Source organism: Pavona decussata, unplaced genomic scaffold (assembly GCF_977016875.1).
Source record: "Pavona decussata unplaced genomic scaffold, jaPavDecu1.1 SCAFFOLD_67, whole genome shotgun sequence".
Classification (NCBI taxonomy): domain Eukaryota; kingdom Metazoa; phylum Cnidaria; class Anthozoa; order Scleractinia; family Agariciidae; genus Pavona; species Pavona decussata.
The window spans coordinates 644,013-704,960 of record NW_028145486.1 but is presented as its reverse complement, the minus strand read 5'-3'; the positions used below and the strand labels follow the sequence as shown (position 1 = coordinate 704,960).

At 38.7% G+C, this 60,948-nt stretch overlaps 5 protein-coding genes across 10 annotated transcripts in view; 3 read left to right on the top strand and 2 right to left on the bottom strand.

Annotated features, from left to right (window-relative positions):
• Positions 1-1,998: 1,998 nt before the first annotated feature.
• LOC146477941 (uncharacterized) lies at positions 1,999-5,531 on the top strand. The gene is made up of 3 exons (XM_085112676.1): positions 1,999-2,408; positions 3,325-3,442; positions 4,307-5,531. Exons 1-3 carry the CDS (start codon positions 2,028-2,030, stop codon positions 4,732-4,734), a joined length of 927 nt encoding a protein of 308 aa, XP_084968802.1. The 5' UTR covers positions 1,999-2,027; the 3' UTR covers positions 4,735-5,531.
• Positions 5,532-11,322: 5,791 nt separating this feature from the next.
• On the bottom strand, positions 11,323-16,611 carry LOC146477940 (uncharacterized). Its single transcript, XM_085112620.1, has 2 exons — positions 15,979-16,611; positions 11,323-14,777 (listed from the first exon to the last, which is right to left on the bottom strand). Exons 1-2 carry the CDS (start codon positions 16,147-16,149, stop codon positions 11,376-11,378), a joined length of 3,573 nt encoding a protein of 1,190 aa, XP_084968746.1. The 5' UTR covers positions 16,150-16,611; the 3' UTR covers positions 11,323-11,375.
• A 2,314-nt stretch (positions 16,612-18,925) lies between these two features.
• Positions 18,926-24,253, top strand: LOC146477939 (uncharacterized). The gene is made up of 3 exons (XM_085112684.1): positions 18,926-19,284; positions 21,817-21,934; positions 22,838-24,253. Exons 1-3 carry the CDS (start codon positions 19,144-19,146, stop codon positions 23,269-23,271), a joined length of 693 nt encoding a protein of 230 aa, XP_084968810.1. The 5' UTR covers positions 18,926-19,143; the 3' UTR covers positions 23,272-24,253.
• Positions 24,254-26,302: 2,049 nt separating this feature from the next.
• LOC146477938 (uncharacterized) lies at positions 26,303-50,260 on the bottom strand. Of its 5 annotated transcripts, none has more exons than XM_085112614.1 (19): positions 50,047-50,260; positions 48,815-48,910; positions 44,136-44,231; positions 43,815-43,910; positions 43,494-43,589; positions 39,959-40,054; positions 39,512-39,607; positions 39,067-39,162; positions 38,564-38,659; positions 38,166-38,261; positions 37,685-37,780; positions 37,223-37,318; positions 36,538-36,699; positions 36,171-36,248; positions 35,182-35,249; positions 34,357-34,407; positions 29,076-32,650; positions 28,322-28,359; positions 26,303-27,512 (listed from the first exon to the last, which is right to left on the bottom strand). In XM_085112614.1, the coding sequence occupies exons 2-18, from the start codon at positions 48,903-48,905 to the stop codon at positions 28,341-28,343; spliced, it is 5,004 nt and encodes a 1,667-aa protein (XP_084968740.1). In that variant the 5' UTR covers positions 48,906-48,910; positions 50,047-50,260; the 3' UTR covers positions 26,303-27,512; positions 28,322-28,340. The 5 variants fall into 5 exon arrangements, with proteins under 5 accessions (XP_084968740.1, XP_084968741.1, XP_084968742.1 ...); XM_085112615.1 differs by having other exon boundaries at positions 26,303-27,507; XM_085112616.1 differs by lacking the exons at positions 37,685-37,780; positions 38,166-38,261.
• Positions 50,261-58,878: 8,618 nt separating this feature from the next.
• The window catches only part of LOC146477937 (uncharacterized), an 8,063-nt gene continuing 5,993 nt past the window's right edge, over positions 58,879-60,948 (top strand). The window contains exon 1 of one of the 2 annotated variants that reach the window (XM_085112678.1): positions 58,879-58,968. Coding sequence is in view for 1 of the 2 variants with exons in the window: in XM_085112677.1 (XP_084968803.1) it covers positions 59,087-59,164 (78 nt within the window). In the remaining variant the exon portion in view is untranslated. Of the gene's footprint in view, positions 58,969-59,022; positions 59,165-60,948 lie in introns of those variants that run through there. The other variant, XM_085112677.1, reaches the window with a different exon arrangement.

Here is a 60,948-nt window from a genome sequence, read left to right as displayed (position 1 = left end):
CTATTGGCAACGTCAACGGAAACGTTAATAAGCTGAAAAACATGTACATGTCCACGTGACTTGATTTACTTTATGATTGTTCCAACCCTTCAACTTATACGACGTGACCCAGTTATCTAGCAAAATCATTACAAGAAACGGCGTCTAAGTTAAGAAAGAGAACAAACCAGTTAACGTCATCGGCTTTTGATCTCTTGAAACTCTGAAATTTGGTCATTTCACGTATTGACAGACCCATTGCTTTTCTCATTCCTTTTTTGACCCCCTCGTTGTCGTTGAAGTCATGTTTTTCAAGGTCATTATCATAATAAGATTGTTTCCTTCCCCGAAATAACTTCTTTGCGCAACATCTGCATGTCACAAGGATTTTGTCTTGACTTCGCCTGGAAAGTACTCAGGCAGCTCCTAGAGGTGAGATTTTTAAGAAGTCATAACGTAATGATTGCCAAAACGGCGGCCATCTTGGAACCGTAATCTTAAATTTCTGAATTTGCCCACTGAAAACACAAAAGTTGCTGTAAAATGTGGCTGCCATGGTAACACTAAATCAATGAGCAGGGACATACTACATCGAATTGTTTTCAGATAAATGTTTGAAAAAAGTCACGAAGTTTCATGGTATTTTCTCAAATATTGGAAAGTTTATTAAGGTTTAAAATCGGTGCAGGCTGAATCCACCCTTTCTCTGCAGGGTCTACTGGTAGGGTTAATATTAATAGAGGTAATATAGGGTAAACTGAACATAGAAGAAAGAATTGAGCTAGTTTCTTCCATTACTTATGCGATAAGGAGCCATTTGAGCTGTTATCTGAGCTGTTTTTCCCAGATGAAAACATTATTCTTATATTTTAATTTACCTTTAATCTTGCCTTAAGGCCAGCCAACTAGTTATGGAAAATAAGGAAATAGAAAACACAGAAAAAAAAAGTAAGAAGTACAGAATGTCCATCATTTCAGTCTAGAGCATGTTAGCAGACACTAATTAAGAATGAAATCTATAGCAAACTTTGCCACAGGAAATTAAATGCAATGCGGAGCCACTTTATGACGTTTGGTTCGCGACCAATCTGAGAAATGATAGATGTATTTACTCGCAGTAACAACATTCAGGCATTGCTTTGTAAACCCGTCGTCTACAGCGTCAGAAATTATGTACATAGTATATCTGCAGAAAATTAAGACGTGTCAAATGCAATCTTTATTAACGAATATCGAAAGGAATTTTTTCAGCAAGCTTATGAGAAAAAAAAAAGATATGAGAACAAGAGCTTTGCGTTGCAACGTAGTGGCTTGCTGAATCGCTCGGTACATCTTTTTTTTTATTATAGTTATTGTCAATTAAAGTCTGTCTTGATGTGTGGGAGAGAGATATTCAAGTCGGTCCTTAAACAGCTGCTTTACGTTAATCTGTCGATGCAAGTGATTCCCGCACTTGAACATTCGAAAGAAAGTCGGAATATCCAAAAGTGTTATAGTTTTGCTATCTTGCTCAATTAAATAAATTTCGAGCCCGAGGATTACGTTTTTTCTTCCTGTGTTATTTAATCACTTTACTATTTTGTTAGAAATCAGCACTGAAATTTCTATCTGTCATCAAAAGCAACACTGAGTACTCAGTTGATAGCACTTAACTTCCTCTCGCCGGGATACCGGTAATTCCATTTTTGCGCAAGTAATTAAAAGTAGGATCCGCTGAATATTGAGAGATTATAACAGTTCCGCAAGTTATCGGTAACACAAATTAATCTTCTTTAAGATTAAGACGACCTTACAGCTTGAAAAGCGCTTTAACCTTTTCTCTCACAGTTAAATCCGAAAGATCACCAAAACAGTGAAACTGTGGTTCGCAGATGTCTGGGAAGAAAGGGACCAGCGCGGAGATCAAACACCGTATTTAATTAAAGGTTTCATTCTCCAGTCATGAAAATGACAATTTGTTTGCTGACAACGTCTTGTGCTCATAATAAATGAAACGTTTGCGCTTGAACCAAAAACAATGCAAGCTGCTCATTTTGGGATCGCTTTCCATGGTCAAAACTAAAATGAAATTTCTGAGGCTACTTTTAGGCCTTTTCTGTTGTTCAGTACTCGAAATAAGGAGTCTCTCTTCTAAAGGAGAAGCAATTGATTTAGCAAGCGTCTTAGATGGACATTCAGCTGGACATGCAAGTTTTATCGAAAATCAACATCACCATTTGAGAGTACAGCCGGTCTTGCACAGAGACACTTTATATGACTCTATGCAATGTGCCCTAAACTGCCTGGTCACGGTGGGATGCCGATCATTCAACTTCAAATTGCAAGCAGAATTTGATGGAAAACACTTGTGTGAGTTACTGGCTTCAGATAAGTTTAACGATTCCAAACGATATGTACCCAGTACAGAGTTTCATCATTACAGCATTGCGGTGAGATTTCCTTTCTTTTGTATGCATTTGTTTGTTCTTTCGTTCTTAAGTTTCTTTCCTTCTTTTTTCTTTAAATTTTGTTTTATAATTACTATGTAGTTTCCTTTACTTGTTATCGGACTTTTGCTTTTGATCAATGGACAGATATCACTTAAAATTTGATTTTTCCTCTTCTAATTTATTAGAGACCCCAACATCAATATTGATTTATCAGATGCTGATTGATCCAACACGTCATTACAGAGGCAAACAACCAGCCTCAGTTTACATTTCTATGAAACCGAAGAGTTTTCTATACCAACAAGACATCTCCGTTGTGACACGAAAAGCAAATTTATAAGCTTTTCATCGGAGGGCCAAAAATGTTGATATTGATTGACGTTGATGTGACCATGACAAGCAATAACAAACAGTGTTTTGAGAAAATAGAAAATCCCTTTTTTGAAAATGAAGAAAAAAATACCTTTCGTGTCTTAACGTTTGTTTTAATAGCTCATATCAGCGTTCCGTTATAGGTTTGGTTACTTTTCGCTTAACTTTGGTGCTTTCCTGTAGTTTTGTTGAAATTCAGAAATCCAAGAGAGCGGACCAAGATGGCTGCCATTTGACAATCATGACGTTATTACCACGTGATATAACGCCATTACTTCTCGTTGCGAACATCAAGGAGGCATATAGCTTTTGACGTACTATCTATCCTCAAATCCTCATTGTCATAGCTTTTATATTTGCGAAGTTATGGAGGGGTGGGGGGGGGGGGGGGGGATTCCGCTACCTCCTCCTCCGGTCCGAACAGAAAAAGAAAAATAGAAAACGGTCTAGCTAGGTTTAAGGTGACGACCTTAAAAGATGATCAATACTAAATGAAAGCCGAACTTTCCATTCAGTGATGTGTTCAATTTTTGTTTATTTTTAGAGTCCTTGCGAGTACGCACCATGTCGGCATGGTTCCACGTGCCTACCACTGTACGAGAAACCGGGTTTTGTGTGCCTATGTCTTCCTCAATACACCGGAGAGCTGTGCCACATAAAAGGTAAATCACTTGTCATTAGAGGAGGGTGTCGTGCTTGAGAAAATCTGCTAGCATTGTTTTTTAAAAGTCTAACCGCTTTATCAGAAAACAGGTTACCAAATTGTATACAAACATACGCCTAACGTTTTTTTTTTTTGGTATATATAAGCTTCGCGCAAAGAAGCATTTTTTGAATCCCATTCCAACCTTCGAAAGTAAAATCTCTACCCTCTGTTGAGCATAATTTGTACGTCGATTTTCGTTCGCGCGGACCAATACAATTCACGTCAGAGATAGCAATCAAATCTGCACTCTGTGCACCCACAAGTGTACTCTTCTTCCAAAAGATTAGTATCAAACGTCTGCCACAAACGTTTTGGGGCAAATAAAATTCATCTTCCAAATCGGCACTCTTAATTCCCGCGGAATCAACGGACGCTATCAGTTGACTAACTCGTTCTTGTTTTCCACGTTGCCATTTTCCCACCAATAGCGTATCTCCACCGCTTCATTATATAAAGCACATACAACCCACAATTACTTAAATCACTCTGACGAATGACTAACGCTTGAAACGTCATCTTTCGAATATCTTTACGGTGAAAATATTACCTTTTCAACTCTGTTGATATAACAAAATATTCTTTTCCACCCTCCCAGAGACACAGTACCAGAGTTTCTTTGAAAAATAACTCCCTTGCCAGTCTTGTTGTTTGAGTGGTCTTGTCTTGTTGTTTGAGTGCTCTGCTGTGACTTTTTTCAGTTTTAAGAGGGTTGATTTTCGTTCGATGCAACTTAAATTCATTGTATATAATATTAATTTGATCCATGAGGATATGTCGATCTTTCCGCAAAACTTACAATACTCTATTCCATTTATTTCAGTCCCTTCATGGCTGAAAGTCAACATTAAAGAAGTGTGCTTTGGAGCCCGCGACAATTCATACGGTTCATTTACCATGAGGTTTAGTGGCAACATCGTGTCCTTTAAATTCGTTCATTTGTCAGGCAACGTAACGTGTAATGGTGCTTCGTTTAGTTATTGGGGATGCGGTGTGGGAAAAGATCTTCGAACTTTTGTTACTAATGGAAGCAACGTGGCTGTATTTCCACAAGACTCTTCTAAACAGAAATATCAACTTCCTGGTGTTTGGTCCAATTCAACCGAGCTGACTTTTAAAAACCTCACCGTACCCCTGGCAGTTGCAACTGGTCAAGAGTTCAGAGTATGGTACCAAGAGGATCTAAAAGAAGTTTCTGAGTCTGACAATGGAGGGGAGACTTGCCTGGACGTATTTGCACTGTACGTTTAAGGGAACTGGTCAAAACAAATTTGTTGGAAGAGGATCCGTCTTGCCTGGGGTAGGGTGGGTTATCGAAGACACCACCTATCTCATGAATATTATCGACAAAATTTTATTGGCTTTAAAATTTGAGTTTAGACGTATGCACAGAAATATTTGTTTACGTATAAATTAAAGAGTCAGCATTAATAGATAAACAAGAAAAGTGAGTTTTGAATCTCATTATCGTTTTTTTTTTTACTGCTGGATAGAGTGGTGGCTGTGTAATAAAGACACCATCTTTTGAAGTTAAGGGTGTTGCAGGTAGACACCACCTTCTATTTTGTAGTTTTTTGGTGTCCTGTTTTGGTATAATTGTTTTTGGTATAATAGTTTTGACCAGTTCCCTAAGAAGCTGATTCACAGATGTATAGATATTACGAGTGCTCAGTTTGCCTAAAACTATGTATGTTATTTGAGTCGGTAGTATTTAAGCTGGCCGGGTGAAACAAAAGTCGGAAAAGGCATCTGCCCTCAAAGGCTTGTAGTTAGCCATCGTTTATTTGACGTGAACAATTATTCATTTAGCGTACGTTGGATATGAGACGTAAGATAGCCAATGAGGGAAGTAGCGTCAATTTGGTTATAACCCATATCCAACAAGTTGAGTGGAATATTTTTTAAGCAACTAAGAAATGTTTGTAGATCTTGCCGATGCTACTTTTTAAGGCATGAAATGAAAAGCTGAAAACTGTAATTGAAGCCAATGATTTTCAATTCAGTAAAAGTGCTAATATAATAATTTAATAATAATTTATTCACTTATATTGCGCATTTTCCATGACAAGATGATATTGGTATCTTCTGTCCACTAATTTAAATAAGAAATATTGTTTTCATGATCTTACCGTCATTGCCACCGTCTCAATTACTGTCTAACCAAAAGGGCCTCAATTTACCCGATGTACTCTAGCCTTGTTAAAACAAGAAGTTGTTACTTATTGCAGTTCAGTGTCATCCACTGGATTGCTATAGGTTTCGTTGGCGGTATCGGCTTTCAATGCATTCGATTCACCCAAGCAAAAATTTGGGGTCAAAAATATTACTGGTTTCTGTAGTTTTTAAAAGCACGACCCAAAGCAGCTGATTGATCCGTTGCATGGGCGAGCTCTACAAAACCAAATATGGCATAGACATGACATTACTGGAACTATATTGATTTGCAGCGCTATCAAACATTGGAAATGCTTTCTCTTCTGCATCTTAAAACTGAAAGGCAAGATGAATTTTTTTGTTGTCAATGCTAGTTCAGTTTAACTTTTGTAAGCCTTGGTTTTTTTTATTTGCGTTGAGTGAATTACTTCCTTAAGTAGCTGCTTTAATATGCCTGATCAACATTTCAATTACCCTTTTTTCAGGAAATACAATATTTTTCTCTACACCACCTACCCTAGTGGACTTCCAGTGCGATTGGCCGGTTTGTCGAAAATTTCATCAAGTTGATCATTTACAGTTCATAAAAAGGGGAACTTGTTTATTCATCACGTTTGTCTTAGCCATTAGCAGATGTAAATGAAACCGTTAGCTCTAAACCCAACACTCTCAGTCGTTAACGTATTTGAAGGACAAAATGAAATTTTCGAAGCTATTGTTTGGAACATATTGCTGTTTAATACTCCTGCTAGGTAGCCTTTCTGGCGAGAAAGATCTGGATGAGTTGGAAAGTAGCAAAGATGACGACGAGAAAGATCTGGATGAGATTAAAAGTAGCTTTGCGCAAAACACGACTTTTCTCAAAAATCTCCATCACTACCTGAGGATACAACACATTTTACACAGCGACTTTGTATTTGACTCCATGCAATGCGCACTGAATTGTCTCATAACAGCGGCTCTGTCCATCATTTAACTTCAGACTTCAAGCAGAATTTGCTGGATCACATTTGTGTGAGTTATTGGCTTCAGACAAGTTTCAACACCACAATGATTTTGAGCCCAGCGAAGAATATCAACATTACAGTATCTCTGTAAGTTTCTATCATTTTCACTTTTTTCAGGGGACATTAATGTTGTATTGGCTAACTCTTTCTAACTCTGGCATGTTTTTAACACCTGTTACAAGGGTGCCGGCTTCGTGAGCATTTCCTATTAAATAAGAATCCGCTACCGAACAACCTATTTTTTTCCTTGCTGATTCGAGCTCACTACTATTGTTTTTGTTAATTGTTTGGAGCCTCGAAAAAATTTTTTTTCTATTTCCTTTTCCATTTTTCTATCTAGTGGTAGTGTTTGTTAAGGACAATTGGCTGAAAGCTACCGTGCACGCGAAAATTTGATGTTCTTAAGAGCAACATTAGGGATGGCTTGTATGTTAGCTAATTTCCAAGGGAAATTATCATACCGATAGTTCGAGACAGAAACTCTCCACTGCTTTTATTGAGCGCTTCACAAACAAATGTCTTCTCGATATTTCAAAGTATAATCTGAAAAGCTATATGGCGCGAGAGCTTTCTGTGTCGCTGCTTCATCCTTGTGGAACTCTATTCCTCTGGATTTAAAATCAGTCAACTCCACTGTAATCTTCGAAAAGATTAAGACCTATTTGTTTAGAAGTAGATACGGTTTATTTGTACATCGAATTTGTTTGTGATATGACGGATTTCTTTTTATTTGCATGTCATATTTATCATGTAAAGCGCTTTTATCATTCCCATGGAAAGGTGGCATAAAAAATGCACGTTCCTCCTCCTCCTAATAATAATAATAATAATAATAATAATAATAATAATAATAATAATAATAATAATAATAATAATAATAATAATAATAATAATTATAACACACTCCTACTACTTTGGGAGATTCGAAACAGCAGTGGAATACTTCGTCGAATGATGCTCATGACTTTAAAACTGCTTCTTGTGCTCTCATAGCTCTGCCTGTACATGTTTTTTAATAACTCTATCCAGGAACAGGAAAATCTTAATAATGTTTATTGCTCAAGTCCAAATTATCAAAATTAGCACTCTTATTGCTAGAATGTTATGTATCTCAAGTTATAGTCTTAAAGAAAGGCTTCAATTGAATGGTGCTACTGATAAGAAACCTTGGGTTGGATATGCAAAGATTTAATTCATTCTTTCTTCCGTACATTTTTATAACTCTCCGTCCTTCTGTCTGGTCGTCCTTTAATTATATATCATAGATCCTAGAGATTCACCTATCTGTCCTTCTACCTTGCATACATTAACCACTCTAACAGGTGATTCATTTTTATTTCAAGACTTTTTGTGAATACACACTATGTCAGCACGGCTCGACGTGCATTCCACTGCACGAGATCCATGGTTTTGTGTGCCATTGTGTTCCCGGTTACATTGGAGACTTCTGCCACATAAAGGGACAGTGCTACAACTATCAAAAAATTCAAGAGCACTTGTGTATGCGAGGTGATTTTGGCATTAAATAGGACAGATCTGGTGTTGCGATGTTGAAAGGCCTTAATTAAATCCATAGACCGAATTGTCTTCGAACTGCATTGTTGTCATTATTATAATTAGTGCTGTTTTAAATAATTTTACTAAAATTGTCATTTTTAATTTCGTTTCTTTTAGTTCCTTCGTGTTTGAAGGTCAACACAAAAGAAGTGTGTTTTGGAGCCCTGGATAATTCATATAAAACTTTTCCATGCCACATAACGGTGACATCTCCTCTTTTAAACTCGTGCATTTGAGAGGCAAAGTATCGTAAGGAAAAGATCAAGACCGTTTCAGCAATTGGGGGTGCGATGTGGGAAAACATCTTTTGACCTTCGTAACTGATACTAGCAATGAAATTATTTTCCCACTTGTTTCTAAGATAAAGCCATACAAGATTTCTGGGATATGGTCTAATTCAACCGAGCTTATATTTAACAACCTTGCTGTACCTGTGAGAGTTTCAGCTGGTCAGCAGTTTAGAGTGTGGTACGGTGAAGATTTAAAAGATGTGTCAGAGCATGACAATGGAGGAGAGACGTGCATGGATAGCTACGCGTTATACGTTTAAAGCATGATTTTGGTTTGCTTTAGTGTTAGTAATGCAGTTAGTTCTCATCAATGAAGTACTTTGAAAAGTAGGATGCTAGCCAAGTGGTTTAAAGTTCATCTCCAGCTTGTTAGTGTCAAATGGCCCTAAAAACCGGTGAACAAAATGTCAGGAGCTGGACAGTGCTGAGACAACTAGAAAAAAATCGCATTGATACAGTCAGTCGTTAAAAGATAATATGCATTAAATTACAATTTACAATCAGTTGCTTGAGATACACTTAATAAAAAAAAAAAAGTAAGAACATCTAGAGCAACTAAGCAGAACATCCGAGACAAATCCTTTGGAAAGATGGGTCAGTAATCTAGAAGCAGTTCTCAATTTTCCATTGCGTTCCAATTTTGGCTTGAAGTTTAAGAAGGTTAGGTTTCTTGGAGAGCATTTTACATTTGTGCACATTAAGTTCTTTATGAGCAAGCAAAGAGGGTGTTTTCTGCGTTTACGGATATAGGACAGGCTGGTTATTTCACTGGTAGAGTCAAGCATAATCTGTACGCTAGAGGGATTTCCCTTTAACTTGTACATATAATTTTAAAACCTTATCATAAGTTGTGTTAGACACCCTACGTTCCAGAAAAGTATGGACTATGTACAGAGTCTGCCTAAAAATGAAAGGTGCAACGATCATCGGCTTATAAAACATGCTAAACATGAGCGGGGAAAAGAGAGATCTACTTACCTTGAATACCCGTCATTGCCCACTCCCGCCTCTGACGTCCATTTCAGTCCGTAATTAGGTGATCGGCAAGTCATCGGTAGGTAAAAGTAATGGAGTTCTCTTCGATATATTCATGTCTTTGGAACACTATGTCATTGTTGTGTGTCATGCGGTTTTCTATCATCTTCGAAATATTAGACGCATAAGGAAATACATAAGGTGTCATACCATGCTGAAACACTTGTACATGCTTTTATTATCTCTAGACCGGACTTTTGTAACTCGCCACTGTATGCACTACCTTAAAACAGACTTTAAGGAAACTTCATCGTGTTCAAAATGTAGCGGCCAGAACCGCTAAGCTTATACCTAATGGTGAACATATATCACCAACATTACACGTCAGTTGCATTGGCTTGGAATGAAGAAGACAGGTGGTAATTCTGCAGGGGGAGTAAACTGTTCAGTAAATAACATTAAATATTGTAACCGTTTATTTCCAATTTTTACCTAGCTTTTTGCCGCCCCTGAAGGTTAGCTTGTCTAACCGAAATATTGGGCAATAAAATTGTTTTAGCTGTCCGATCAGCCTTGCATTTAATTTTACGTTTTATTCAACATTGCTGATCCTGATCTACACAAAGATCCGCCTACACTTTGCTGCTGTTTGTACAAGTGGTCCCTGCACTATTCAAGAGTTACCATGTTTTCCTCGTTCAAATTTTGCAGAGAGATATCGTTATTTTCTTCTTGGTTTTGGCTGTAAATATCAAGGGTGTGACGCCCTTTAGATAATTATTTGTAAAGTGACCTTCCGGTAATTCTAGCCCTTTAGGTTCTAGGGGGGAGGGGGGGATGCATTGTTTAAATAAATACTTAATGCAAATTTCCTGTAATTACAGATTGTTGGTCTGAACGTTGAACGATGAACTTGCTGTTGCAAGGTTTGATGGAGGCTGAAGTGCCGAAACAATTATTCCCCAAAACGGTTGTGAAACAACGAAATGTCGCCCGTGTTCCGAAGAATTTCCGAACGTTATCAATAGCCCGCAACCTTAGGATTTCTCTATCCAAGACCCAACAAAACATGTTTAACTAAATGAAAATTGGTAACAGAAAGCTGAACCATTGGCTTTAACATAGGATTCAAGTAAACTTTAACTTATGCTTTCATTTGCGTTCAATCTGTAGTCGACAAAAATCCCGAAAAGCAGCTTTGATGAAGGAAACAATTTTAATTTTGTTTTAATTAAACAACTTTTAAACGTGTTTAAGCCTTGGTATGAATGGGGCACAAGACGGTCGTTTAAGAAAATTTGATGTGAGGTCTTCGCGTGTATCTCTTTACTCTTTTTTTTTTTTTCAAGGAGAAGTAACTCTCTTGGCATGCAATTTCAACATATGCAAAGATGTAAACATCATTGCAGTAAGGAAGTGGACCGTTGGTACGATAGAAACCCTGTATACTGAAGAAGATCCGAGCAGAAAATGAAATCTGTCTCCAGGTAGCTGTACCCCCACACCCCCCCCCCCCCCCCAAATAAAAAAAAAAGGAAAGGCCTAAAGGTGCGATATTTTTGGGTTATCCATTGAGGTTTTGGCGAGCTAATGGCCTTGAGTGTTTTCATTGTATAGTTATTTTCCGTAATCCGTAATTCAATCGTTTGGGGTCTGCGACTGTTCGCATTCATGAAATGTCGTTATTTTAGGGACCGGTCATTATTTATCGCCTGGGGGGGGTCAGAGTATTTTTGTTGTCACATCGGAGCATTTACCTGATCCCCCCGTAGAGTATCTAGTTTTTTAAAGATCCCCCCTTATTGGTAGTGGAAAGTTTCATGATCCCCCCCCCCCCCCCTTTCTTCCAGCCACCGCCAAATAACTTTTTGAATATGCAAGTGATATCTTTAATAGTGGTACTTACGTCTCATGGACCTTGAACAACAACGGTAGATATTTGCTTGTCAGATACGAACTGAATTGTCGCGGAAGTGCCAATCTCAGGCTGTTCATCCAAATCCACGAAAACATAGTCATCGTCGCTCTCTGCCTCTTCACTTTCGGATTCTTCATCCTCGGATTCCAAGTCTTCTTCATCACTCGACAGTTCTTCTGTTATCACAGTCTCTTTATTCTGTCGGTAATAGTGACATCGAATGGCCTTAACTTTGTCAAGTTTCCGACCCACAGTCGTCAAACCATGCTTGTTGAGATACAGGTCTAGTTCTCTTACCCGCAACTTTTCAACTTTGCCACCCTCGATGAGGTTATCCCATTGAAAGTCCTTGTACGTTCGTTCGGCCTCTTGCCTTCTTCGCTCCTCAGTTGCTCTTGTTCTCATGTCCTTTCGGATCTCAATATCCTTCAAATGATTAACATATGCAATGACGTGCTTCTCTTCCACATTATATTTTGAGCAGAAGCTCTTCATGGTATCCTGATCGTTTCTGATACTGTCAGAATGTTCCTCGTACAGATATTTAATACATTTTCTTGGAAGGTAATCATCTGGTGTCCTGCCCGTCGATTCCGTCTGATAGATATCCATGAAATGTCCAGGATTGTTTGAGTCTGGTACAGGTTGCGGAATTCTTTCCGTTTCTGGACCGACCCATCTATTGTTAGAACACCAGGAACAGAGATTGGAACTTTCTTCTCTTGACTCTTTACAGGCATCACGACAGAATTCCATAAAAAGTTCTCCACGAATATAGTGGTCTTCCATAAACGATTCGATCTTTCGGAAGTATGCTGCACCGGGCGCTTGCTCTTTGTTTCGTTCTGATGCACCCCGATAGTTGTCGAGGTAAACAGAATTGAAAAAGAATAATTCATCAGGGGACTCGCTAACTTTGCTCTTGATGAAATCTTTAAGGACAGGGGCATCATCAATTCTCTCGGCTACCTGACTACAGACATACCAGGCATTTTTCTCCATCCGTTTCTTTTCGTACTCTTCGTATGACTGGAGAGACAGTTGTTTGATTTCCTCTTCTGAAAGATCCTCAAACCTCCTATATTTTTCCCACTCTAGAGTTGCGCCATCCACAAGAGCATCAGAAATTGCCGAGTTTGTCCTTTCGGCTTCACCTTGCCCGCTGTCGCCCCTCGAACGATGACATCGCACTCTATAATCGGAATTGTGAACCCTTGCTAACTCGGCGTCTCGAAATCTAACTTCGTAGTTGGAAACTCCTACGCCCGGACCAGCATCTGTAAGGTCAGCCCATCGTGGCTTTACAGGTGGAAGGCAGAGATCTCCGAGAACTTCTAGACCATGTTTACATGAACTGGTTACCCTTAAAATCCTGTCCTTTCTCGCATCTTTTTCCATTGAATCGACTTCCTCTTTAAACAGATCATCAATGGCATCTAAAATGCGTTTCGTGACTGGTATTATCTGACTAGCAAACAGAGCCCTATTGTGCTCTGACATTTCTGTGTCTTCGCAAAACTGCAACAAATTGTCAATCCTTAATTTCAAGTGCTCTGCTCTCTCTTTTTCGTAAGTGAAGAATTTACAGTTACTTCCTGTTTCTCCGGATATTTTGTCTAGGTCATCTGACTCTGTCATATCATAATAAAGAAAGAGGTCATCGTGTAGTCGCGCGCAGCATTTACGAAATCCCAGTGAGTACTGTGGACTGCCAGGTGTCGGTTCGTCAACCTCAAAAGCTGATGGATCCTCATGTCGCAAACGAACTGTTTCGCTGGCCCATACAGTGCCTGACGATCCCACTATTGCTTTGGGCCTGACAAATACATAGTGGCGATCGTCCTCAGTTATCAGCTTCTCTTCAGTTTCATTCATTACACTTGACTTCGTAAAAACACGGTGAGAACCCGGGGTCACATATACCATTTTCTCAGGCCAGTCGTACTTTGGCAACTTCCTTGCTTTAGTGTGATCTGATAATGTTAAGATCCTAAGATTTCTGGCTTTGTCAAAACCTTCAGATGTACCTGGTCTAAGGTAAGCCTTGTCATCGGTGCTTCTCATGAAACAAAACTTTCTCGCGCTGGAATTTCTGGCACCCCAGAATCGTCTTTTTATGTTTTTTACGTGTGCTCGTTGGTAGTGAGTGTTTTCGTTTGTGTTTTCTTCGCCTTTTGGTGGCTTTTTCCAACAGAATAGGCCTTTGCCATAATGGCGCTTCGCTTGGAGACTTCTTTTGTTTCTCGGTCTCGCCCTGTTGTATACTGTTGTAGCGGATTGAATTAATTTCTTTCCACGTTGAGCTAGTCGGTAGTTGGCAATTGAAAGAAGGTTTTTCTTCTTCACCCTCTGGCCGGTATAGAGAACCGTATCATGCCGTCTACCATGATAGGATGATTTATCCTCAATTGCCTTTGCAATGAAGTCTTCATCTTCCTCATCTAGCTTTGGCTTCGGACCTTGGTTTGACAACTTTCGCCTCTTCAGTCGATTAGATTCGATAAGGCTTGAAGCTTGGCGCTTGAGCATTTGGCGTTTTCTCTGATAATTGCTTTCGGTGGGCTGGCTGTGAAGAAGCCCCTCCGTGTCTTCAACTTTTTCCTTGAGTTTTTGTACTTCGCTTTGGATTTCTTCTAACGTTTTGGATGACCAAATATTTGTTTTCTTTTGAATAAGGTTTTCCTTCTCTTTTATCTCCTTTTCCAGCTTTTCCTTCTTGGAATTTAAGCGTAACCTAACGAGGTCGGCTGCTGCCTCATTAGCATTTTTTACCTCTTCAACAACGAATTTAACTCTCTCCGTCATTGACGGAAGATTGTCAGGATCGAAGCCTAGGGCTGTCATTTCTTCTCTAGAGAATATGGATCGCAATATAACTCTAAGACAAATTTTATCCCATTCTGAGTCCATAGTAGTAACGATACCTTGCAGGGTTTCCTTATCGAGAACAAGAGCACTATGTCCACTTTTAGTACTACAAGCACTAAAAATATCCAAAAGGAATGACTCTAAATCGACTTCGTCAGGACGGAGCGCGACATACTCAAAACCCTCAGTTATACGAATGATATTGATCCTGAGACCATGTTTTTCATGAAGTAAAGCTTCGCGAAAGGCAACTCTCTGATATTTTGACGGTGCCCCAGAGTGATGAGGTTGAAACGCAAGAAAGTACTCTAATGCTTCTTGAAAGGGGATTGAAGACCTAATTCTTGTCTTAGCATTGGCATCTTGCACCGGAAGAAATAGTTGATCGAAGACATAGAGCAGACCTTGAAACTTGTGCTTCTTTTCCTCTGAAATTGCTCTCGATAATTCTTCCTCTATAACACCCCTATTTTGCTCTAGGGTGCAGCTTTGTTGCGATGTTACAATCTCCATTCTCTTTTTTCCCTGAAGTAGTTAAAAGGTGACTTCGTCTTAGATCGAGAAACTCACAGTTTTACTAGATCTATGGCCTTGAGGAATGTATCGTAACGATTCACCCAGATACAATTTTCTTTCATATTTCTTTGGAAAATATCAGGAAAGTATAGGTGTGCAACAACTGCAGACTAGACTGCGCGTGACTCGATCGACACCTAATAGCGAGCGGCGAAACCTTGAGCCACGATAAGCGTCGGTGCGGTCTCGCTAAATTCTCCCCTCTTTTGTACCCCAATTTGCACATTTTCTTTTTAATTTTCCTGCAATTTATCCTGAAACGAACGGTATTGACCGGTGTATTCAGTTTGCGACGCAGGCTACTGGATAGTGATTTATCCGGTGGATAGCGTTATCCACTCTTTGAAGAACTGGGCCCAGGTTATAGGGTGCTGGCGGTAAGTTCTCCATAATTAATTTGGATTCTTTTCGCATTGTATTGTTTTATCAGGGTAGAGATCCACCGGTTCGTTGTCGCTTAAAAGAACGCTCAAATTAAAGTAGCGAGATTCGTTTGAGTTTGGATTTTGGCAACCGTTTTCTCTACAAGTTCCGTTTCTTTATAACGCCCGGTTAATTTTCTTCATCAGTTTGAAATTAAAAAACACACCTTTCGCATTATTTATTTTATTAGAAAGTATTTTTCCTTCACTTTGCGATAATTTAAATCGCGTCAATTCCTAGTAAGTCCGCTGGTTTATAGTCTGCATTTGACGCACGCACGAGGGAGCCCCGACATGTTTTTTTCCGCTCGCTTCGCTTGCGTCACGTTCTACATTTCCGTTTTAATTTAATTGTATTAATTGTAAGCATAGTTAAATATTTAACACTGTTATTTACCTCTGATCTGCAAATTATAGGGTTGTCTTTCAGATGCCGGGAATAACCCTATCTAAATTATAGTGAACACAAATACCAGGATTTGCAGTCTTTAAATACAAAGAATTAATGTCCGCGTCGTTTCGATGTTTCAATGTCAATGATTACTTGTACTATTGCATGCATATTTTATTGTTTTATTTCTCACCAGTTTGAGCGTAAAATAATGGACCATTATCACGAAGAAATTGCCGCCTTTTCCTTCATTATGATTTTAGTAACATCGAAACGTCAGGCAACATTTAGTAGCTTTTATATTTTTACGAAGACTGCAAAGCCATCATTTATTTACCTGGTCATTGTCGATATCTGATACAAGCCGCTCAGTTCTCGCCCTTCGCTCGCTTCGCTTTTCATTATGGCATCGTTTATGGGTACTTCCATCACTTAAATCCAAATGCTTTCCAAGCTGATCACCATTATCGTCCAGATTGCTAAGCTTTTCTGTCACTATATCTTCCATTCTTACTCAATTACAAGGCTGAAGTCCAACTGTCGGGAAATCTTCTCAGCCCGCTTATTAAATAATGCTTTGTTGTTGTGACGTACTATTAACTAACATCGTTGTGACATATTAACTTTAACTTTATTTTTTACATATTAACATATAAAACCTACCTTTAGCCGAAACGTGGGCACAGAACTCGTTTAATTGCGCTGATTTACTTTCATTATTTTTTCAATGGATAAAGAAATTGACTATCTTTTAACAAAAGCTGACTTGAGCAATTACACAGACAATTTTAAACAAATTGGTGTTGCAAAGGTCGAGCATTTCCTGGACGTTGATGACGAAACTCTTGAGCGAGACATTGGACTAACGAAGATACAAACTCGCCGTCTGAGGCGTTTCTTCGCTCAGATACAAGGTGAATCAAAGCAAAGAGGAACAAGCAGTGAAGGTATTGAGTTATCGTTTCTTAGATGATTATTTTGAGGGCCTCTATAAAATAATTGGCTTGTGCTTCAAACCAGCCATGAACAAAAAACGTAAGGCAACATGGTGTATAATTTGTAACGCAATCCTTAACAAACATTTATAATGTGATCGGTAGGTGTTACGTCCGCCAGTGCTCCCAAGAAGCGCAAGCAGGCGATTTTGTCATTTGGACGCTCCGGGCAGCTACGAGTCCTGAGGAACGACTCAGCATCAGAAAAGAAGCCGTGGGAAAAATATCTCCTTCCCAACCCACACACAGAAAGGCTGAAATTCTACAATAGTGTTGTACCGCAGATTTATGAATCTTCATTCGTGAGTAAACAAGCCGGTTTCAAACAGTATCTCCTCGAGCAACAGCAAATGCGTTGGCAGTTAAACACAAAGATAAAAGCCCTTTCCGATAAAGAAAACAACTTGCTTAGAAACGAGAATTGGGGAGTGTGCCAAAACATCACGAAGTTCATGTCAGGCGTGGATGGATGTAAGGGCAGTGGTGATGTCGCAAAGTGTGAGTCCTCCTTGACCGCTGTCAATGAGGCCTTTAATTCAGCATCCGATTTGCTCTCATTTATCGACAACAGACGAAAGAACCTTTATACAGAAGAGCATAACTTAAGGCCGTTTGCAAGTGATGAGCTCAAATATTTCCAGGAAGCTCAAGAGCGAGTGAAGGCCTTACACCAAGAGCTGCAGAAAGCCTCCAATGCGCTCACGACCACCCTCATGAGCTTGAAGAGAAAGTTCCCATCTCCCATGGGGAACAACGGCCTATCCCGAAGAAAAAAAGAAAACAAGAGAAAAGTGAAAAAAATCAAGGAGAAAAGGTTACGTCAGCGAGCAGCAATTCTCCTAGGAAAACTTACCTCAAAAGAGGTAGCTAAAGAGGTTTTCGATTCACTCGAAAAGAATACTTACAAATGTGTCTCAAGTATTAATGCAGGATTCACTGCGAGATTTGTCAAGCGTCTCCACCTGGATCCTCTGCTATGGCTTTTGGAAAGAGGCGTGTTTGAAACAGAGCTGGCATGCAATTTGAAAGTGGTAGTGGCCAGAATGAACGAAGAGAATAGCAGCAATGGTGCTGAAAGAGGGTCAAGTTCGGGCGAGGATTCCGATGAATCTGACGTGGAGACTGTGCAAGAGCCAGTGGAGAGGGCTGCCGAAGATTCTGACACGGAAGCGGAACAAGATACAGCCTCACCAAAATAAACACTTTTTTATTTGTTGTTTTCATTCGGCCGCGTATTAAAATAATGAACGTTTATGATTTTAGATTACGATTCTCTATAAAACAAACTGAAACGTCATGAAACAATTTTGAGCAATTGTAAGTATTCCATTCTCAAAATCTTGATTACCTTTCTAATTTCAATAGATCGTGCCTGATTAACAACGTGTATGTTAGACTACGATAGTGATACTTTTTTTTACAAAATGGAGGGTCTGTAAAAGGGTTTGGGTTTTGTGTCTGGGCTAGAATAAAGTTTATATAATTCAAAATACAACTGAACGTGGTCTTGAATATATGGTTGGGGGTTTAGAGTCCTAGCGGCAAATCCTACCAAAGTATTTACAAATGCACTCACCCGGGGTCCCGACGCGACCTAAAATTCCTTTTTTTTTGGTCTGATCCCCCCCATTATGCTTGTCAATTACGGCTGATCCCCCCTAAAGGTCTTCAAAAAACCATGTGATCCCCCCCTAAATACTCCGACCCCCCCCAGGCGATAAATAATGACCGGTCCCTTAGTTACGTAACAGAGAAGACTTCCAAAATGAAATGAGCTAGGTTGTTTTTTATTACTATTTTACTAACGGGTGTTTCTCAATTGCGGTACTTCCCAAATTAATTTTGCAGTTATTAGGGTCCCGTTTCAAATTAAACAAATTGTAAAGTACTTGTCATTAGTTCACAAAGGTATTGAGGCAATCGCCATCAAGTCGACGAAAATGATATTAAGTTCAAATTAATTATAGTCTGATGCTTTTTAATCTGGGTTTGAAAAAATATATTTTTGGTGTAAAATTTAACCTTCTGTTGGTGTTTATGGGTTTTTTCGATAAATTATTCGATATTTTCAATACATCGACTGAAAAAAAAAACATTGGGTTCCCACATTTGGATATCTGATTATTTCCCGACAATCAATGGCACGTTTCATTAAACATCGATCACCGAAATGACAGTTTACTTTTTTTCACCTGTATCAAGTTTACATTTGAAAAGTTTAATGAAATCCTAACCTTACGGCTAAACACAGCATACAATAACTCATACGGTAACTCAAAGGGCTAGAAATGAAATTTTCGAGGCTTCTTTTCGTATCGTTTTGTTGTTTGTTGTTTGTAACAGACTGTTTTTCTCGTAAAAAGTTTAGTTTTGGAAGCATCTTGGATGGAAATTCGGCTGGATATGCGAATTTTATTGAAAATCGACATTATTACTTGAGAACACAGCAGATCTTATGGAGTGACTTCGTATATGATTCCGTACGGTGCGCATTGAATTGTCTCGTCATGGTGGGATGTCGATCCTTTAACTTCAGAATTCGTGAAGAATTTGATGGGAAACACTTATGTGAGTTGCTGGCTTCAGACAAGTTTAAGCAATCCACCCATTTTGTACCCAGTTCCAAATATTATCATTACAGCATTACGGTAAGTTTTCCAATACTTTATTGTTACCTTAGCACGACATTTCGTCAGAAGAGCTTTGAAGCACTATTAAGTCATCTCCTCCATTCCTAGCTTGATCATCACTTGGTTATGGTAGCTGCGTCTTGATCAATTATAGACCTGACCATTTCTTTGTGCATTTAAAAGAGCCATGTTCTAACAAGGCCTGCCCGAGCTGGGCATTTAAATTCGTTTAATCACGAATGACGAATTTTACAACACTATATATTGATTTGCAGAAGCCTGTTATTCTAATTTTGAAGCCGGTAAAATTCTGTATAAAGCACGTAGACGTCTTTTCCGTTTCAATAATTTATCTATTCAAATTTGCCGTGTCTGACCATATTCCACCACCTTCATCAGATTGGGAATAAATATTTGACTTCCTGTCCTATGAGCGAATTTGCGAAGATGGCGAACGACCTACGCGTTTTGGTAACTGCATCGGAGGTTTCGTTGGTATGCGGCAAGCCTGGCATCATATTGATTATTACATTAACATACTAAACACTATCAAAGATCAGTGAAATACAGTCAATTTAATAAAATTTAATACTTCATGAAAAAAGGGGGAGGGCCGTAGCTATCTTCAATAACGGTGCACACTGTTTGCTCTGCGTCGCTTTTTCACTAATAGACCTTAACATCTAGTTTCTGACGACGTTTGCTTGGGGGTCAATATTAATCCAGGCTAAAATTAGAGTAAATGCATGCAAGTTTCAACGACTTTCAACCACTGCAACTTCGGCCGAATCACATTTATTGGATTTTGACAAGGAATATATTTTTAAAAGATCCTTGGCCTTCAGTTTTAATAAAAAGGAACATATTCTGATTATAATGTCTTCAAATCAATCTTTAAAACTCTTCTTTTCGATATATGCAAATTGCGGGAAATTACAAGCGGTACGAGCACATTTCTAGTGATAATTCTTTACTAAACACCCAACAATGGTCTACGATGGACTAATTTTTTTAATTAAATGAACGATGTAGGTGGGATCACTGATATGAAAATATATTTTTAATTTTGAACGTTCTTTGTTTTTGAGGGCGTCAGTGGATTTCCAAAACCAATTGTAACTGAAAATGGGCTTACAAATTTCTGAATCCAAACGTGAATAAATTGGTTTAAAAAATGTCCGAAACCCGGAAAAGCATTTCAAAACTGCATTTGCAAAACCAAACATGACTGAAATGCTTTATTCTTTTCAAGGGAAAAATGTACGTTTGACAATTTGTAATCGCACCTGCATGAAAATCCTGTAACATCATTGGTCAGTCAATAGAAACATATCAGCAAGTCCCCCATTCGCAGGTCACAAAATTGCAAATTTGTTTGCTTACATTTCCCGCAGCTTTTAGCAGACAAATTGAACTGTCCACTCAAGAGACCCAACACAACCTAATTGAAGATGTATTCGAAAGAAAAAATGAATAAAATTCCCCATGCGCGGATTGTTACAAGCATTTTGTTGTTTAAAGCTGATAATAGATGGCATTTTAACGAGGAAGGTCCAGGTGATTTCAAAAGTGTCTTAGATGGACATTTAACAGGGGACGTGAGTTTTATTGAAAATCGCCATCGCTATCAGACGAAACATCACATCCTAAACAGCGGCTTAGTGTATGACTCCATGCAATGCGCACTGAATTGTCTCATTAGAGTAAGATGTCGATCTTTCAACCTTACACTGCAAACAGTATATCTTGGAAAACATCTGTGTGGGTTACTGACTTCAGACAAGATTCACCATCCCAATCATTTCGAACCTAGTGTAAAATGTAATTATTACAGTATCTTGGTGAGAATTTTAATTTCTGTTTACCTTGTTATTGGTTATCAATGGGATTAATTGTTCCTTTAGCAAACTTTTTTCTTGAATGATTATTGACACCTGTTAAAAGAGTTTCACTGACCAACTTAAGGAAACAAGCTGCTGCATATGCCTTCTTAATTAGATTCATTGTAGGATTCTTACAATAGTCTACAACAGTTTTAATCAGAACAAGCATGTACCGATAACTGAAGTTCCTTATAATCGGATATTGAATCATTGTGAAGACCAGCGCTCCTATTACAATAGCTTTTCTTTTCTCCAGCGGAATGAAATACATATTGTTCTTTAGAAACGCGGGAAACACTCACTTCATCAAATAAGGCTCATATTTTTAAAGCTTTTTCTTGTGCTGTCCTACTTCTGCTTGTGCTCTCCATTTAGTATCATGAAAAATCTTATCCATTTCTCCCAAATAATCAAAATTAAGCACTTGTTGAGACCATGCTATGCTTCGATACATCTCTAGTTATAGTCCAAAAGAAAGGTTTCAATGGAGGGGTGCTACTGATCAGAAAGCGTAGGTGGGATACACTGAAATTGAGTTCATTCTTCCTTCCGTAAATCTGTCTAACCCTCCGTGTTTTAATTATAATAGCTCGTAGAAATCCACCCATCTATCCTTCTGCCTTCCATACATTCGTCAATCTAACAGGTGATTCATTTTTATCGAAAGACCCCTTGTGAATACACACCATGTCAGCACGGTTCTACATGCGGTCCACTCTATGAGACCCATGGTTTTGTGTGCCATTGTGTTCCCGGTTACACTGGAGACTTCTGCCACATAAAAGGTAAGTCTTTCTCTGTCCAAGGAGAGTGTTACAAGTATCACTATACACGCTATAAAAGAAAGAGCATTTCTGCATACGAAGTGACTTTGACATCAAAAAGGGTTGAAAATCGCGATGTTAATGCACCTGGTTACAACTTCAATGCGACACAAGTAACCTTCCGATGACACAGGGCTAACCTCTAATCTCTGACTAATTTAATTTGAGAGGCAAAAATTCCATGTACGCAAAAACTCTATTCGCTCTGACTAATTCTTGATCTCCTGGCCCCGGACAAGGGTGGGACCCCGAGTACACGTGACCTGCTACTGTAGAGTTCACACAGATCATCATTGACGACAAGCCTCCTATGAAATAATCCGACACAACAGGTGCAAGCCTTGCCGGGTTTTCGGCGGAGTAAGATTGCAAACCCTTTTTCAAAACTCCAAGTAAAGTTACACTTATATAGGTATAGCTACTGAGCCTAGCACTACAACTCCCGCCGTCGGCAATACCTTGGAAGAGATGTTGCCTTCAGCCATTCACAAGCCTACAATATAATGAAACCTCACCTTTTAAAAAAGCGCCCCATCCATACGATAGTAATGCGACCACATCGCTCTTGAACAAGAGCTCGTTCGCTCATTTCATCGTCAATGCGACACCACATTTGTAAGACCACACTTCTACGGCCCATTCCAGACACAAATTACCAATGATCAATGACTTCAGAATGAGTAGTCACAGCTGTGGTGCTCCAGTATAACCTGTGGCAAATCTGATCTTGTGTATATTATATACTTTGGAAGGGCCTTAATTAAATCCATAGATTTGAGTTAACATGACATTGTTGATTGATATAGTTGTTGTGTTGTTTATAATAACTTTACTAAAACTGAAGGTAAATTTCTTTTGTTTTAGTTCCTTCGTGGTTGAAGGTCACCACCAAAGAAGTGTGTTTTGGAGCCCGTGATGATTCATATGGGACGTTTTCTATGCCACATAACGGTGACATCTCCTCTTTTAAACTCGTGCATTTGAGAGGCAGAGTATCGTGTGGAGCTGGTGATGACCGTTTCAGCAACTGGGGGTGCAAAGTTACAAAAAGACTGGCAACGTTTCTCACTAATGCTAGCAATAAAATTGTTTTTCCACAAGTTTCTGAGGTAAAGACGTACAAGCTTCCTGGGATATGGTCTAATTCAACTGAGCTAACATTTAACAACCTTACTTTACCCATGAGAGTTTCAACTGGCCAGCAGTTTAGAGTGTGGTACAGTGAAGATTTGAAAAATGTGTCAGAGCGTGACAATGGAGGAAAGACTTGCATGGACATTTATGCATTGTACGTCTAAAACATGGCTAATGCTGGCTTAAGTGTACGAAGTATAGTTTGTTCTCATCGATGAAGTACTAACTTCTGAAAAGTAGAACACTTGTCAATTGATTGAAAGTTAATCCCCAGCCCCTAACATCCCGTAAACGAAATGTTTAAATCTGAACAGTACCGAGACAACTAGAAATAGAATGGCAGTCATCGACGCCTGATTTTTTTTCCATTTTTTTATTTAGATATATTTTGATATACTTTATAATATTTAGTCATACGTAGAAGATTCATTCGGTCGATTCGAGGTACGGCTGCGAAAAAGAAAAACATGCAAGAGCAAATACGACAACTAAGTTAAACATCCGAGAAAACAATTTTGGAAAGATGGGGAATGTAATCGGGTCACGTTTAGGAGCAGTTTTGATTTTCTATTGGGCTTTGATTTTGGCTTCAAGTTCAAGAAGTTTAGGCTTCTCGTAGATTATTTTACATTTGTATTCATAGTGTATTGTGATTATTATGGGTGTAGGACAGGCTGGTTATTTCACTGGTCGAGTTAAACATAATCTGTACAGTAGAGAAATTCATATTTAACTAGTAACTTTAACATCAAAATAAGCTAATAATTCGCAAAATGCCTCCGGCAGAACTTAAGAACTGAAGAGGTGAAACAAAACTACTAGCAGACAAACCATAAGTTTTCATGCATGTCCGCGGGAATGAAAACAAACATTAAGATAAAATGAGAGAAGAGTTTTATTTACCTTATTTTAAAGGACATATCTTGACTAAAACCCAGAACTAATCCAAATGTTTCAACTCGGTGTCGGTCACAGTAAAATGCATTCTCCACTGAACTGTTTTATCTCCCGGCATCAGTAATAGGCTTTGTTTATAGCCTAGAAACCGGCTGCAGTTTTACGATTGTGAGAAGGTATAAATTTTTAGCGTATTTTTCCCTGGGTAGATAGTCCATCCATGTAGCCGGTTGCTGTTTTGCTTCTTTCTTTGCATGCCCACGAAACTTAATTCCAAGCAGCAGTTTAACATGAGCACGAAAACAAGGTTAAAAAAGTACTTATGTGTCTGAGTACATATTCGTAAAGTGTTTAGCTTTTGTTCATTTATTCAACTGTAGCAACGCCCGCAGCGGCACCGTTTTTGCGCCTTTTTGACTTTACTGTGAGAGTCATGTGATCAATATGCCACTTATTCCAACTTTCTCCGTCTTCTTTCAATTGTTACCTTTTCGTTGTTAGAGTCTAATTCCTTAAACGTGGACACCGAGGTTATATTCCCTGGCAGAATTTAAGAATTTGGACGCCATTTTGAACGGGTAGAAAAAATTTCGATTTCTCTACGGGCGATCCTGTCCATTTACGTGCGTATGGCGCAATTTTTTCTAAAAATAGATTTTTTGGTACAACACATGGGGACAAGCCCACAAGTCAAAATGGCATCTCGTTACGGTCTCCATCCCTGAGTATGGCTCCTGGTCCCCTTACATAATGAACCTAACAAATACGCGCGGGCTCTGGAGATGAATTTGGCTCGTCCTGGGCACTGGGCTATAAAGTGGTCTGGTAGTACTCAGGCCCACCACAGCCCATATCATGAAAACAAAATGGATGGAAGTTCGAAACGTTACAAGAGGATTGACTTCTTGGGCGGAGGACAGGTAAATGTGATAATATCTGAGGTTCATTGATCGGTCCAACAGTTGTATAGTATAATTTTTGGGCAGTTTGCGACGGTGTATAAGGCCGAGGATCAGGAAACTTATTCGATTATAGCAGCGAAGAAGGTAAGCTTAAGGTCTTACACTTGAGCTGCCCCCGGTTATGACGATTTGTATTGAATATAAATATAATTGTGTATATGACTGTTTAAGTAAATATTCATAGAAATAGTTAATATATTGCTTGGTAAATCTGACAATGAAATCTATGAGAATCATACAATATGTGATCTTTCACGGGAAAACGTACACTAACGGCTTTCCGTAAACGGGTAAAACGAACGGCTGCCGGGTCACCAAGCTGTTTGAAACGCTTAATGGGTTCCACTGAACGTTCGAACGGGTAATTGAGTATTCAAACCGTTCGAACGGCCTAGGAAAAATTCCGAACGGGGAACCAAACCATTCGAACAGCTCGCAAAAAATTTCGAACGGGTGACCAAAACCTTTGCACGACTCATAAAAAAATTCGAAACGTTCAAACGGCTCATGAAAATCTCACATGGGTGACCTAAACGTTCGAACGGCTCGTCTAGTCGTGTTTTGAACTTTTCATACATTTGTCTGAACTGCTACTAAATATAGTTCGCGGAAAAAAATGCAGAGAAATGTATATGGAAAGTTCAAAACACGATTGGACGCTTTCTGGCACAGCTACGTCCCTCCAATTTTTTTTCATAAAATCCTTTTCCTACCTCCAAAAGTTTCTAATTCATGAATTTTTCAGAAGCGATGTATTATGAAAATTATTTGACATCGGATTTTCATACAAACACTGTTATTTCAAGCCTGTTTGCGTACTCGTCAAAATGGCGTCCAAAACCGTGATAAGGCCTATTGACTATTAATGTATAATTCTGATCAAGTGTAGCAAGGATCCCGAGCGCTTCCGCTCAACACAGGTTTCACTGCAGTCTAAATTCGCTAAAATTTTGTCCCGCAATCCACCAGTCATCACCCGAATTCACAAAATGACACTCTTGCAAAGTTTCGTGCTATTGGCCGGTTATTGTAGTGTTAGGTTTTGCTTTAACTTGCTCATTTTTTTTTTCTCTTCCCTGAGGAATAAATAACCACCGACAAACACGTTTGTTAACTGAACCTGTTTATTTTGAATATTTCATGGTGTTACAATACTTTACAGTTTTCAGTGTAATATATAAAATGCAAAGGCTGTTTTTGTTTGTTCGTTTGTTTGTTTGTTTGTATTTTTCAAACTTAAAAAGGACGAGCGGCGTCTTTTGCAAGGCTAAGAAAGTCTCGAGCTAGCATAAAATTATGAATATTTCTTCCATTGGTATTTCGTTTCCACAACATATTAAGAGGCCTAAAGTCATTTACTTAAGCCAGATTAACGAGGAATCAAAACTTTTCTCTAGTAACAAATTTTCAGCTCAGGCCTCGATTAATGCAACTATTAAACAACAGCACAAAAGCAACCACACCTTTGCAAAAGACAATACACTACACTTACATAACTTTAAGCGATCGAGTTAAACTTACAGTTGTTGCTCAACTACTGTATATGTAAATTAACTGTTGGAGCAGCAGGATATTGCCGATTTGGGGCGCAATCTGATTGCTAGTCTATTGCTTTACAGTAACGTCATTTCCTATTTGGATTGCCCACATGTTTCTTTTGGATAATCGGTATTTTATCATTTGCTTGACTATGTTATAAAATTATTAAATAGAAGAAAGGCCCTCGAAGTTATTTATGCAACTTAAAAAGTTGCGCAAAGAAAGGCCAAAACAAATTCAGGCTTGAAATGGATTCGAACCCATGACCTCTGCGATACAGGTGTAGTGAACTACCAACTGAGCTATCAAGCCAACTGGAAGTTGGTCATATTGTGAGTTCCCAATATACCCGTGGAGGAATGATGACTAAATGAATATGAAGACCCTAGCAAAAAGCGGCTTTTAAAAGTTGTGTAAATTAACCACGAGGGTCTTGGTTCTATTAAGTCTTTCACTCGTAGTTGAAATTTCAGTATGTTTCGTATATTCATATTTATATATTATAAATCATTTACACCCTTAACTTATCTTAGTGACTTTGACATAAAAGAAGTCTTATTGGCTTTAAATATTCCAAGAAGAGCACAAACCAAAAGGTACGTTTGATTACTAGAACTAACCAAACAAATCAAATAGTAATCACACTACGCCAAAACGTATTCACACATGTACATTAAGGTATTACGGAGTAGAAAAAGCTGATATCTCTGGCCAACTTCTTTGTTATCGTCGTTTTTACTACTTTAACGATCAGTCTTATCGTCTATAGTTTATTATCTCGAACAATGACATGGTCAAAATATATTACACAACAGGCTCTATAACTAGCTTGTTCGCCGGGTAACAAAATTTGCGTTTGGAAACAGAACAGCTGCGGATCTTTGTAAACTTTCATCATCATTATATACATCATCCAACGCTAGGAATGTCGCTACCATCATAGCGGATGTTTAAGTTTCCTGGAATATCCTTTGCATTATCGGATTGTTTTTCCTGGCCGTTCTCGGCTGAAACGTAACAGACATTGTACGATTATATGTTGACATGTGTAATCACAGTATACAACAGACCAGGGACGAGTTGCATAAAACTTAACGGCGGGCGTAACTGGTATCGTCAGACGATAAAATGTGACTGGGCTAAAGGTCTGGTGTTAGCAGTTACACCCGACGTTAAATTTTATGCAACTCACCCCAGGAGACGTGGTTTGGTATAGGGTAAAGGTTTCAAAGTCCCAGTGGCACACCCCCATTCAAAAATCTAGGCAGTAGACCCTAGCCCCTCCCCCCCCCCCCCCCCAACCCGGGGGATATAGCCTTAGTGAAAATCTAAATACAGTTGAATTATACTCCCAAAATAATATACCGAGGAGTTCATTTTCGTGGGGGTGTTCTGTTCAGGGCCATGTTTGCATACCGACTGAGCCGACCCCTAACACTTCATTGCAAATCTGAGTTGCACAATGGACAACAAACATACTTTTGTTAACAGAAACAAAACGTTCTACTGTGAGAGAAAATCTCACAGACATATTGGAATTGTACATCGCGCATTACTGAATTTTCCCCCATGCTTTTACCAGACCATGTATCAAGTGATCGCTTATCACAGGGAAAGTGTTCACGGTTGGTCTGTGACGTTCCCGACTGTCGGCTGGGCGGGATTTACAAAGTTGTAAAAGTGGCCGCTTATACGAGGTAGTCCTACGGGTTTGACTGAATCATTTTTTGATGATGACTCGGACTGCAGTAATTAACACTATTTATTGCCTTGTATGAAAGATAACGGAAGAAAAGTTCACATTACTGCAACTTACCATCGTCGAAAGCTCTTTCTCAGTGATCTGAAACATTACTGAAAGAAGAAAGAAAATGACACATATATGACCATCTGTTAACAATAAAAAAAAAGACCTCTTAATGAAGGCAACCTTTAGACAGCAACAAGGACACAACACCGGCTTCGGGGTGTTGCCAGAATCTTACGAATGCTCACAGCACTGAATAATACCGGAGTGGAAACCAAGGAGAGCTGTTTTTCACTTCTCACAACACACACACGTACCACAAGTGGTCCTGTTATACGGATCCGTTTCTCCATACGCATTGCGAAGATTGATTTGCAATCCTCAGCCAACAGCTCCCACAACGAGTTTGTGGAGATGGGGTTTAAAACATTACTTGTGACCACCACTTGCAAGGATAGTGTACCGCTCATGACCTGAGGCTACCACTACCGTGGTGGAATTGAAGACGTAATTTGGCAACCGTAAAGTGAGATTTGAGTGCTGGCGTATCGAGTGTTGGCCCTTCGCTTGAAATGTCAGCACTCAAATCTCTTTACCGCTACAAAATTACCTTTAAGTTATTTACTCTGTTCATAAAACCAAACATTTATTAATGAAGGGCAGCCACCATTCATGCGAATGAAAGCCGCTCAGCAGTATTTCCTGAGACACACTTCACGTTTCGAATTTGGGGACCTAGGATAATAGAATTAAGAGGTTTTGAAATACTTTAAATCAATAAATATTAAAACGTGACTCTTACAATTAAGCCAAAACAACTTACCTCAAGTGGCCAAAACTCAATGTGACGTCATCACCGATCAGCACAAACGGAGCCCAGTATTTAATGTCGCTAAAGTTGTCAGATTCCCGCATTCGTTTCATGGTCTGGTGGAGAGCCTTACTAGCACGTTGTCCCTCCGCCAAATGCTCGTAGAAGTATCTCATAAACTGCAGAGTAGCTTCGTCATTAATGGCCCACAGTGATGCAAGGACACAACGAGCACCGGCACCCAAAAAAGCACGGGCAAGACCCACCACACCCTCAGCCTTAATCTTCCCTCGGCCGCTATGGCAGCAGCTTAAGACAACCAATCTTGCTCGAAGTTTGGCTTTTAACACATCATCCATAGTCAAAAGGTAGTCTTCCTGTTTGAGTTTTTCCTTGGCCACCGTTGGATTAGGAGACAAGAAAATTTCACCAGTTTCCGCACGGCCATGAGCTGCAATGTGTACCAAGGCCACTGAGTTTAGCCTGCTCAACACTTCAGGTTTTGTTGCCTCTTTTCCAGTCAGAGCTTTGATGTTCAGAATAGCGCCGATCATTTCCACCTCCTCTTTGGCAGCCGGAAGCTGCAGGATTCTACGTCCTCTGAAAAGGATACCTTCCACCCATGGATCACCAACAAGCAGTGCACCAGACGTAATGTGGCACTCGTCAGGACACTCTGCCATTAGCTTCAAACTTGTCAGTGTAGGAACCAGTCGAATTGTGTGTGTTTCAGACAAGTACCTGGAATGTTGGTCGAGAAGCGTAGCATAGGGAACCAAAAATAGTGGACCATCAGGAACAACGATAACTTCATCGCTTTGTAGCAGATGTGAAATCGGTCCCAGGACCACATCAGACAACGCCTTTAAAGCATCGCCTTCGCCTTCTGCAGATGCCTTTGATTTTTCATCCCGATTTTGATAAGGAACCTCTTCAGATTCTTCATCTTCTGGACCATCCAATGAACGATTCTCACACATGACTTTTTTAAAGACCCCAATCTGCTTGTATGTTTTGTGGGTCAGAGACTCCAAACTATCACTGATTGCCTTACCCTCAAGCTGATAAAGATGTCCTTTTCGCAGCACCCAGAAGTTGAGTATATTGAAGGCTTCAGCAAGAAATATCGTTTGCGATGGAAGGTGACTTGGAATGGAAAAGATTGTATTCGTCTTCTCAGCAGAGACTGGATGAACTGATTTTACGCCGTACTGTGATTCCATTAGATCCATCAGAGCCTGTGCACGTCCACGCTCAGCTGTCAAAAGCGCCTCTACTGTCTTGTTCTGTTGTAACTGAACAGCCCATAAACTGCAGTAGGCAAGCTTATATTCGTTCCGGAAGTCGATTTTCCATTTGTCATTCGATTGAAGAAGACCCCTAAGTTCATCAAGTAATCGTACACTACATTTATAAAAATCTTCAGCTGTACACAAATCGTCGAAAAGGTGATCACTACCAAGTCTTTCATATGCCGTTGCTTCAAGCATTTTGCTTCCAGTTTCTTTAGCGATACTGAGAGCTTTCCGATGGTGCTCAACAGCTGTCTTGAAATCTCGACGCCGGAAATAAACAGTTCCAAGGTTCTGATGTGCGTTTCCTTCTAAATCTTTGCTACCAACTTCTTTAGCGATACTAAGAGCTTGCTGATAGAACTCCATAGCTGCCTTAAAGTTACCAAGGTTTTCATAAACACTACCAAGATGCCGATATAGTTCTCCTTCTAAAGCCTTGTTCCCAATTTCTTTGGCGATATTAAGAGCTCGCTGATAATACTCGGTAGCTTTCTCATAATCCCGTTCAGACTTGTAATCATTACCAAGCGCTAAGTATACCTGTCCTTCTGAACCTTTGTCACCAGTTTCTTTGATTATACTAAGAGCTTGCCGATGGAACTTGATGGCTTTCTTGAAATCACCAAGAGAGTGGTAAGCTCCACCGAGGTTCCCATAAACGCACCCTTCAGAATCTTTGCTCCCAACTTCTTTTATGATACTAAGAGCTTGCTGATGGAACTCGATAGCTTTCTTGAAATCACCAAAAGCGTAGTAAACATTACCGAGGTTCCCATAAGCCCTTCCTTCTAAATCTTTGTTCCCAACTTCTTTACTGATACTTAGAGCTTGCTGATGGAACTTGATGGCTTTTTTGAAATCACCAAGAGAGTCGTAAACACAACCGAGCATCACATAACCGCTTCCTTCTGAATCTTTGCTCCCAACTTCTTTGCTGATACTAAGAGCTTGCTGATGGAACTCTATAGCTTTCTTAAAATCCCCAAGAGAGTGGTAAGCTATACCGAGGTTCCCATAAACGTTCCCTTCAGAATCTTTGTTCCCAACTTCTTTAATGATACTAAGAGCTTGCTGATGGAACTCGATAGCTTTCTTGAAATCACCAAAAGAGTGATAAACATTACCGAGGTTCCTATAAACGCTTCCTTCTAAATCTTTGTTCCCAACTTCTTTACTAATACTAAGAGCTTGCTGATGGAATTCGATAGCTTTCTTGAAATCACCAAGAGAGTGGTAAGCACTACCGAGGTTCATATAAACGCTTCCGTCTAAATCTTTGTGCCCAACTTCTTTACTGATACTAAGAGCTTGCTGGTAGAACTTGATGGCCTTCTTGAAATCACCAAGAGAGTGGTAAGCACTACCGAGGTTCATATAAACGCTTCCTTCTAAATCTTTGTTCCCAACTTCTTTACTGATACTAAGAGCTTGCTGGTAGAACTTGATGGCCTTCTTGAAATCACCAAGAGAGTGGTAAGCTCTACCGAGGTTCCCATAAACGCTTCCTTCAACACCCTTGTTCCCATCTTCTTTAATGATACTAAGAGCTTGCTGATGGAACTCGATAGCTTTCTTGAAATCACCAAGAGAGTGGTAAGCATTACCGAGGTTCCCATAAACGCTTCCTTCTAAATCTTTGTTTCCAACTTCTTTACTGATACCAAGAGCTTGCTGTAGGAACTTGATGGCTGTCTTGAAATCACCAAGAGAGTGGTAATCCCAACCGAGGTTCATACATACGCTTTCTTCTAAATCTTTGTTCCCAACTTCTTTACTAATACTAAGAGCTTGCTGATGGAATTCGAAAGCTTTCTTGAAATCACCAAGAGAGTGGTAAGCACTACCGAGGTTTCTATAAACGCTTCCTTCTAAATCTTTGTGCCCAACTTCTTCACTGATACTAAGAGCTTGCTGGTAGAACTTGATGGCTGTCTTGAAATCACCAAGAGAGTGGTAAGCTCTACCGAGGTTCATACATACGCTTCCTTCTAAATCTTTGTTTCCAACATCTTTCCTGATACTAAGAGCTTGCTGGTGGAACTTGATGGCTGTCTTGAAATCACCAAGAGAGTGGTAAGCCCAACCGAGGTTCATACATACGCTTCCTTCTAAATCTTTATTCCCAACTTCTTTACCGATGCTAAGAGCTTGCTGATAAAACTCGATAGCCTTCTCGAATTCACCGAGGCGATGGTAAGCAAGACCACATTTCATGTATGGCGTGCCTTCCGAACTTTTGCTTTTAACTTCTTCAGTGATACTACGAGCTTGCTGATGGTACTTGAAAGCGATCTGGAAATCACCAAGAGAGTGGTAATAATTACTAAGGTACACATGTGGCTTTTCTACTAAATATTCGTTTCCAACAGATTGATTTGATTCTTTGTCCATGTTCTTGACGTGATATTCATTATATGTATTGCATTTTTCGTAATTCCAATGTAAGAAGTCATTTTGTTTCTAAATGAGCTCGACAAATAAAATTTGAAAGTGCAAGGGCATGGTTCATCGATGTCATGCAAGAAAATAACAAAGGAATTTAGTGAGGATGAATACTTTGGCAGTGGGTATTACGAGATATATTGCAGCTAGTTTAGGACACAAACTCTACCGGCGGAATGAAAAATCTAAATGAATCACAATCAAAGTTCACTCGTAAACGAGAACTGCAACGGGATTTCATGTAGATGTTAAAGATTTTGGGACCCGGTACTGTCCCAGTGGAGGATCCAGGAGGAGGGCCTGGGGTCTCCCCTCTATTAGACCCGTATTTGTTTGTCTGGTTTTTTTTACTACTTGTTTGACACTTAAATTCTTGCATCGACAGGATAGCATATCATTATTCCATTGCTTCATTTTTTAAAATCATTTTTCCATTAAAACTAAATCCCAAGTATATTCAAAACTGTAATTTTGGGGGAGTACCCTCTGGTGGTCTGCTCGCCTCTGCTCGCAAAGCATTTTATTCCTCGATATCGTTCACATGTGACAGGTAGACTACAATCAAGGCACAACATTTTTTTGCAAATCTGAAGACCTTCGGATTCATTTTCACCTTTTTAATTACGAAGAATAGCCTAGAAATACTCAAACCCATTGCAGCCAAGCTTCAAAAGAAAGACCAGGATGTCTTCCAAGCTTATTCTATGATTGACCACACTATTAAAGCAGTTGAAAGGGTGAGGTCAAACAGAAGAGGAATGCCATGAAGGGTTTGAAGACGCCTCTAGACTGGCTGACAAGATTGGTGCCACAGTTTCAGCGCCAAGAATCACTGGTAAACAGGCATTTAGAAACAATGCACCTCGCGTAAACCCGGAATCGCATTTTCGTGTTAATGTCGCAATACCTTTTATAGATCATTTGTTGGAAGAAATGAATTTAAGATTTAAGGAAGACAACAGGGCTGGGGCTGAAATCTTTGCCTTACATTGTTTCATCTGCCGTGGTTCGCTGTACGAGGTAAACCGGTTCTCAAACTGAGCCTAAGCCGGGGTCAATTAGTGTTCCCTCCCCCTTTCGTAACTTCAAAGCCATTGGGCTTCAGCAGTGAAACTCGAAGGCCACATAGCATGTCCAAAACTGTTTCCTTTGAGGTCCACAAAGTGGACAGATGACGTTATATTACGCGATAATTGAATCATTTGTTCTTCACAGACTCCATCTTAAATCTTCCACCTGCATTTCCAGATATCTCCAAAATCGCAGAAAATTCTCTAAATTGGTTAAAAATGTATTAAAACCAATAAATAAGAATCAAATGATGTAAAATTGTAAAAGTTTTGAGAAAATTTAGAAAAATTGGGCAGTCAAGATGTTGTTTCTATGGCAACAGCAAGCCACCTAAGTAATCAATTATTATATAAAGTTGTTACCCGGCCAAATAAATTTTAGGAAAATTCACCAAGTTTGGTGGTGTTTGAATTTTTATTTAGGAAGTTATAAATATTCAGCGAAAGCTGGGGTACTTTGTAAAAAAATAAAGTAAATAGCAATACCTTTTGAGACCTACTTCTGAGTTCCAACAGCGTCGCATTTTCTTTGTCAATCTTTTCAAAGTTAAGGTTGTTACGTTGTTGCGTTGTAAAGAATGCAAGTAAATTCGATGAGAAGTTGTAATCATAATGTTCAGTTGTACCTGATCGGCTACTTTTGTCACAATTCATCGGCAAACATGAATGCTCGAGGGTCTCCTAGATCTCTAGTGCGAATCGGCCCTTATCGCCCGGACGGGATGAAAGGCACCTATCTTTGTAGCATTACAACGAAGCTGGCGTTGAATTTCTTTGCACCTCAGGGTTATCGAGTACATCGATACTCGATTGTTATCTGACATGGTGGCTTTGAAACGGTTTCCGATAAAAGTAGGAGTAAAATGGCGTACATTAAAGTGTGTGCAGTTTATTTTATGCAGGGTTCTCTTGTGCTCTCTTTAAACTACTGCAATTAGATAAAAAAAAAAAAAAAAATTATAAGGCACAAACACATATACCCGGATATATACTAAGACTTTGTTTCACTTGTCAAAAAAATTATAAGGCACAAACACATATACCCGGATATATACTAAGACTTTGTTTCACTTGTCAAATCGTGTTAATCAGTCACTGCTTGGGCAGGAAGTGAGTTGCAGGGCATCCTATGTTTTATACTGTGGCAGTATAAAACGCAGAAATGCTGATCATATCATTTTTTGCAGGGAGAGGGGGCAAGGCACGTTTTGTGTGGGGACAAATAAGGGAATTCAGTACTGCCTTTCATTATAAAAACAGCCTTATTACATCTGGGAATGTTTATGCTGCAATGAAAGAACCAAAAGATACTGCTAATCCTTGATCACACCACGTGATCGCTTCTTCAAATTGATTCAGCTCCACACAAGCACTTGCTCCTAAAAAGACATATATAACAACTTGATTTGTTTATAAGTCAAGCTAGTTTACCTCAAAATTTAGTTTCTATGTTTGCGCACGTTTATCATGATAATGACAGTAGAGGATGATGACAAAGGATAGCCATTTTGCAAAACAGTTAGGGTGCGTTCGATTGACCCTATTCCGGAATAGGAAGACAGCCAATAATTTCAAGAAATCCTTCAAAAGAGGTTTTTTGAGTTACTGGGACACAAAATCGCTCTTAAATTATCATGTGCCAGCGAAATTTTGCGGGAATGCCTTCCCAAATTTACTTAAAGAGAAAACTAACAGCTATTCCGCTTATTCTTATTCCGGAATACGGTCAGTCGAACGCAACCTTAAACACCACTTTAGGAACAGCCGCTTAGTCTTCACAATAAGAGTATATATTTTCTTAAATGATGAAACTCGGACACAGAGGCGACACGAACACTTCATACAATGAATAGGTTTCAATTGTATTCATGGGGTTTATGCCATGCACAATGCCAAACATCTGCTCGTGTGATAAAAGTCGGAACGTTCAAAGGAAATAACATGTTTCTGTTCAATCGTTAACTGGTTTTGCGCACGTTGCAGATCCGATGTGTGGCAATACCCTGTTCAGTTTGCATTGAAACATATAAAAGCGCATATATGCAAGGTAGCATTTTCAACCAGCTAGTTCCAAAAAAACGGATGGATTTTGTATAAATTAGCAGCTCGTTGGCCTATCTGGTGTGAAAGAGTCATGATCTATATATTTTATATTTTCCAAAACATTGTCAATATTGCCGTCACTTTAAAGATTGTATCGGAAGTATAGCTATGATAGATATTGTGGCGGTATAGATTGCTGCAGTTTACTCATTACCTTCTGTAAAATACTATACATCTAGAATTTTACGACATCTTACCTCTAATGATTGCTTTGACATAACACGGCTGTAGTTCGTTGGCAACTTTCGCATCACTTAGTGAATCCCGATAATTCCCTAAAAATTATAGATAGATAAATAAATTCATTTACCCTCAGTCTAATAAAGCTGGTCAGACCTCTGCATTCTCGGAAACGCGAGGGAAGCTAGTTGGTGCGGAACGTAGTAACACAGGCTAAAATCGGCGCGAAAGAAGTTTTCAAGAACGAGCAATAGAGCGTCTGGAAATGAATTTAGGTACGCTCCAATTCATTTTCACAATCAGTTGTCCTAATACCTTAACTACACTAACTAAATAAATGCTAAACAAATAAATAAATAAATAAATTGAAATAAAACCTCTCACCTAAACGAAAGTGCGCTGCCGCCCTGTTGCAATACAGTTTGGCTTTAAGTTCTTCATCCTTGCAGTTCACTTTAATTCCTTCCGTGTAAAAGTTGACGGCGTTTCGGAAATTCCTTTTCCCGTATTCATCATTACCTTCATTCTTATAAACCTCTGCTATTGCTAAAATGTAGCAAATTAGAACATAGTTAATAAAAGGCAATGGTTCAGCCCGTGAGTAGCCCGCCAAACCTCTTAATTTTGGTGTTGTATATTTTTGTGAGCATTTTTGGCGTTGACCGTGCACAAACCACAATAGATTTTAACATGTTTTTTAGCAAATCACCATTAGTGAGATATTCAACTGTAGTGTGAAAGTTAAAAGAAAGGGTTGTGCATGATCGCGGCCCAACACCATTGTTGACATGGCAAGGTTCCTAACCAGTCCCTCAATAGCCCAATTTGAGCCCCAATATCACTTAATGTAAAGAGACGATACTAATAAGGGGGTGTGAAGGGAGGGGGGGGGGGGGAGTGTTGAAAATAACCACTCTGTAGGATAAAAGAGGACAGGAAGGGTGTTAATAAGTAAGGAAAAGGAGGCCTTTACTACACCATTTTCCATTAGCTATCATCCGTGGACTCAACTTTCTTGCAACATTTAATGTTAGTGATAAACGGGCAAGTAAGTGACATGACCCTTTACCTCTCAAAGTGTCATAATCAAAATCCAAAGTCTCCTCACCAACTGGTGTGACGTCACTTCCAGGTTTGCCTTCGACTTCGCTGCTTGCCATGGATGCTGGGAAAACGAATACTTTTAGGTTTAGCTAAATAATTAGCGATACATAGACTTATTGTCAACGGTAAGTTAGATACTGGACAAAGACAAACATTCCAGTATTGAGCTGAACTTTTAAATTTTACTGTGTCCACTCAAACCTTGTCATTACGAACAGCGTTGCATATTGTACAGCAATATCCCAGTAGAATTACGAATTCTTACTAACTAAAAGTACACTCTTTTTATCTCTTAATAAATAAGTAAATAAAGAAATAAAGAAAAACCCATGCACTTAACTCAGTTCTCTTACAACTGCGAAATTAACTTTGAACACTTTTCCAGTCTAACAACAACTTCTGGTAAGAGAATAACATGACGCCTCACCTTTCGAAGTGTCATCATCAAAATTCAAAGTCTCCTCACTAGCTGGTGTGACGTCACTTTCAGGTTTGGCTTTGTTTTCACTGCTTGCCATGGGCGCTGGAAAATGCAATCAAATATTTAATCAGTATACTAAGGTTAAAACGGCGTCAGCTGATAAAAACCTGGAACTGGATTTTTATTAGTCATTGACAGCTCAAAGCATCAATGTCTGCGTGAACTTTAAACGAACAATTGTTAGAAATAAATAAATAAATAAATAAATAAATAAATAACAAATAACAAATAAAAACAATAAAACATTATAAGAACAATTAAACAAGCAAACAGGCAAATAAAAACAGCAACAAATAAACAACACCGAATTTTGGCGGATCTTCAGGATGCATTTGCTGCTTCTTTACCCATGCACTTAACCCAGTTCTCTTTAACAGTTTTCCAGTCTACCAACGTCTTCTGGGAAGACAATAACATGAATCCTTACCTTTTGAAGTGTCATCATCAACCTTCAAAGTCTCCTCACCAGCTGGTGAGACGTCATTTTCAGTTTTGGCTTTGCTTTCATTGCTTGTCACGGATGCTAAAAGATGAAATATTTAAATTTAATCAGTATACTCAGCTTATAAGTGTAACTGTAAAATTTATATTGCGCAGCGTTCCATATAAGATGAAAAAGTGACTTTACATGTACTGTGTAAAAGGATAATAGAAAATATATATAAAATCGGAGGCAACAAAAATTATAAAAACTTATTAAGATAAATGAAAATTACTCCATCAATTAAATGCTAGTAGTGTGTCTCTAAAAGCTCCTTAAAGTAAGGGAGAACAGTTTTCAGCTCTAAAAACGACTTTTGTTGCAACAATAACATGAATCCTCACCTTTCGAAGTGTCATCATCAAAATCCAAAGTCTCCTTACCAGTTGGTGTGACGTCACTTTCAGGTTTTGCTTTGTTTCCACTGCTTGCTAGGGATACTGAAAAATGCAATCGAATATTTAATCAGTACTCTAAGATTAAAACGGCGGCGGCTGATCAGAATCAGGAACTGGATTTCTTTTAGTCATTGACTGAGAGCTTGAAGCCTCAATGTCTGCGTAAACGTTAAATGAACAATTATTAGAAATAAATATATATTTAAAAAAAAAACGATAAAACATTATAAGAACAATCAAACAAGCAAACATTCAAATAAAAACAACAAAAAACAAACAACACCGAAAATCGGAAACAGTTTATAACCACTCTGGTGGATCTACTGGAGGCGTTTGCTGTATCTTTATCCAGGCATTTAACTCAGTTCTCTTTCAACTGTGAAGATTAACATTGAACAGTTTTCCAGTCTAACAACGACTTCTGTCAATAGAATAACATGAATCATCACCTTTCGAAGTGTCTTCATCAAAATCCAAAGTTTCCTCACCAGCTTGTGTGATGTCACCTTCAGTTTTGGTCTTGCTTTCACTGCTTGCCATGGATGCTGGGAAATCGAATATTTAATCAGTATACTCTCAGCTTATAAAGTGTAAATGCAACTTACTTATGGTTAACTATGCCTAGATACACATTATAACAATGAAGTGAACTTTTAATTTTCAGTGTGTATACAGCCAAACTTTTTTTCCAGCAATATTACATTAACAGCCACAGTTTCGAAGCATAATGACAATTTATCCGTTAGCGGAATAAATCAGGCTGACGGAAAGGAGGCATTTGCTGTATCTTCGTCCATGCACAAAACTCAGTTCCCTTACAACTGTGAAGATTAACATTGAACAGTTTCCCAGTCTAATAACGACTTCTGATAAGAGAATAACATGAATCCTCACCTTTCGAAGTGTCATTATCAAAATCCAAAGTCTCCTCACTAGCTGGTGTGACGTCGCTTTCAGTTTTGCCTTTGCTTTCACTGCTTGCCATGGATGCTGGGAAATCGAATATTTAATCAGTATACTCAGCTTATAAAGTGTAAATGCAGCTTATTTATCGGTAAACTATGCCTAGATACACACTATAACAATGAGGTGAACTTTTAATTTTTAGTGTGTATACAGCCAAACCTTTTTTCAAGCAATATTACATTAACGCACACAGTTTCGATGCATAATGGCAATTTATCCGTTGGCGGTATAAAACAGGCTGACGGAAAGGAGGCGTTTCCTGTTTCTTCGTCCATCGCACTATAAACTCAATTCTCTTTCAACTGTGAAGATTAAGACAGAACAGATTTCTGGTCTAACAACGACTTCTGGTAAGAGAATAACATGATGCCTCACCTTTCGAAGTGTTTTTATCAAAATCTAAATTCTCCTCACCAGCTGGTGTGAAGTCACTTTCACTTTCGGCTTCACTTTCGCCGCTTGCCATGGATGCTGGGAAATTAGATCGAATATTTAATCAGTATACTAAGGTTATGCCGGTAAAATGTAAACTATAACACAAATGCTAAACTGTTTCTGGATACACTATGCAATATTGCCAGCCATAAAGTGCGTAAACGTAAAGCAACTTCGAAGAATATTGATAATCTTCCTATTTCTACTTTTTTCCACCGGTTTTCATTCGCTTCCATTTACCGCCCAAAGCGAGACTTGACGCTACTTTCAATTAAAAGCGTTTCACGCACAAAACTCGATAGCTGTAAAAATATCTTTCACCGAGCTTTTTCCTGTTTTCTTTGTCATTTATACTGTTATATGTCTTCTGGAACATATAAAAGCGAATTTGAGGTTTCAAGTTTAAATTTCACAAAGGAGATAGCCCTTGTTCTCGGCCTAAACACTAGCCTGTAGCACAAGCTAATTTTATGCGCCTTCTCATAAACAAACATTGACTAAGTCAACTCAAGCTAATTAAACTTTGTAGATACGCTAAGCTTTAGTGAGAGAGCTCACCAGCTAGTTTTCAGCAATTAAACACAAAACATGCCCAAAGATGCCCTTTTTACTGTCTACCTAAGCGCAAAGGTACTAAACAAGAGAGGTTTTTTTGCTATTTACTTGGGCGGAGCCCAAGTTATCAGATATGATTTCTTCTTAAGTCTCAAATGGCAAAGAGGGGTCTACTGCGCTTGCGCTACATATTGGACGAGTCTACGCCTGCTCCTGTAACTGTCGAGTCATCGCGCACGTTTTAAATAGTTTGGGTTCGTAGTAATATTCATAAACTTTGCAGCTAATATTTTTGATATGTAAGAAACTGGTGTTCTCGAATGGCGGTGATAATTCCCTGGAAAGTAAAGGATGATTTCAGTCGCTGCGAAATGTGGTGCGTTAGGAGCCTCAGGGTGTTGTGTGATTCAACCAAGTTATTAGCATCAGTGGACGAAATTAAAAATCTACAGTGTTGTCTAGCTGGGCGACATGTTAAATGCCGCAATGTGTCGATAAAACATTAGCAAGCAAAGATTTACGACTTGAAACGGTAAGGGGAGTAATTTAATACCTTTGTTTTGGTGGCAGAGATAACCACGTGACTATGTTTACACTTCATTTGCCGCTCGCTGTTTTCAGTTTCTCAGAAGTATAAATACGTTCGCATCAAAGGTGATAATTATTTCGCACTATTCTCGTACATGTACTCATGTTTTCAAGAAAACAAAACCGTGAACCTCACGTTTGCTCTCTGAAAACAGCGAACGAGCACGTAGCAGTCAAATATGGAATGAACGGGAGGCTTTTGCTTGTTTTGGTGAATTGAGACTAGTTATGTCGCGTCGAGGGATACCTATAACACAAGCGTTGAACTGAGTTGAAAGAACGAATGAATCTGTGAGACAAAATGCGACCGAAGCGTGATTTCTGGAATGATAACGAACAAGGCATTGTTTGTTAACCTAGTGGTTTGAAGCGGTACCTCATTGGTGACTAAATGATGGTTTTTGACACTCAAGTAAGTCAATGTTGCGTTGCTGTTTTGCTTAGAATTAAGGCGTAACGGAGTTAAAGTGACAAGAAATGCCGTCTTTTACGCTCATTACACATACAAATACACACGCCGTTCGCGGTAGAGCCACACTAAAAAGATGTTGAGCGCTTTCGGAACGGGTCGGTGCGCGAACTCCAAGAAAAAGGAAAAGAGATATTCAATGATATCAAATGGACGAATGGACAAATTGTCAACAAATCAAAATGGAAAGCAATTGCTCCACTTTTGGTACCTCTTGTGGTCAATACAGTGAATTTTTTCTGATTGTTTTGTTAATTTATACTCTTTTTATATAAAATCGTGTTGTTTGGCATGTTCCACAAGTGCAGTGTTCGCGATTGTTCATCATCAGCAAAATCTGTTGTAATTGTGTTTGATGACTTTGGAGGTTACCGCACCTTGTCTACCAAATTAAAGGAAAATGGTGTTCCAGTGGAATTAAACGTAATTTTATGGTGACTTCCCCAAGTGAATTTTATTTTTAGCAAAAATAATCGTGTTGGATAAAGGTGTGTGTTTCGAGGCGATCGTGCGGAAAGGTATTCACACAAATACTCCTCTGTCGCCAAAATTCATTTATTACCACTGAAACCAAAAATACTCCTTTGTCGCCAAAATTCATCATTATCTTAGATGCACTTCATGGTTACAAATCCGAAATGTTTAGTAAGGGAGTAATGCTTATTTTGTATATTTATCCTTTTATTTTTGTGACATTTCCGGTTGAACTACATCACGTTTATTGCAAATACAAAGTGATGCCTTGACTATCAGCAAATCTTTTGTCGTTCACTTGTCATCAAATAAGGAACTAACGTGCATACCCAGATACTCCTAATACAACGACGCCCAAGTATACGCTTCCACAGCGTCTTGTTTTCATAAGGGCTTCGTTTTCTACCGGCCAACCTACTCAATTGTTTTAGAAAATACAAAATTTCAAATTTAGTACCTACTTCCGTTTTCGCGAGTGTTCGATTACTTTTACGTTTAAGTTAAATCATCAACGATACATGAATTAATTGTCAAATGTAAGTTAGATATTGTAAAGGACAAACGGTACAGTATTGAGCTGCACTTCTAAAATAATTACACCGTGTCCCCTCAAAACTTGCCATAACCAACAGCATTGCACAGCAATATCGAAGTAAAGTTACGAAATGAGGAAACACTTTTCATCCCATATTAATAGATAAGTAAATAAATAAATAAATAAATAAATAAATAAATAAATAAAGCCAATAAATGAACCATTAAAACAAACTAACAAGCAAACAGCAACAACAACAAACAAACAAAACTTAAAATCCAGAGAAGATTCCTAACCAATCTGGCGGCTCTACACTAAGGGGAGGAGAGGATAGGGACAGTTAAGAGGCATTTGCTGTATCTTCACCCATGCACTTAAGGCGGGGGTCTACATGAAAGCCGTTTAAAATCGGTTCAACGGAAATATCTCGTTCGCGTTTCAAGCAATACAAAAACCCTATGCTCATTACACAAATCAATGTTTTGGGGTGTTTGCAAATTTTTGGGTGCTTTTTAGGTATATTTGGGAGGAGATAGTTTTTCTCAAAAGAGTAGAAAAATTAAGAGAAATAAGAAATTTTGAAGATTTATTGAAGTTTTAAAATTAGAATTTGTAGTTAATAATTAATAGACGGATACCAAGTTAGTCCACTAGCAACCTGGGGTGCTCTTGCGTGGGTATCAACTGTCTGTTATTGTTCCAAAAATCATTTTCTTTCTTCTATCCCCTCCTTAAATCTCTAAAAATTCCATCCAAATTCAGGTGTACCCCCACCTTAACTCAGTTTTCTTAGAACTGTGAAGATTTTTCTGTTTAAAAGCGACTTCTGGTAAGAGAATAACATGAATACTTACCTTTCGAAGTGTCATCATCAAAACCCAAAGTCTCCTCATTAGCTGGTGTGACGTCACTTTCAGCTTTGGCTTTGCTTTCACTGCTAGCCATGGATGCTGGGAGATCAAATATTCAATCAGTATACTCAGCTTATAAAGTGTAGCTTTAACTTAAATGCTAAACTTTGACTAGACACACACTGTACTTGACGTTAAGAGGCGTTTGCTGTTTCTTCATCGATGGACTTAACTCAGTTCTCTTACAACTGTAAAGATTAACATTGAACAGTTTTCCATTCTAACAACGAGTTCTGGTCAGAGAATACTGGCATGATGTTTCACCTTTCGAAGTGCCATCATCAAGCTTCAAATTCTCCTCACCAGCTGGTGTGACGTCACTTTCAGCTTTGGCTTTGCTTTCACTGCTTGCCATGGATGCTGGGAGATCAAATATTTAATCAGTATACTCAGCTTATAAAGTGTAGCTTTAACTTAAATGCTAAACTTTGACTAGACACACACTGTACTTGACGTTAAGAGGCGTTTGCTGTTTCTTCATCGATGGACTTAACTCAGTTCTCTTACAACTGTAAAGATTAACATTGAACAGTTTTCCATTCTAACAACGAGTTCTGGTCAGAGAATACTGGCATGATGTTTCACCTTTCGAAGTGCCATCATCAAGCTTCCAATTCTCCTCACCAGCTGGTGTGACGTCACTTTTAGCTTTGGCTTTGCCTTCTCTGCTTGCCATAGACGCTAAGAATGAAATCAGATATTTAATCAGTGCAGTAAGGTTATGCCGGTAAAGTAACGGAGATGCTTACTGTTCCTGGAGACACTCTGATTTGCCAACAACAAAGTGCATAAATAATATCAATAATATAATATCAATAATAATTGTAATAATAATAATATTAAAATTTATATTGCGCAACTTTCCATGCAAGATGATCAAGGGCACTTTACATCTGTGAAAGGATAACAGAAAATATATATAAAACCGCTGATTACAATAATTGTTAAAACTTAAACCGAGTAAAACAAATTGTGAAATTGTACTCCATCAATTAAATGCTACTTTAAAGTAATGTGTCTTTAAAAAACTTAGACTTAAAGTAAAGCGGAACGGTTTTCTGGTCTAAAAACGACTTCTGCTACGATAACAACATGAATCCTCACCTTTCGAAGGTTCAAATCACAAATCGTTGATATATTTTTAAGAGGTCATTTGATCTCTTCACACTTGATTTCATACTTGCGATGTAAGTATTGGCGTAAAAACTGCTCGATGGTCGCTTGCAATATGTAGTTATTCTGTTTTTATTGAAACAAACATCCTCATTATGGATAAGTTTCAATTCTTGTTAAAACACCGAGCGCTTCTTCGCAGGAGAAGAAAAGATCGCACCTTCCTGTAAATATTTTGGCGAAAGACAGGGCAAGAAAGTACCCCGAAGAAACGTTTCATGTTGACAATAGTCTGTTATTTTGCTCTTCGAGCAACGTAGTGTTTGATCATCTACGATCGTTTGTGAAGGACAAGCACCTTGAAGCTGAGTCACACAAGCGGAATGCAGAAAAAAATGCGGTTGAAAAACAGTTTTGACCTTTGTATGCTGTGAAAAAAAAACATTAACAAATTGCCTGCAACTACTTTAATTTATTTTTCTGCTTTTCTTATTAGAGGTAATAACTTCATGTATGCCAAGCAAAAAAATAAATATCTGTCGATATTTAACATATTTATGGCTGTTAATGAGTTATGCTTGTGTCTACTGAAGTTGTTCCCTTTTTATCATTTGCATGTGACACCCAATTGACCCAACAAACAATCTCTGATTTTCAATAATTTTAAATGAAGTAACAAATGATTTATTTCAGCTGTTTCATCATTCCTTGATGTGCCCTAATTGCTTCTTGAACAGCAAAAAAAGGATTGTGCTCCTCTTAGACCTTATAAAACAACGTTAAACTAGTAGTAATCAAAGATTATAGAGTGCGTTCGACACCTTAAATTGAACAAATTTGGCAAAATCGTGCACCCTTTCATGTTTGTTTCAATTTGAATATTTGTTGTTATTTGTTCTGTATTTTTTCCTGTATATTACCCAAAACGAGCATCTTAAAGCGGAATATTTGAATTTTTCGTTTCAAATTTATAACCGCGTGATCGGAAAAAACGTTTCGTGCAATTTCTGTAGAAATTGTTGGACAAATGGAGAGAAATGTAACAAAACAGTAAGTTACTTTCCTTTGTCCCACTGCAGCCCTAAGTTGCGCGATTGTACGGCCTGCTGCGTGACACTTTTTTATGTTGCTCTTTCGTCCTTTTATATCTGTACGTAATGTGTAACTACCAAGGTGAAACGAAGCTGACTTTAAAATTTCAGCGGCTACGTTGTTAAACTTAAAAATAATAGAAAGTATTTTCGGTCCACCTGTTGCGTGACACTGTCGAACTTTAAAATAATGCACATAATTTTCGGTAAAACGCTTTCAATCTTTGGGGAAAACGAAACTTACAAGTCAGCATACTATTTTGGTCTTCTACTCAAAAGGTATTTTACCAAAATACCGCGAACCTTACGCAACTTACGTAAAAATGTCGAACTGAAGATAAATCAACTAACACAGCGGATAAATCGCTAACACAGCGGATAAAATGTACTCCAACCAATACATTTTAACCGCTAGAAAGCGAATTACCGCTCTTTGAACAACCGGGGCCTGATGTCAGTTTCTGATGCGTGTATATTTCAGATATTTTTGTATTTCGATTTTATACTAATGTACTAGAAATACGTGACTCGCAAAACCTCACGACTAGGGCTGGGTGGAAAGCCCTCTTTACTCGTATTGTAGCATCAAATGAAGAGATTAAAAGGTTTCTGAACATAGCAACTATTTTGATGAGCATGGTCTTTTCCTTTGTTCCACAGGCTAGTTTGCGGTGCGTTGAAATCTATTTCTGACACAAAGAAATGTACAACAGGCGTGCAGCGCTGTCGTGTTCAAAAAATTTATTTCCCACGGAAAATAATTTTACTGCAGCCACAAAAAGTGTAATTTCTTTAATGCAATTCTTTCACAAAAAAAAAAAGGTTCACGGCGGGAGAAGAAGTTTCGTCCGCTTCCGTTTAGCGCTCAAACTGTGGCCACGTTGTTGTCTTCTGGATCATACACATTACTTTCAATAAAAAAAACGGTTTCACGCTGAAAAACCCGATGGCTGTAAGAATTTGATTTCATTGAGCTTGTTATAACGCGATGGATAATCGTTCTCTGGAACATATAACAGTGAAATTGAGGCTTGAAATTAAAATTTATTTAAAGGAGGAGAAATGCGTCCTTGACACTGATTCTGCCCGTAAGGCTTGGTTTGTGACCTCAGCCCTAGCCTGTAGAAGAGACGACTTTTTCATACCAGAGAATGAACAACATGCCTGTTTTGCCGGCTTCCAAAGCACAAGCGCGCAGTACAAAAGTTTTTTGTCAACTGGAAAAGGCAAGCGTAAGAACGAACACAAACGCAAAAAAATTAAATCTCAAACCTTTTCGGACGAATAAACATTATCGCATTATTATAGTAGTTTTAACTTTTATCCCTGTAATTCAGTTTTTAAAAAATGCAATGGTGATTGAAAAACGGTAATTATTACTATTACTAGAAATACGTGACCCGCAAAACCTCGCGAAGCTGGGGCTGGGTGGAAAACCCTCTTTACTCGTCCTGTAGCATCAAATGAGGAGATTAAAAGGGGCATAGGTTTTTTTTTTATGAGCATGGTCTTTTCCTAGTTCCACAGGCTAGTTTGCGGTTGAAAATCTATTTCTGACGCGACGTAATGTACAACGGGCGTGCATTCGATGAATTTATTTCCCACGGAAAATTATTTTACCGCGGCCACAAACCTGTAATTTCTTCAATGCAATCTTTCACAACAAAGATTTCTAAAAGAAAGGGAAAATATTCTGGAGAGATAGTTCTGTATCCAGTGAATATTGATGAACATTGCAGTTGAAATTTGATCATGCACGCATATTTTTTCCGATGTATGCAAATTTTTTTCAGACGACGCCAGACAGTCTGACGTCATTCATACTTTGTTTGCGCACTGTTGCCAGGCAACAGCACGGACACCTTCACGGAAATATATAAACATATAAATATATGTTCGGCTCGAATTCGCACGGCTTAGCTCCCGAGCGCGGCCTTCGGCCCGACATATTTATTAACCTCGCTACGCTCGGGCCTTCGGCCCTCGCTTCGCGAGGAATTATTATTATTATTATTATTATTATTATTATTATTATTATTATTATTATTATTACTGTAACTGTCCGAAACATTTTCCATCCACGCAAACATAAAGTCCAAATATTTTGCTTTCGCCAGATTTTTGATAATTTTTTTTTCGGTCATATGAACTAATATTACTTCAGCTATACATGGAAAACGAAATTATTATGTAAACAGAGTTTATGACACAATACATGGTCTCGCTTGCTGTGCCTATATCCAGTTAATTTTTTTTCCATGAAATTTTGATGTCTATTTATCCTTCACTTGTACAGTAGAACGTAAAGCAAAGTGTCTAGCGTGAATTCGACAAAAATTTCCTCGAATTATCACACAGAAATTAACTCCAGTTTGACTCAATTTATTAATAAAAGTATAGCACAAAAATATCCGCATGGGATTGGCCCATTTTAATAAAGATTGCCTTTTGCCATCGGCCAATTCTCTTTTTTTTTGTGGAAAATGTAGAAAAAAAAAAAGGTTTCGAATTCATTTCCTGCTTCCTTTTCGCGAGTATTCTCGTTTTTCTTTTTTCTTTTTTTTTTCGTATTTGTTGTTTGTTTGATTGTTTGTTGTTGTTGTTGTTTTTTTTTTTTTTGCTTTGAATGCTACAGTGGTGTTGAAATCTGAATCCACACCCAGCTCGCCACGATGTCTTTTAACACCTTTTGGAGTGATGGACGCTTGTAGCAAAATGGCAGCGGCTGATCGAGACCCGGAATCAGATTTCTCAATAATTGAATGAGAGCCTGAAGCCTTAATGTTTGCTTAAACGTTACATGAACATATGCTTGAAATAGAACAACAGAAACAACTGATTAAACATTATAAAAACGATCAAACAAACAGGAATGCAATTGAAAACAACAACAAACAAAACCGGAAAGAGTTTATAACCAGTCTGGCGGATCTACAGGAGGCGTTTGCTGTATCTTCATCCATGCACTTAACCCAGTTCTCTTTCAACTGTAAAGATTAACATTGAACAGTTTTCCAGTCTAACAACGACTTCCGTGAAGAGAATAACATGACGCCTCACCTTTCGAAGTGCCATCATCAAAATCCAAAGTCTCTTTACTAGCCGGTGTGACGTCACTTTCACTTTTGGCTTTGCTGTCACCGCTTGCCATGGAAGCTGGGAGATCAAATATTCAATCAGTATACTCAGCTTATAAAATGTAACTGTAACTTAGATGCTAAACTATGACTGGACACACACTGTAACAGTGAAGTCAACTTTTGAATTTTCAGTGCATGTGTATGCACCCAAACCTTTCTACCAGCAATATTACATTAGCGTACAACAGTTTCAAAGTAAAATGACAATTTATGTCATCATAGCGGACTAAAACCAGGATGCAACGTTGTTTCAGCTAATCATGTTGCATAGTGTGTCAGTCGTCTTTACTTTTTATCATGATGGGTGACTAATTTTCGGCAACCACTTCCGTTCAGCGCGCAAAGTGAGTCCACGTCGTCGTCTTCTGGTTCATACAGATATTTGATAGTTAACAGCGTTAACAGCCTGTCAAGCGCAAACCTCAATGGCAGTAAAACTATCTTTCATGGAGCTTTTTCCTGTTTTAGTTTTTAATTATACTGTTTTATATTTTCTGGAACATATAACAGTGAAATTGAGCTTTCAAATTAAGATTTCATCAGGAAGCTGTTTCTGTCTTTAAGGCCTAGTTTCCTATGACCAAAACACTAGCCTGTCGGACAAGCTTATTTTATGCACTTACTCGTAAAAAGAATGAAAAAAGATGCCTGTTTTACTGTCTACGCAAGCACAAGGGTACTAAACAAGATATTTTTGCCATATTTCACAAAGGTTTCGTTTTCTATCGGCCAACCAACTAAATATTCCAGAAAACAAAAACAAAAAAAAAAAGAATTCATTGCCTGCTTCCGTTTTCGCGAGTGTTCCAGTATATTTGTGCTTTGAATACATCTTAATATGACCCCGAAATCTAAATTCTGCTATCGTAACAAAGCTTTCCAATATCTTTTGGTATGATGACGGCTTGAAGCCATAAATAAAAAGGCGGAGTGGCCGTCATGTTTAAGATGAAGAATAAGTAGGAGTTGATAAATAAAGCGCTCAAGGACGGGACAACAGCCGACGTTTCGACTTTGACGTCTTCTTCAGGGTATAAAAATACTAGTATGAAACGTCGAGGCTTCTCTCGACGTTCCAGGGCCTATTTTTCAATTGCTACTCAAGTACGTAGTTGAAGGCACTGCCCAATTTATACATTTTTGTCAACTTACCCGGAAGATTGAAGAATAACTCGCTTGGAATTTTCTACTTATTGGCTTTTTTAACTGACCGACCTCCTTCAACGAGAAAGAAGGCGATGGGAACGAAAAATGTTAAGGATGTGGACTCTCTGGTAACCAAAGGCAGAGTGGTTTCATGCTGAGGCGTTGCCTTTAACACTGCAGCAAATTTTGTGACTTTCATGGGAATGATACTATGGTGTCAAATGTCGATCATCCGGCAACATATAAGGCGCTATGACTCTCGACAGGCCCTTCTTAAAATATCCCATTCTTAATGCCTATTTTGGTAATTTTTACGTATTCAGGGTTGGTGTTTCGTTTTCCGAGTTTCGATCTCCGATTGCTTCGTTTTCGAGTTCAGGGTGATTCATTTTCAAGTCCAGGGTGCTTCAGTTTCAAACGCACAAATCTCGTTAACCTTAAGCTTAGGGATTCGAATAAGTCGTCCTATTGTCTCTATTCCTCCTTACTCTATCAACCATCTTATCATAGCTGCCAAATTTGCCACTGAATTTTCGCAGTATCTTGACATTGAGTTTGTTTACTCAGGCAAACCTCGACGCAGTTTTATATTCACTCAGCTTTCTAACCAAAAGCTACAACAAATCCCAAAGGTTTTGGCAGGAGTACCTGATGGGGCCACTCGACTAAAAACCCGCTCTGCAGCTTGGATTAGAGCTGGCTGGGAACTGAACACATTAGACGATTTACTGGTTGGAACGTTTATAAATATCTAGTTTGCTGAGATTTGTTATTAAAACGCTGGTTTTAGCTGGGTAAAAAAATGTCTCCTTTGTTTTTCCTGCCTGTTAGGACCCCTGTCAGGCTCGTAAATATCGTATTTGACTTTTTGCTATACAGTGAAACCCCGGTTTAACGATCTTCGGTATAACGATATTCCCGGTATAACGATCAACATTCGTTTGCCCAGCAAAAGTTATAGTAAATTGTATGGGGCAGAACCTCGGTATAACGATATTCCCGGTTTAACGATGGGAATGTCGTTGACCGAGCGCAAAATATTTCCGGTTATAACGATAAAACAGGAGCCATAATCAGGGATGGAGACCATAAGCGTGGGGTCCACGCGTCCCCATCACGGTGTTGTACCAAAAAAAAATATTTTAAGAAAAAATTGCGCCACCCTTCACGTCATAAACCCGTGCGGATACACGCAAATTTGCGTGGGGCTACTGCAATGGAAGAGAAAGTCCAGTTCGGTTTTAACAAAATTATATAATTTTTAAATACTTTGAATGTGAAACTGATAACATTTTATTATCATGTACATGCTTAAGTTCCTCCGTGTAACCTTACTAAACTACAGCTGTAAACTCTAGGAAATTCTCCTGGCTGAGTAGAAAACAAAAGTACAATGAAATGGTATAAAAAATATTCTCCACAATGCTGATACCTATAAACTTAAATTTTATTTGAGAAGTCAGTTTCAACCATTTATTTCAAATTGGTGGTAAGTCCTTGAGGAAAAGAGTTAAGGCCAACGGCTCAAGCGTTTTCTAAGCGCTCACTGGCATGTATATTCGGCGCTTATACCAATTCCACCAATGAAATTTTGTCAACTGTCATTTTACGAGTTTATGGCTTTACGTAATAAGCAGGACATGTAAAACAGTTAATGGTTAAAAAAAAAAAAAGCTAATGAATAAAAATGTTAGAGATTACCGAGCGAAAGGCTCCAAAGAATTCAGTGTATTTGAGAAAATACATAGTCAAGCTAAAAGCTGCCAAATTATGTAGATTTCTTTCACAGATCAATGCCAAATTTTTCAACGTCAGTCAAGCGAATTTTCGATTATTTCTTTTTGCCGAAAAGCTTACTGCTTCTTGTGACGGCTGTTAGCTTACCGCTTTCAAGAAGTATAACACGTACGATTTGAGATAAATGTTCATTTTTTTATTAGTTGTTGATTTCTATGGTCATCGAAAGGACAATAAAGCTGTAAACACGTTCTTATCTGTTTTCAAACTATTTCTTTTCTTTTTTGTTATTAGTTCGTAGGATAAATTTCCTCAACATCAAACTAGCAACTTTAAGATCAAAATAAGCTAATAATTCACAGAATGCCTCCGACAGAACTTAAGAACTGAAGAGGTGAAAACGCAAAACTACTAGCAGTTTTCATGCACGTCCGAGGGAGTGAAAACAAATATTAAGCTTAAGCTAAAATGACAAAAGAGATTTTTTACCTTATTTTGAAGTACATATCTTGACTAAAACCCTGAACCCAATCCAAATGTTTCAACTCGGCGTCGGTCACAGTCAAATGCATCCTCCACTGTTCTTTTTTTTTTTTTTTTTTTTATCCCGGCATCAGTAAAAAGCTTTGTTTATAGCCGGCTGCGGTTTTACGAAATGTGAGAAGCTGATATAATTTTTTATCGTTATTTTTTTCCTGGTTTGAAAGTTCATCCACGTAGCCGGTTGTTGTTTTGCTTCTTCCTTTGCATGGCCGCGGAACTTGATTCCAAGCATCAAAAAGCTCTTTTTCCAATTCAACATGAGCAAGAAAACAGTGAAAGCTGACAGAGCTCAATATGGAGGTTGCGAAAACTGCGTAACAACTTTGCATCATCATAGCTTTTCACAACTGTTTAGACTTTCTCCAACAACAAATAACTGAATTTTAGACATTTTTCGGCTACTGTTTGAACCATATCATACTGGCAAAAGTGACAGAAAGCAGCTGAGAAAAAAATTCACTATTAAAGTTACGTGGCTGAGTACTTTTCCGTACAGTGTAAGCCAGCGCCACCGTTTTGGCGCCTTTTAGAGAACTTGAGCAACGACGACGGCAACGGCAACGAAAACGTCACCTGAAAATATAACTTCGCGTTACTTACACTACTGCGCGATTATTCCAATTCGTTCAATTTGTACGTACAATGTGGCCGAAGTATCCGGGAACTAAATTGATAGGAACAGCGTTCAAGTAAGGACAGAGAATGACAAATTCATCGTCGTGTGCTCACGTTCTCCACAAAACCTTGAATTTGGTCATTTCACGTTGTTGTTTTGCTGATGACGGCAAAGAAATGTACAAAAACATAACGCACGTGGAGAGCCATTATTTTTCCTCATTAAACCTATTGTTTTGTAGCGTTCTCGTTGCCGTCGCCGTCGTCGTTGCTTAAGTTCCCTTTTGACTTTGCCCGTGACAGTCATGTGATCATTATGCTTCTATTACAACTTTTCGCGTCTTCTTTCAATTGTAACCTTTTCGTTGAGAGAGTCTAAGTCCTTAAATGTGGGCACAAATGAGATCTCTTCCCTGGCAAAATTATAAAAATTGGACGCCATTTTGAAAGGATGGAAAAATTTTTCCACGTGCAATACTGACGATTTACACGCGTGCGCGTCGCGCGCGTATGGCGCAATTTTTTCTAAAAATATATTTTTTGGTACAACACATGGGGACAAGCCCACGAGTCAAATTGGCATCTCGTTACGGTCTCCATCCCTGATTATGGCTCCTGCCTCTAATTAATAATATGTAGTAGTGTTTGCAGCTCATCAGTTTGAAAGGACAGGTCGCTATCTTCTGCCTAAACATTTCAGAATCAGAGACAAGATCGTCGGGTGAAATTGGGAATTGCATTGCAATCTGTTTTAAGTTGCAAGAAAAGCAAACCTTAAGTTTTCGTCAGTGTCTGTATGAAAGGCGACCAATGATGAATGCCGCCATAACGGGAAATGTTTGAGTAATTACATAACAAGACGACAACGCTGAGACCTTGTAATAAATGTGATCCCTTGCATTCGAATTTCATTAAGCATTTGCCATATCCAGTTAGGACTTCCTAAATTAATGAAGCCTCCCTAAAATTGCCTTAATTTGGTCCCCGCTGTAACTAATTGAGTCATTTCGATGCAATCCCCCCCCCCCCTCCCCCCAAAGGACAACTGTCTTCAAGATACAAGTCTCTCTTAGGAGGTTTGTTCGCGCTGGCTCCGATGGTGTTCGATTGTCCACTTTCCACAATAACAGTTCATACAAAGGCTACCTAAAAATTGCTTGTTATTAATGTTTTTGAAGTAATCGGAATACACACTGGGTCCTGAATATCGAGTACCAGTAAAAGGTTAACAGATAAGCCTTCCAGCCCTAATTTGTGCAAGACGCAAAACCTAAAGGTCAGTTTCTTTCTCTTTATTCCGGAATAAGCTTAATAGTCCACAATCTTTGACCGTAAGATAAACCCATGAACAATTTGAAAATACTGGGGGTTGATCACTGAATCGTCAAAAGCTGGGATTAACTTTTGAGCGATAACCCTTCTTCAAATGGAATCAGGGTATTTTGGGTTGTTACTGGTTTATATACCGAAAAAGTGAGCTACGCTATTTGTGGAATTATACTCCTATGTGTGCGGTAGTCTGGAAATCCTGATCGGCTCGCTCACAAAATGTCTTGGTCATAGCATAAAAGAAATAGATTTCATTTCGCCGTGAGTGTGCACTCTGGCAACGTATGGATGGCATCATGGTAAGAACTGTCACGCTACTTCCCAGCAGCTCGTGGCATGCTTCTTTTTTCCAGCCACGTTTTGACGTCCTCTGTGCGCTTTCGTGGTACACCTGCACGGCAAATGGAATCTATTTGTTTCATGCTATGACCAAGACATTTCGTGGGCGTTTTACTTTTCAAGGAACAGCAAGGCAATTTTAGGTTTTGTTGAAAAATGTATTCTCGGAACAGTTACCAAGCGATTTTTTGTTAAGTGTCACCACGTTTTAGCAAGCCTTGCCTGTACGGCAGAACTTGCCGCCCAGATTATATGGCAGGGGCGTTTACGTACGAATGCGTTTTTGACCGCCGAGGAAAAATATGCATGCCTGGTGAAACATGCATGGATCTATCGTTTTGAATTGTATTTTACTGAGACTATATTCGCTCAGGACCGGTTACAAATGGATCCGGGCCTCTGTTGTATTGGCCGGTCCGATCACACAAAACGATCTGAAGTTAAAATCGGGTATACATGTACAAACCGTCGTCAAGCCTCAAACAATTGAATCTCACACTGGTTTAAAGACGGGCTGGAATTTCACTGGAATCTCTAGAACTATTAAGAGTCTACACTTTGCTGGTGGATAGCAGGCAGATATTTCGCGCGAAATTAGCGAGAAAGATCGGAATTATCCTGGTGAGCAAGACCATACCAGGCGTATGCTAGATCTAACAATACGCTAATTTATGAACCAAGCAAAGTTCCAAGCGAATTCACATTTCTTTTCTTTTTTTTCAGATAGAGAAGTAAATAAGAACTAACAATTTGAGAACGTACAAAGTGGGTGATTTCCATTCACCAAAAATTTTCGGTTTGAATTTTCGGAAATTTCGGTCTCGAATGGAACGGGCTTATACTCGCTCATCACGTGGTCAGTTTTTGTCTCAGGCTTCTTGACGCCGTTTATCGTACGTGTTCAAGCAGTCCGACTGGAAACTTTTGAATGGAACACGAGAATTTTCAAAAATACCGAAATTTCCACTTTTCGGGAACACTGAAAAGGTTGTCTTAAATTTTCGAAAATCTTTTCCGGAAAAGACCCTGTTCCATTCGATTCCCACCCGAAATTTTCGAAAATTTCGTCGAATGGAAAGCGCCCAGGATCTGATTCCTTAGAAAAGCGGTTTACACAATCAAAATTTCCAGATTGGTATGTAGGGACTTTAAGATACAGGAACGCGGACATCGCGAAACAGGACCGGAGGTAAAATGATACCTAAGAACTTCACTGCGCATGACCAACAGTCAGGTGTGCCGCGTTCTTGCAGGCGACGTGATTGAACGTGATTGGCAACGCTTTTCGCATTGCCAATTAATCCCAGCAGTTCTCGAGTTTCTCTAAACTAAGCCATATTGAACTCAACAAAATCGTTGCGTCGCTCGCGATAAACCTTTACTTAATTTTCCCACCACGAACGCCGAGTACTCGACCCAGGCTCTCTTCGACCGTCGTGTATTTCAAGGCGTCCGCAAGTACTTACTTTTCAGGTTCAAAGTTTCCACTTTGGATTTTTAATTCAAAGGTTTCCGGAGACGTGACGTTTTTGGGAACTTTTTATTGCCAAGTCATGTTTTATGTGTAAACACCAACATCAATCCTAAACTACTTGGCATGATTCACAACTGGCTTACGTATCTCGACTCACCCGGACGACATCGCCTCCTTTGCTTTCTTAACTTCTCTAAAGCTTTCGATCCCATTGGGCACAATGTACTAATAGAAAAGCTTTTGGTCTTAGGTGTTCGCACATCTTTTATTAATACCGTGGATTATAAGTTTTCTGACTAACCGCCGACAACGCGTCAAGCTGGCTCGATCTCTGACTGGCTCCCAATAACTGCCGGAGTTCCCCAAGGAACAAAACTCGGCCCAATATTGTTCCTGATAATGATCAACAATCTAAACCCAGATCCCGAATCCTGCACTTGGAATTATGTTGATGACGTATCGTTGTCCGAAGGGCTTGTAAGAAATACCAACTCAACCATCCAAGCCAGTCTCGATACCATCTCCTCTTGGAGCTCCAGTAACTGGATGAAACTTAACGCTAAAAAATGCAAAGAAATGCGGATTTGCTTCCTAAAGGATCCCATAGAACTCCCTCATTTGAAGATCGATGATCAACAATTAGGAGCTTGTAACCTTGCATAAAGTACTTGGTCTGGTCATTCAAAATAATTTAAAATGGAACAATCACATTGAACCTATTGTCACCAAGGCTTCTAAACGCCTTCATATACTCCGAGTACTCCGTCGAGGGGGGCGTTGAGATTAATTATCTAATCACTATCTATACCGCCCTGATACGATCCTTACTAGAATATTGCTATGTAGTATGGCACCACGTTCTTCCCTCCTACTTCTCACAAGAGTTAGAACGCATACAGAAATGTGCGTTCAAAATCATAGTTCCCGCGCTTTCCTACTCAGAAGCTCTTCACTTCCTAAATTTAAGAACATTAGACGAACAACGTAGTGAACTTTGTGTTAAAACTCTTGAAAAGATCTCAAAAGGAGGATCTCTTGTTAAACATCTTCCAATGACGAGACAGCGCATGCATCACTATCAAACGAGAAGCGCTAATAAATATACATTAACTACATGTAGGACAGAAAGATTCCACAGTTTTTTAGCTTTCAACGATCTTTAGATTTTTAGACTTTATACCCATTTTTTAACTTGCATAAGTATGAATTTATTTGTAATTTTGATATGAAACTTATTGTAACCCAGTCCCTCATTGATTGATTAACAGTATGTAATTTTTATAGCTGTACAACTGTTACCACACTGTTATTCAGATTAACTGCGATGCTGATGGAATTAAACTTCTTTTGTTATTATTATAAAACGCTTCCGATTAGTGAGGAATGTAGCATGAACCTATGCTCTATTAGTGTTTGGTAGAAACTCAAAGTGCTTACAACGAAAGTCGTAAATTTATTTGAAACTATGTACAGGGTAACATCACATTACGGTTTTATGAGCATTTCTACTAACAATAATGTATCGAGTTTTGCTTGTCGTTCTCACTTCCGGCCCCCCATTACAAGTTTTTTGACGAATAGCACGCAGAAGCCACTGCCTGTGGAATTGTGAACAACGAACATAAGTGATACTTTTAGCGATCAAAACTTTTATACCCTTTAGCAACGAGTTTTTAAGCATATGAGGCGATATTTTTGCCTTTAGTTAATTGGCTATTATTTTTTTTTACTTTAAAATAAATATTTTCAATATCTTGACCGGTCAGAAACGAGACCTGAACGAGCTAAAATTTGTTTTGGCTGGTCAAAATGACCGGCAACTGTCCAAAAATTATTTTGAGCCCTGTGATTCCACTGATACACGCCGAGATATTCTTATAGAACAATTAACTGTCAATGACTGGTCTCCAAGGAAACATTTAATTTTGTATTCCGAGAATCTCAATGTTTCCCGAGAAGACGTCGACGGAAACATTGAGATTCGAGAGAAAAAATTAACTGTTTTTTTTTTAGGAACAAATCATTACACGTTAGTGATTTTTTATATAGCACATTAAAGATATTAAATAGAAAGGGTCCATTTGCGGACAAAACCAAGAGACACGTAAACGTTGAAAAAAGTGCTGAATCTAAAGACAACATCACGTCACCTGCACTTAGGCCTTGGAAAAGCGTTCAACATTTACGGGTTATTAATAATTTAATGTTACCCCCTAACCTCATAGCTTTTGCAATGTTTCACGCTCGAGGGTTTTTGGCAGCAAACGGTTCTATTGTTAGATGCTTTGCGACTATGAAATAGCCAATTATTGCGTGCGCTTAATGGCGGGAGAAACTTCAGCTATATAAGTAACATAACAATAGTGCTTGCTAAGCACCTTTCTTTACCGCTTACATTTTACTTGTATTTGCATAAATATGCATATATAATATCCAGATAATTTTTTTTTAAACTTGACAATACGTGCCAAGAAGACATCGAAACCATGTTCGCTAATTTTATCGTTTATTTTTGCTCTAAAAAAATATATATATATTTTTTTTTTTCAAATTTGCACTACAATAGTAATAACTTCACTATCAATAGTAATAACTGCAATTAATTAACCTTCTATTTTACAGCTACCATAGCTTTAGTAGATGACGCCACCATTCAACGTTATTGTTATTACTGATTCTCTCTAGAACTGAAATTGTCAGTCTGCATAGTTAAAAATACCTATGATTAATAATCATGCGGTGAATTATAAGACACCATATATGCTGTCAATAAAACAAGTTTAATTTAACTTGGAAGATATATTTGCAACTGTCCACAGCCTACTCAAATACACGAAATCAAGCCATTCTTGGTCCCCGCAGCCACGACACCATGCTGTCAATAAAACAAGGTATTTAATTTAACTTGGCAGATATATTTGCAGCTGTTCCCAACTTACGCTAAATACACGAAATCACTGAAGCCATTCTTGGTCCCCGCAGTCAGACGTTGAGAGTTAGTGAGTGATAATGCGGCTGATAATAGCATCCGTTTGGATCGTACTTGGTTCTGTTACCCTATTTAAGGTTGCTCAGCAGCTTTCAGAGGTCAGTTCTTTACATAGAGGTCAAAATGTAAGCCGAGAATTCTCTTATACTTAAAGCATAATCTCAGCGTAGCACAAAGTGAGAAGCAGTAATTGAATATGTTTTGAGACAATTAATGTAAAGAAGTTCGACCCGAGTTGCGTTGTTGTGCTACGCTTTTAATTGCTTACGGCGGAAAAAACTAATGGAGAAATCCCAAAATGAAGGTAACATTCAAACGAGATTATCTTTGAATTCCAATTTCAATGGACGAAGAAGAGAAGAGAAGGAATTGTTATTTCCCTGCGTTTATTTGCCTAAAGACTGCAGTGTTTAAATTTGTTTCTAAACCCTTGGTTAGTATTTGTAATCGCAATGAAGCCGAGTAGAATCTAGGATTAATTTTGCACGCGCTTTTTCAAAGTTTTCGTTTTAATTGCCAGAGTCACTTATCAACAAGGGCAAATTGGAAAAACGTTGAAAATAGAAGTGCAAATTAATGCGTAATTCTACCAAGATTTGTTGCGATTACGTGTTTATAACATTGAGGGCAAATTTTCTTAAAACTATCTAGGCACTTCGTAAAAAAGTCAACGCCGGAGCCGATTAAGAACGCCCTCGTAAGAAAAACAATACAAACAATACAATTTACCTGTTAGTTAGGACGCAAAACAAGAAACGTTGATAGTCATATGCCTGACGTTATAAAAAGGAAAAAGTACTCTTTCCGATAATTTAATGGCTTCAAAAAGGAAGCTCTCTAGAGAATAGGCAAATTTGCATGCTTTTTTAACGTTCTAACGTTGTGACAATATCAATTATTATTTTCTATTGCAAGACTGAAAGAATTTTAGCGTGCTATGTGTGACTTGAGAAAACTAAGAGAGTATTGAACGGCTTTAAAAATGAACTTCACCCTAAAGTTTTGGGGCGAGGAAGCTAAGCATTCTTTGTGGTCTTAAAAGAACCTCAAAGTGCCAAGGAAGAAAGACATGTAGAAATGTCGTGCCAAAGTGGACCCGTTCGGTAAACAAATTGTCGATGAAGATTTTTTTGTGAGTGGCAGGCCACAAGAACGAATAGTTACGCCTTGAAGGATTAACAAAGCACATCTGCTGTGAAAACTTGTGAAATTCTAGGTTTGCAAACCCTCATTAGTATTCTTTATATGAAGAATACTAATAGCAATCTATTTACAGCACTCTCTACTCACGCTTTAGGATTCAGAATGGGGGACAGCTGTCGCAACATGCTAACCAAAAACTAGGGGTGCGCTAATAAAACGAACCCCAGAATACCCCAAAAAGTTGAGTAGCAGTTAGGGGGAAGATAAATGAACTCATAGAACATAAAGAAAAAAAAGTCCCCGACAACGGAGAACGGGTACGCTTTAGCGAGTTACACTGGGGAGAAATGGGAAAAGCAGAAACAAAGTCCTTAAGGGAATTAAAATCTGCGTAACACGAAGATAAGGAGACAGCGACTTCTTCTTGGGATACAAGGATCTCTGAGGCCTGACCTCCTGGGCGCAGTACTTGCGCAAGCTTTAGGTAATAGAGCCATGGAATAAGTCTCACCGGCGACAAATCGCTACGGATAAGGAACGTAAACATAGAGAGGTCTGTAAGAGCGTCGCTGTTAAAGACATCCAAGACGAAATCTTCTGAAATATCGCCAATAGCTGGCATCTCCCGGGCTTGAGCGGGGAGAGAATATCCTGAACTATAAACCCACGACACTGAAATAGGGGAAACGGTAGTAGGATAAAAATCATCTACTATTTCCCATAGATGAAAAGTGAAATT

Excerpts from the sequence above, each read along its gene's own strand:
- LOC146477940 (XM_085112620.1), bottom strand. The coding sequence starts at position 16,149 with ATGGAAGATATAGTGACAGAAAAGCTTAGCAATCTGGACGATAATGGT. Across the intron at positions 14,778-15,978 it reads CAGATATCGACAATGACCAG|GGAAAAAAGAGAATGGAGAT; the intron begins GTAAATAAATGA and ends TAACTACTTCAG.
- LOC146477938 (XM_085112614.1), bottom strand. The coding sequence starts at position 48,905 with ATGGCAAGCGGTGACAGCAAAGCCAAAAGTGAAAGTGACGTCACACCG. Across the intron at positions 43,590-43,814 it reads TGATGATGGCACTTCGAAAG|CATCCATGGCTAGCAGTGAA; the intron begins GTGAAACATCAT and ends TTGATCTCCCAG. Across the intron at positions 39,608-39,958 it reads TGATAAAAACACTTCGAAAG|CATCCATGGCAAGCAGTGAA; the intron begins GTGAGGCATCAT and ends TCGATTTCCCAG.
- LOC146477939 (XM_085112684.1), top strand. The coding sequence starts at position 19,144 with ATGGTGGGATGTCGATCCTTTAACTTCAGAATTCGTGAAGAATTTGAT. Across the intron at positions 19,285-21,816 it reads ATTATCATTACAGCATTACG|ACCCCTTGTGAATACACACC; the intron begins GTAAGTTTTCCA and ends TTTTATCGAAAG. Across the intron at positions 21,935-22,837 it reads AGACTTCTGCCACATAAAAG|TTCCTTCGTGGTTGAAGGTC; the intron begins GTAAGTCTTTCT and ends CTTTTGTTTTAG.
- LOC146477941 (XM_085112676.1), top strand. The coding sequence starts at position 2,028 with ATGGTCAAAACTAAAATGAAATTTCTGAGGCTACTTTTAGGCCTTTTC. Across the intron at positions 2,409-3,324 it reads TTCATCATTACAGCATTGCG|AGTCCTTGCGAGTACGCACC; the intron begins GTGAGATTTCCT and ends GTTTATTTTTAG. Across the intron at positions 3,443-4,306 it reads AGAGCTGTGCCACATAAAAG|TCCCTTCATGGCTGAAAGTC; the intron begins GTAAATCACTTG and ends CATTTATTTCAG.